Raw genomic sequence first — 71,930 nt, 5'->3', positions numbered from 1 at the left:
GTGAAGCCCAAAACCAGTCAGAGCATCAACAGGGATGTGACCAAGTTATAGGTCACATGGTGGCAGCTGATCTGCAAGAGTTGTTTAATCAGAATCAATCAAACTCCAATGAGGGAATTTGCCTTGTTATATTGGTGCATGACAACACAGAGAAGACAAGAAAGTAAAAAAGGTACTGCAAAAGCGATGAAGCTAGTAAATTAGAAAGATCTATAATAAAAGCATCATTCATGTTCATGTTCTTTTCTTTAAATTGTATCTTTATTTGGAATGAACATACAAGTACAGAGTTACATTGAAAAAATCACATAAAAATCGAAGCAAGTGACATGTCAGTTTTTTGTTTTAGACCAGAATAAAAAGAGACATCCATCAACAAGGCATCAAAGTTCAGAGAAGGATAAACTCAATTTGTGGATCAGGTGACAGTCCCCTCCAGAATCCACTCTCCTCATAATAATGTAATGCGATAACATTAACAGTGCATTGAGAAGGTTCTGGTATGGATTAAAGCGAACAGGAACAGTTAGTATAGCATGTTAATATAACATAACTATGTACAAAAAACATGGAGGGGGGGGGTATTCCTGCCTCCGCTGCCACAGAATGTAGGTTCAAATAAAGCATATCTGTTTTTTAATGAAAGCTGTAGATTTTGTGCAGGAATGTGCCAAAGTTCACAGTATGAAAATATGCAACATACAGGGTTATAAGGTAAAGTTAAACAGATGTGCTTTAATATAATGCATTGAGTCTGATGTGGAGGCTTTATGTTAAGGTACTGTCTATGGGAGGGGACAAAAGTCTGCACTCAATCTGAACTAAACCACACTAACAAAGTGGACCTTAAGGCGTGAGTTCAGACACCACTCCTTCGCCTCTGAGAACATTGAGTGAAATAATGTTTTTATTTTTATCTTGAGAGTCAAACTTACTTTCTATGTAGGAATACTTTATATCCATATTACTGTGGCTCTAAGATTTCTGTTCTACAAAGTGTAAAATATGTTTTTTTTTCACTTCAGAATCATGATCTCTTTTGCTAAGTAATCTAACAGTGATTTTGCGATAACTGTTCACATCATCTCGTTATCTACTATCTGCTTTCCGTCTACAGTCCACGTGTTTAACAGCCGCAGAGCAGTGTGGCGGCTCCAGAGCATGAAAGCAACGCACGGCAGCCCGACAACCGACTGATCTCAGGAGGGCAGGGGGAGGAGAGAGGAAAGATCATTCCCCTGTGAAATATTCTTTGAAGTTACAACAAAAGGCTGAAGCAGAGGCCTCCCGGGAATCCCTGCTGCAGTGTCCCACACATTTATTTCACTTTTCATCCGAGAACACAGGGAGGAGGAGAGTGAGACATTTTTTCACCCTCTTCATTTTTTAACTTCGCATCCCCTCTAGGTTAAGTAAGATTGTCATTTTTGCTCCTGACAGGAAACCTTCAATCGGGTCGGTCACGATGTGATATATCACATCAAAAGCAATCAGGGGGACGGTCCCCTCTGCCTCTGCGCCACAGGAAAAACTTCCAGGCCTGATGTCTTTTTTAAGGGGGGGCTGCAGAAGTGTTCGTTATAATCTACTTTGGAATATTTGCACTTATATTCCGCACGATGCTCCTTTATAAAAGCCCAGCTGCTCCAACAATTAAATCTAAACGTGGATCCGACACATCAGCTGCATCTGCTGCTGAGCGCTGAGGAGCTTGGCTCCAGTAGTCCTGGCTCTCATCTGGTCATTTATAGCTGCGAGCGCCATTGCTGAGTGCTTCTGGAGGAGTGATGATAGCATCGAGCGCCACTGTGAAAAGAAAGGCTGGATGAGAATCTGAATGCAGCGGAGAGGATTCAGAGATTTCAAAAGGTGGCATTAAAGCTTGAGATGTTTTCACAGATGTCAGAAAATTGCTCAAAATAAAGATGTTCCGAGTATAAAGAGTAAACACGGTGAGGTTTTATGTTTCCTTTTAACAGTCAGAGCATTTTATTTAGTACACAGCCAAGTGAATTTTATACTGCAAGACATATGCTGCTCACGGACTGTAAGGCATGAAGTCTTTCAGAGACACTGGACATGAATCAATATCAAGTCTCCCCCTGGCTTGTGCATCTCACTCAGAATTACTCACGTCATGCATCTGCAGGTGTGGTCATAAATAAGAAATGCTGTATGTGCATGAGCAAAACCAAGCATTTAAACAATGTTGTGAGGTATAAACCAATGCCGGCATTCTGGCAGGCGCGCCTGTCGAGTCCTTGCAGCTAACTGGCTCGTTTAAGGTGTGAGATCCTGACTGGTGAACTGCTTGTTCTGGCTGATGCAAAAGCGTGAGGCTGAATCAGGGGAAAGAAGTCCAGAGCCACTGAACGTGACACGGCATCGACTTCCGCAAAGACATTTTGGATGCTGACAAACCTGAAATACTCGCGAGCTGCTTTCATTGAGCCGGGTCAGGGGAACTAAAGCACTGTTGTACTTGAACTACATTATCCTGTCTTAAGTGCAGCCAAATAGTGATGTAATGTGTCGTCGCAATGTCAGCAAAGTATATGTATATGTCGATTATAACTTCATACATGAGAATAATATATGTTATGATTAAGTAATTTAACTTTGTGTGTCTGCTTTAATTAAGGAATATGATATTTTATATTATGTAAAAATGCAGCATACTATTAACATGATAAAGTCTAATATAGTATGAGATATGTAATAAAGGTGAAAGTAGTGATATAGTAAAACATACTACAGAAACATAGTATAATATATAATAAATACATGTAGTATGATATATACTAAAATATAGATATTATGTGTATTTGGACAGGGAGAGAAGTGTGAGTGTCCCAGTGGTGGGATGATGATAATTACTATTAACACGTCAATCCAAAGCAGCTAAATGGAACTCAGCCATCATTCATTTGGGTATTTCCACCTGTGCCTTTTCTTCTGTGGTAAAGACCTTTGGAAACCTGTACACCACACAAATTCAAGCATGTGTTTCCTGTTTTGGGGTGTTCTCCTGGGCTGCCCCCTCCTAAACGCTGGAACACAACACAAACCAGGAGGTGGACGGCTCGCCGTTGAGTGCTTAATAGACAGGATGTTTGAGCGGATGAGGGAGGGATTTTTGGGTGCTTCCAGGCGTTCTGGAGCTGTTCCGTCACCTTGTCTCGTACAATATTACACTCCCAGATTAAAAAAGACACCGCTGGTCTCACGATATGGATGTCAACAGTCGGTGATGGCGCTGCTCAGTTTTTGTTTCCTGCCCACAGTGGAACCGTCACATCACATTGTCATTCAGGGACGAGTGTGAGGCAGGTTTGGTTAATGTGACTGTAGCTCTGAGGTGGGACGCGTCGACACTTGTAGCGTTTTTGGTGAATTTGGTGACCTCACATCATTTCGTGCAGGGCCTTTTTCAGCATGATTTCAATTACATATCTCATATTTTACATTCCTCTATTTTGGCAAGCGAGCACCACAATCAAGATATGATGAGTTCAGTTTTGACACATGCTACCTTTAGAGCTCATTCCCATTTGGTTCTGAACAGTGGAGACGTCTAAAGACTTGTTATGGTTAATCCATAACTGTGAACAAACCGGTAATCCCGTTTTGCAAAGCTGCATCACAATGGTGTAATTAATCTGGTTTGAAAGGAGCCGACCATGCTCGGAGTCATGATAAGACATGCTTTACCTTTACTGTCTGAGCCCTTCAATGTCATGTACTGCAGAAAATAAATCTAACAGCAAACACTACAATCTGATTAAAGCGCTGGAAACAGATCCACGGCCGTCTAAGGCGGCGAGGGAATGCAAGAGAAGAGTTAGAGCTAGAATCAGGCTGGAGCTGCACTTCAGGAAGACGCCGTCAGGCACATCTCAATCAACTCACAGATTTCTCTGCAGAGAAGATGAATATTTAGAGGAAACGAGAAAGTTGAGCTGGAATAAAACTTTACTCACCAAGTCCAGAAGCAGCAATAGAGAAGATGTGGGAGATATGAAAAGGTGTGTTTCCATCCACCTGGTTTTTATGAGCATTTTCAATATGCGCATAAAAATAATGAGTGGAAATGCAGAAATATGGCGTGTTTTCAGGCTTGGCTGAGGTGGAAAAGTTGATGTGATATATGTCTTATTTATTCAACTGTACATGAAATTTACTGCACCAGGCTTAATGTTACACATATAAAGCAATGAGGAAGGAGTTATGTAAAATATGAATGTCTGTCTTCGGTGTTATGTCAGATTGTACCATCACAAATCATCTGCACACTCTAAGCAATGAATATTGTAAAAGCCAGAAACACTTGATTTCATTCCGGATGCACTTCTGCAGGAAGCGGCTCCCGCTAACTCTGTATGTGAGCAGTCGGGGCAGATGTGGAAGTGGAGGGGTGGAGGCTGAGCAGAGTGCCAGGTGCAGCCCAGTCACGATAACAAGCTACACCTGTTGCCAATCAAGCTCTTTGTGTATTTGGTGTGGAGAAGCCTGAGCACTGCTGGGAGGAAGACGTGTAATCACACACCTGAAAGCATCAAGTGTTTGCTATTGACCCAACTGTTGCACCGATGGCGCGGATTTGATTTTGTATTGCTTATTAGTTTGCATCGAGTAAAGAGCTGCAGGTGCACACCAGGACGCCTTTTTCTAGTGATTTTCCTGTGTAAAGGTGATAGATTTCACACTGACTGGATTCCACCCTGAAAGGTTTTTCTGGAAATTAATCTTTATTTAACATAGACAGAATCACACGAATTGTCAAGTGAAGTTATTGAATTATGGCTTCGGCTTGCCGGCGTCAACCCGATGAATGCTTTTGTGGGGTGACAGCTGGCTTTGGAGTCATTCATGTAAATTATTTCTCCATCACATGACCATGACCTCACATACGTAAGTGTCTCATGCTGCGCTGTGGTCGTAGTGTATTTTTCTTTCTCATACATGGGTAAAAGCTTGAAATATTACTTTTGAAAGACCTGTAATTTCTTAGAAGGAACTGATAGGTAACAGTTAATGAATGGAAACATTCCTTTAGTGGTCCCATTTAAAACTTCAAATCTGCACAATTGATTACCTTCAGTTTTGCCTAAATTGCTACACAACAGGTCTACAAGCAAACATGCAGTTCATCCATCTATCAGTTTATCTGGGATCAGCATTGTTTCACATCTCCTCCGGAGGGATCCTGAGGTGCTCACAGGCCAGATGAGATACGTCATTCCTCCAGCGAGTTCTGGGTCTACTCAGGGTCTCCTCCCAGTTGCACGTGCCCGTGAAACCTCCCAAGGAAGATTTAACCAGATCTAAGGGGGTGCGGAGGTCTGACCACACGATAGCTAAAAAAAAAAAAAAGCCATGAAGACTAGCCTTCCAGACCTCCATTCCCAGCAAAAGAAAAAGAAAAAAAAAAGAAAAGAACAAGAGACAAATCAAAAACTTCATCAATCAAAGACAAGAACAAAGAAAAACCCAGAGGAGGTCAGAAGCTGCTTTGTCTGGAGGAGAGAGATCCTCCTCCAGCAGCCTCCTTAAATATGGGCCAGGGCCACCCACTAATCACCAAAACCATGAGCACCTGAGAGAGAAGAAGAGGGGAAGAAGAACACACCTCCACCCGCTCCTCCCTGTTTCCTCCCAACACATGGAGGGGGCAGCACAACGGAGAGTGCAGAATACTGTATATATACATACATAAAACACAACATATAAAGACATATAAAACACAGCAGCAAATTAAACACAAAAAGCCTCTCAGTACTTTGTCTTCCTCTGTTTCTCTTTAACTGGTACTGAATCACATAGTTTCATTGTGGTTGTTTCATTTATTTGTTTTTCATATGGTGTTTTGTTGTGTATGTTAAGGGTTTGATTTACTATAACTGATAATTTTCTCTGTAAATGAGCTTTAAGCTATATCTGGTACAACACATTGCAATGCATAGTCCCTGTTTAATAAAAAATAAATAGTCCTTTCCTGGAAATCTCCTACAAAATGACTATAAATCTTGTTTAAAACCTCACAAAACTGCACCCGACTTATTGACTAATTGGCCTAAATAAGAAAGTTAGGCTGCATTTTAAACACCAGCTGCCTTAAATGTGAATCACTGGGAAGGTCTGGCTTACTTAAAGACGTGGTAGGTGTTTATCACATTTTATCTAGTCTGAAAAAGACTGCATCACTGGTCTTCAGGACATAAAGTTAACGGGATTTTATATAAAGATGAAAGGTGTATTTTCACTTTTATTTAAAGGGTGGGTCTTTGCTGTTGCAGTGTCACTAACAATAATAATATTAATAATTTGGTGACATTTCCTCTGACAAAATTAAAATATTCCATTGATACTGTACATATGTTGTTCCCTTGTGGTTTCACATGTATTTCATCTTAACAGAGGCAGCAGATGTTCCTCTGATTGGTCGCTGAGGTGTTCACACTTCTGCCAGCAGGCCCGACACACTACTCTTAACTATGATGAACAAACCCAAACAGCACATTCTGCACAGCAATGCATGCAATCAGGAGGAGGCCAGAGGTGGTCTGGAGACAGCAATCATTACTCTTACTAATAAGCCCTGTCAAGGTGGAAAACACGGTGCATCCATCAGCCAATAAAAACACTCCTTACCTTGAACGTCTGAAACACGCAGGACAATACCTGTTAATCACCACAAAAGGCAAACTGAACGGTCTGTCAAGGAACAAAGTTACTGCTGGCCTGAGTTACATGACATCCTGTGATATTTAGAAGTTTGTGCATATCAGGAACATTGAGTCGATCCGTCTCTTCATCGTTCAACTCCAAATGCTCAAAGAGGAGCATTGCCCTGATTAACAAAAGACTAGAACTCAAACTATCATCCTGCTCTATTCAACTATATATATATGATACTATAATATTATTTATAGTCCATACATTCCAACACATTGTAATGACGTTATAAGCAAATGTGAGGGCATTTTATTTTGTAGCATATTTTAAGTGTTTCTTAAGGTATTATTAATATAATTATTTAATTATAACCCCTCATACTACATACAACAGTTAATGAGTGATTGATAACATAGCTGTAAGCATATTTAATGATATATATATAAAAAACATGTGCCCAAATCAATCAAAGGTATGTTTTTAAGCTGCCTGTGCTCAGTAACTCATTTAGGTATAAATACATTCACGTTTATGTGTATTATTTGTTAAGCATTTATAAGAAGCATGTAAGTATTGAATGAAAAGTTTATAAAGAACGGTTTACATTACAACACATTACATTTGTAGATGTGACAAATATAAAGGATATTTTCAAACTTACATTATGTCGTTAGATCATTTTAAAGTGTGTCTTAATGAGCGTCCTATCAGTGTGTACAGTACAAATCAAAAATCATTATGATGTATCATTATAGGTGATACGTGACTGACTACCGATCTCACATGACTCAGGTACACCTTCCACTAGCCTTCATAGCACCACCACCTCTCATGACAGTACATCTCATAAAGCAAGAATCACAGTCAGAATCACAAACAGAATTCACAGACCAGTTTCATCATGGACCAGCAATAAGCGAAATAACCTAGTTCCCGTCACACCTGCTTCAACCTCCTCACACTGTGATGAAGAGCGCACGTTCAGCACGAACATCCAGCTGGCCGCGCTGAACGGGCGCTCCCTTTTTAATAAAACTTTTATCATAAACGACCTGATTTTAGATAACAAGTTAGACAGCATTCTTTTAACAGAGACATGGCTTGGCACTGACGCACCAGTTGTTCTCACCGAGGCTTGCCCACCAAATTTTTATTTTGTATTTTCGACCAGGAGTGGTAAAAGAGGAGGTGGAACTGCCTTTATCACGAGAAACACTTTGAACTCAATTGAAGTCGCTTTTAACAGTTACACATCATTTGAGCATCATGCCTTTGTTTTTAGCAGTCCTCCTATTCTTTGCATCACAGTTTACAGACCACCCCACCATCATCCTACCTCTTTTATCAGTGAATTCTCTGAACTATTATCAATCATACACACCAACTATAACAAAATTCTAATAACTGGTGATTTTAACCTACATGTCGATAAGAGCTCTGACGTAATGTCCAATGACTTTTTAAATCTTTTAAGTTGCATGGATTTTAAACAGCACGTCACACAGCCGACTCACAACAGAGGACACACCCTGGACCTGGTCATAACCTATGGCCTGTCCAATTCTAATTTATAAATTGATTATATCCTGTTCATAGTGGGTTTTTACCATTTAACTTTTTTTTATAATTTTTTGTCATCATGGTGACTTTTTTGTCCATGAAGACTTTAAAAGAAAAGCAAAGAGAGACACTTTGTATGCGATCAGTGTTATCTGAATCATGTTTACATACTGATCATCAATGATGAGCCTCAACAAATCGCCGACGGTGGTGCGGGCATGCTGTGGATGGCTGGCATTTTGAAAGATATTGAGCTGTAAACATCAATTTAGGGCTGCGTTTAGACGGGAATTCATGTGGATCACCTGCTGTCAGAAAACAACAATAATCATGCAAATAATTCATCCAGTCGGGACACGGTGAGAACATAACGTCCTCTCAGTGAAAACATCGATAATGATTCTGATCTGCTTCTCGCTCATGCGTGCGTCGGGGATTGGATCTATAAATGCGTTCATCTGAATTCAACCCACCAGTGGAAACTGCTGAGTTTTGAATAAGCAAACCACCAGCCGCTTGTTTATTTTATCATATGTGGTGATCAATCATTGGATGATTGCTTTTATTCTTCTTCAGGGTCGAACTTATGGAGATTTTTATGGACAGTGCAGTAGGTCAAGCTATGAATTATTTAGTTTGTTCAGAGGATCAGAGCTATAATTCACCATCAACCAGTTTCAGATTGATGAAGACCTTTTAGAGCCAGAGGCTCCCCTGACTGGTCTTTAGGCTAATGGAGGTGATGACCAGCAGGCACCAGCGTCCTAATGGCCATCAGCCTGACAGGCAGCCGGCTAATGGGGGCCGTATCCCTCGTCCAGACACCTGACTGACCCACATGCTTTGAGCTACACGCCTGAGGCAATTATAGGACTGTTATCATTTTATCCAGAGTATGTGGAAAACACTTAGCACCCAGAAATACACTTCAGTGGAGGCCTGGGAGGACACATCTTAGTCACATCAGCAGGAGTCATCATTTAAAACCTCACAAGTGATGTGACTGCAAGAAGAAGTTCAGGACAGCAACACGATCCCTTGAATAAACTTTAATGTGCCAGTGTCAATCCTCAGGGCGCACGAAAAAAAAGTCCAAAGGAGATTAAGGTCGAAGGTTACATGTCTAAAATGGCAGACAGGAGACAAAAACAGGGGGAAATAAGTGACTCAATAAACTATGGGGCAAAGAAAGAGGTTCGAAGTGGATTGTAAAGACAAGGAGGGTTATTGGGGAATGGGAGTGTGCAGGGGGCTGCTGGGATCAGCTGACTGTGGGATGGGAGACAGATGGTGCCGTGACTCTCTGTAGGAAACCCTGATTGGCTCCAAAAACTTCCAAGAAGACGGCTTCTTCTGCAGGCTCGCCTACTCGGGTGGAACAACATTGATTACTTCCTGTTAAATGACATCATCCATCACTGGAGGGCCACAATCAATAACAGGTGTAGCAATCCATCAGACTGTATGAGGATGTTTGTTGGGTTTTGATTTACCTTGAGTTTGTTCCTTTTTAAAGCGCAATGTCAGAGCTACAGGAAACCAATGGAGTCTCAAATTTGATCTCTCACAGGTGGACAAATAAAAGTGTCGGCAGCCATTTTTCACCTTGTAGCGAGCCAGCACAAGGTGTGGCTGCTTTTATTTGTCCAGAGCTAAATGCATTTTGTCTTACAGCTTCTCCACTAAGAAAATTAAGGTATAACAAAGAGGAGCAGAAGAGCTTTAGTAACAAATTAGGGCTGATAACTCACTTTTGTGGTCTTTTCGCAGCCTGTTTGAAGTACTGTCTGCCCCACAGAATCAACACCACTCAGGTCTATAGCTGCCCTCAGTGCAGAGGAGGATTTGTTTGTTTTTTATCACCACCTACAATAAATACTGTCAGTGGTGGGTTAATGGCTGCTCTGTACATTAACCCGTGCAAAGCGTATATTAAGTCCCTGGAGCGTTTTTGCTTAAACTCAATTTCAGATGTTGAGAGGAAGCTAAACAGCATTTACATGTGTTTACCCTCTCTATATCTGGTAATGTGTTACCCACTCCATATTCCCCCCCAGCCTGCAGCTGAAGTGTCAGTCCTTCCTGCTGTAGCTGTCTTGTAATGTTAATGGAAACAAATCAAGCTGTGTTCCTCCCACAGGCACAATGAGAACAATCCTGTAAATGTCTTTTCTTATTGTTCATGCCACTATCTGTTTATCTGAGGCCAACAGAGGAGCAGCAGAGTCACACCAACCAGCATGCCCACCCCTTTAACATTTGTCCATGTGTCGAGATATGGAGAGAGAAGAGTGGCGATAAAGTTTGGCATCGAAAATTAAAACTGGGCTGAAAATCTAAAAATTAAAAAAATTAAAACTGGGCTGAAAAAGGAAACATTGGCATTGAAACACTTATTTTGGAAAACACACTGAAAAAAGAGCCACTGAAAAATAAAACACATTTAAAATGATTTCAGTTTTTTGTATTCTTGAGAGTTTTTCAATGACAATTTTCAGATTTTTTTTCCCTCGTGCCTTTTTTCGATGTTTTTTTTCCGCCTTCAGTCTTTTTCAGTGTCATTGGTTTTCAGTTTCAGCTCTGTCACCGTTTTGTGGTGGATTTACATATAATCTGCGTACTGAGGAGAAAACATCACCCCTCTGGACCTGAGATCTGCCCAAAAAGCCTGAAAGCCTCTGGCATGACCACGCACCGAGCATCCGGCGGTGGAAACAGACTTAACAGCATGTCGTGGAAGCCAGCCTTGGTGTGCGGTCATGCCAGAGCCTTACTGCAGTCATGCCAGCCACCATTTGAATGTTGATGCACATGTATTCATGCCATTACGGTACTGGTGGCTGGAGCAGATGTGCTGAAAAAACACACAAAAAAAGCAAATATATGATTAAATAATTGTTCATGTCTGTGTTTTATTTTTCAGTGGAACTTTTTCCAGTGTTTCAAATTTATTTTCAACACCAACATTTAAAGTCGTTCTTCCAGCTCCATACAGGAGTTTTAGAAGGTTGGTTAAAATCTCATTGGGGGACTAAAAACACAACACATACAAATAATAAATGTATATTTGTGTAGTCAAAATCTATTGTAAAAAACAACATGTGTGTTTTTGTGTGCAATAATCTATCATTTAAATTGCACTTGTCCGGGGTTGCTCTCAGAGGGCTGCGCCGCCTCAGTTCTTTAAATCAAGCTGTCAACGTCTCATTGATTTTCCTGTATTTGAAGTATGACTAGTGCAAAAGACGGAGGCTTAATTATTCAAATGTGGAAAAATCTGAATTGTTCAAAGCCTGGCTGATTGGCTCAGTGCTGGTTTGATTGTTATTGGATTATTTCAATCACCAGTGGATTTTTTTACTGGTTTCTGACAAGAAACTCATCAGGTGTGATGGCTGATTTACAGTAATACTGAAAAATCGTATTTTTTTCCTACACTGTGTGATATTGCGTTTTTATCTTTGCTGCCCCAGAGGTTATACAGAAAAATCCTATTTACTGTTTACCTTTCCTACTGAGCTGTGTTATCCCTTAAGGCCAGAGTATGCTCTGGGAGAAGAATCAGCTCCTAACTGAGTAATTGGTTACCTCTTTGAGGATACTACGTGCAGCAAACATCCACAACCTACAGCGTAAATCCCTTTGCAAAATAAAGCAATTGTTCCATAGCGCCAACAACAAAGGTGGTTTTATGTCAGATCGATAAAGTTAGTTCTGGCTGTCTCTTACCCCTGTTTTAATTACATCCTCTCTTTGCTGCCCTGTCTCGAGGGTCCGGTGGGGGCACACTCAGCTACTCAGTCACGTCATGTCAGCTCATTTGGAAGTGATTGAACCCGACATCCTAGGCGTGCTGGACCAATTGTCCGTCTCCTCGCAGAGAGGAAAATCAAAGGGCTGCCACTGTGCAGCAGGAGTGAGGTTTTAAACAGATTCCCCCTTACAGGCTGAGGTCCCATCAATAGACCCCATCTCCCCGTGGACATCAGGAGTGGTTTGTCAGAGGTTAATTACAAGCTTTTTGGTCTTAATTGACTCTCAAAGAGGGCACTTTGATGATCATCACACAGTTCATCACATTAGCCTGCAGCCATTTATGGTGGCTGTTCCTTTTAAAGTAGATGATGGACTAATTTAAATAAAGACAAACAGAAACATTCGACAAATACAATGAACAGATGTATGTGGATGGCACAAGAATAATAGCTACAAAACCACCTGGGAAGCTCGGTCTGTTCGGTCTGTCCTTTTAGTCTGCGCTGCACGGTGAACCTGCCAGAGGGCGAGGAAAGTTCAGAGGATGAAAATATAAAAGGGCTGCCTCAAGAAATTTGTTCACTTTTTCTGTCCTTTATTTGACCACTTGAACAGTAGTTATTTTACATGTTTTTGCACTCTTGAAAAGAGTTTTTCATATATTTTCATTCAATAAAACTGCTGTTACTTCTCCTGTGGACCCCAAGAGACGTTGCTGTTGTGCTGTGGACAGTTAATGGGAATCCAAATGAATGCACTCACACGCTTGACCAGGATGGAAGTATAAAAAGGTGTTGTGCTTTTCAGACTGAAGCTTGAAATAGTGGACACAGAATAACAAGGACATTCAGAATCTCAATGGAAGCAGAGACAGTTGAAAGGATCCTTTGGAGGGAAACAGACTGCAAAAGCCCATTTACTTCTCGGAGATTTCAACATGTTTGCTGTTGTATTGGCAGTTCCACACATTGAAGACATTACCATTATGTGGCATACTGTAGGTTTATATCTCTGTAAATCAAAGCAACAGGATGGAAAACCTGAACGTATTGTGTACATTTTACTGGGGGTTTTTTTTGTTTGTTTGTTTGTTTGTTCCACATATTTTTTGAAACACACACACACACACACACACACACACACACACACACACATATTTATATATAAATTCACATATGTATATACAAAACCCAAAACCAGTGAAGTTGTGTAAATGGTAAATAAAAACAGAAAACAATGATTTGCAAATCCTTTTCAACCTATATTTAATTGAATACACTGCAAAGACAAGTTACTAATTTTTTGCAAAAATTAGCTCATTTGGAATTTGATGCCTGCAACATGTTTCAAAAAAGCTGGCACAAGTGGCAAAAAAGACTGAAAGACTGATTTGGAACATCCCACAGGTGAACGGGCTAATTGGGAACAGGTGGGTGCCAAGATATGGTATAAAAGCAGCTTCCCTGAAATGCTCAGTCATTCACAAACAAGAATGGGGCCCCTCGCGGCAGAGCTCGCATCACAACACTGGAAGTAACACTCACTTGAGATGGAAGACGAACCACGAATCGAGGAGTTTAGCTTAAACGTGTGGAGAACTTTTAACGAATCTGGAGAAATCACTGTACGTAAGCGACAAGGTCGAAAACCAACATAGAATGCATGTGACCTTCGATCCCTCAGGCAGTACTGCATCACACATCCGTGTGTAAAGGACATCACCACATGGGCTCAGGAACGCTTCAGAAAACCACTGTCAGTAACTACAGTTCGTCGCTACATCTGCAAGTGCAAGTTCAAACTCTACAATGCAAAGCAAAAGCCATTTATCAACAGCACCCAGAAACGTTGCCGGCTTTGCTGGGCCCAAGCTCATCTAAGATGGACTGATGGAAAGTGGAAAAGTGTTTTGTGGTCTGATGAGTTCACATTTCAAATTGTTTTTGGAAACTGTGGACGTCGTGACCTCCGGACCAAAGAGGAAAAGAACCATCCAGACTGTTATAGGTGCAAAGTTCAAAAGCCAGCATCTGTGATGGTAGGGGGGTGTATTAGTGCCCGAGGCATGGGCAACTTACACATATGTGCAGGCACCATTAATGCTGAAAGGTACATACAGGTTTTGGAGCAACATATGGCTCCGTAGTAAAAGAGTGCGGGTACTAGACTGGCCTGGCTGTAGTCCAGACCTGTCTCCAATTGAAAATGTGTGGCACATTATGAAGTGTAAAATATGAAAATGGAGACCCCGGACTGTTGAACAACTTAAGCTTTTTTGCAATATGTTGCTGCCTTTGAATTCTAAGTTATGATTATTTGCAAAAAAAAAATAAAGTTTCTCAGTTTGAACATTAAACATCTTGTCTTTGCAGTGTATTTAATTGAATATAAGTTGAAAAGGATTTGCAAATCATTGTTTTCTGTTTTTTATCTACGATTTACATAACGTGCCAACTTCACTGGTTTTGGGTTTTGTATATATTCAGAAAAAAAAACAGGAAAAATGCATCTCTTACAGCATACAAGGAGCAACATTAGCATTAATTTGAAAGTGTAGTATTTTTGCCCCTTTTTGCTCTGCTTTGGTCTCCACCAACTCCTCAGCCTGCTATCTGGCTCTTTTAGTTGGTAAATGCTAAAATCTAGCTGCTAATATTTAGCTTGCTTTCTACACGTTACACCTTTTTATTTGTTATTAAAATGTAGATGGCAGCTTCAAAGTGAGATTACTCTTTGAATTATTACATAAAACAACATTAAGGTTCAATGATTTTTTTACGAGCCACTAAGGATCGGTGTTAGAGTATCATGTGTGTCAGCAGCTGGAGAAAGTCTCTAAATGTCCGTGTCAAACACGTCCATGAACTGAATGTAAACAGGAAGCAACAGGAAAGTGTCAAATTATTTTTCTGGTGTGTGCACTGGGTGAGACATTGTCATTGGAATTAATGGTCAGGAGTTGTTTGGATTTCTCATCCAGTGATTAGTAAATCATTGAGACACACGAGAAAGTTAATTACCAGAACCAGGATCAACAATATCGTTCTAAACCTGTGTCATGAAACCGGTTGTCCAGCTGTGCTGCGTGACCACAAACCTAATTAATTACAATCAGGTCAGACTTCAGGTGAAATAATAACATAACATTCCAGCACCCTGCTGCCCCATGTGTTTCTCCGACAGGGATCGTTTGCATAAAGTTCACTGAGGACAATTTTCTATTTCAATTATTATTTGCTGCAACCAATTTAATCCAGGGTAGACCTAGTTTAAAATTCAATTACAAGAATAACGGAGATTTCTAAGCACATTTAATCTTTACATTACATTACATAACACAACATTAACATGACCAAAGTTGGGGGTACAGTACAGGGTTGTACAAAGCGACCATGATGTGGTCTTTTGTGCTGAGTTGCATGTATCTTGCAATTTCCATCCTCTCTGTTATTACTTTCCAAGATGTAACATGGCAGCAATCATTTTTCTACTTTGATGTAAATTGTCCGAGACAGGCCCGCCTGTATGTTTGACTTGATTGAAAGACAAGGCAGTAAGAGCGATTTAAATGGCAAACAGAGCATGCACAGGTAGAGACTGAGGGGGAAGATTGATCATTTTGATGTGACTCACCGCCTGGAAAGGATGTGGGACAAAACTCAACCTATCACCGTGAAGACAGATGCCCGATATAGCTCATCAAAGCACGGCTCATCAAACGGGTTCAACTGACAGAAAGGACTCAATCACAAAACAACACAAGATCTAAGATACCCTGATTACAGGTTTAATGCCAATATTTGAATTAGAGTGCAGCTGGAGACATCTGATGACATCCATACAGTTTTACAGACATTAAACATGTGTTAAATAACAGAGTAAAAGTGGAAAAGTCAATTGATATTTCAATTAGATGAAACAACTCAGTATCTGGAAACGGCTTGCATGGGACAGAAGCAACAAAAGACTGGGAAAGTTGTGGAACGCTCCAAAAACACCTGTTTGGAACATTCCACAGGTAAACAGGTTGATTGGTAACAGGTGATAGTATCATGATTGGGTATGAAAGGAGCATCCTGGAAAGGCTCAGTGGTTCACAAGCGAGGACGGAGCGAGGTTCAACATGATCGGATAAAGGAGATTAATACATGAGCTTTGTAAAACTGTTGTCATACCAAATGTCATTGCAGTCCATTCAACAGCTGCTGAGATACTTTCAGTCTGGAGCAAAGAGGTGAACCGACAGACTTAGGTTTATCAAGTCTACATCACAAAATCTCCCCTTTATTGCACTTTACACACAACAACCCTCCAGACTCTGATCACATTGAATCTGGAACAAACTTAATTTCTCTGTTATTATGTTACTTCTCCACTTTGTTTTCATGCTTCTCTTCGCCGTGTTTTGATTGATGTTTTCATATTGTATTAAACCTCTTATATTTTATTCAGCGGGAACATGGCGGTGACCTTAATGATCAAATCTAATGTTATTTCTCGCCTGCTTTGGTGGGATATCTCGACTGAGACTACTGAACGCCACTTTATTATTCTGCTTTTCCGCTTTCACCTTTGTTGCCTTTTTTGCATTTTTCAAAGTTCATAACTGTGAAAAATGCAACTCAGTGATATTCACTCTCATAAATCTCTCACAAACACACACACACAAACACACACACACACTGACATACTGGCAATCAAGTTTCAAGACAATACACATTCCTGACGATGATGAAGGTACATCAGTAAAGACAGATTCATTTTTAAAGAACAGAAGTAAAATATATCTAAATAGAAATTTGTTCATTTCTTGTGAAAGTGATTAAATCTCAGCAAAAAACAGGTTAGGAGACAAAAAGCTGAGAGATTTGTGCGGATAGAGAAAATACATCTAAGCCAACCTGTCAGTTTTAACGATTAAAGCCATTCATGTGGTCAACTCTGCCGAGAAATTTGATTTGTTTCACATGAAATGCAGTTATTTACAGCAGGGTAATGAGAAAATCTCAAAGATTTTAATTTAAAGGTCCAGTGCGAAGGATTTAGGGGTGATTTATTGGTAGAAATTAAATATAATATTCATAATTATGTTTTGATTAGTGTAAAATCACCTGAAGCTAAGAATCATGTTCTTGTAACCTTACCAAACCAAACACGAAGCAATTTCTTTGTGCAGCACAAAAATTAATGCAAAGATGGTAAGTCTTTCGTCACATTCACACAAATTGAGAATATTCAACATGAGTGAAAAAGTTGTGTCTGTCGTGGGGCTTTGCAGAGTGATGTTTGGAGGAATAAACACCTGGTGGTTTGGCCTGGTCATCGGGGTTGTTTGGCTCAGTTACACCTGTCTCACTCCTCAGCCGGCTGCCCTCGCCGCCTGTCTCTCTGCTATTTCAACTCCGGCTCAGGTCTACACACCTGCCTGAAGAACTAATCCAAGAACAAAGAGCCCACACCTACCTGCCAGCGCACCAATCACCTCTCTCTTTTCCCAGAGTGGACAGGTGTTAGAGTTAATGTGTGTATCTGTGTAAGAGTAGTTGAGACTTACTGACCAATGAACAACAGACTGATGCTGCCATTCAGGGCTAAAATTAAAAAAAAAAAAAAAAAAGTTTCTTCTGTGTCTTTTTTTTTCCATTTTCAAGCCCTGAACTGTACAGTTTGTTTTTCTAGGTGATGATATCATCCTGCTGCCCCACATGTTTGTCTGTGGGCTGTAGGACACGATGGGAGGTGAAAACCATGAAAATGTCAGCCTTTGTCACCAGTTTTCTTTCTCCAACCAGGCCAAATGTCAGAATAACAGATGTTTCTCAAACAGTAGAAAGGAATTCTTTCATTTCTATTCTTTCAACTGCAGTGTTGATGTGGTCAGTTGTAAAGTGTCATATAGTATATATCCGTCAGTTCTCTCCCATTCCTTTGTTTTATCTTGCCCTAATCAGCGGTTATTGAACTGAAACTACCATATTTGTTTCCAGCTGATGACTCATTGCTACTTGCTATCTGCTGTATTGTTGTGTATGGTTTGAGGGAGCTCTTTTCTGTCCATTTTATAATTATTATGTGTCAAACTTGACTCTGACTGTCACCCCTTCTCAAAAAGTTGCGGGTTTGACACTGAACCGAGTTGCCTGCTGTTTTTAGTGGACGGGCACATATTTTTGGACACGATTATAGAATTTCCTCGGGCAAAATGTCTCAGCTGTAGTCACGCTGTACACACCGTAAACACGAGAAAAGACCAGCACTCTGTAGGCAGACATTTTGGCTGCTTTATTACAAACACTATCCACATCCTCTATTTCACACTTCACCTCTTTATTTCCTTTGTTACTTGTGCTGAAAGCTCCTGCTAATTGAACATCAAGTAACTTGTTGGTGTGTTATTGAACAACAAGATCTCTGACCTCTACCATCAATGCTCACAGCAGTGCTTTGTGTTTGAACATGAAAAAACATCTTGTCTAATAGCAAAATTGTGTCATTATCTTCTCTTCTTAAAATCTTTAATGATAGAAAAGGGTTTCTGCATTGCTGCACTTCATAGATACAAATCAATGGGGCATAACATATGATCATATTCATTTGGTTTCTTTGAATACAGCTAATTGGAAAAGGCCCAAGACCAAGGCAGGATCAGTAACCCTCTTAACCTCCTTTCAAACAAAAAGAAGAACAGTTTGAAGAACATGCGTAAACCAATATGTTTGAACCCCCTCTGCGTTTATTTCTTGAGCTGACCTCCAGCTCTGACTCATCTCCAGGTCATTGATTCCCCTTAAATTCAACTGAACAGAGACAGAGCAGCAGTCGATTAAGAAAGCAGAGAAGCGTCGGCATACGAGGTCAGTGTTGCCTTTCATTCACCTCCATAAATACTGTTATCAAAAGGGCTGTCCTAAATCCTCTTATCCCTGCTGAAAGACTGAACATTTGATTCTCCTGTTTGACCGTGTCCATTTTGAACCATAAGAGGAGTCCTGAAGGTACATTATGACCTTGTCCAAAACGAGCATCCTTAGCACAAGCATGGTGACACTAGTGAGCTAAATAACTATGAACATAAATCAAAGCTCTCCTAAAAGTGCATTTACATCCACCTGTTTATCAATTAGCACATAAAGAAAGAGACATTTTAACATTTTTATGCTTGACTGAGGTGGTTATAGCTGCAGGTGCACTGGGCAATGAGTCAAAAGTCTGTAATTCATAGTTCACCCTCTACAGAACTGGATACTCATGGAGACCCACTTGTCTCATCTAATAGACAAGCTTGTCTCTTAGATGCATGAGGCGTCACTTAGGTGTATTTTCACTGACCAACTGTTGCACTGAGTCTCACACAGAGTATTTTTTATCAGTATTTGTTTGCTGGGATACTGAAGAGGAGTTTTTAGCCATTGGGAGTTGAACTGTGGGTTTTGTATTGAACACTGACTAGTTAAGTGTCTTGTTATGATTATGGATTTTTCTGTGTTTTTAGGAGTCTGTTAACACTGATATGGACTCATAAAAATAACATTCATTTTAAAAGAAAGTGAAAATATTTAACAATAATAGGATAACTTCTGCCACCTCGTGTCATGAATAGGCTACAGTGTGACATGAAGTTTTCTATTTTGTTTTCTATTTTGAAATAAATTTACTATTGATCAATAAATTATGGTGAGATTGACTAGATCTGACACAGCAATCCTGTCCCCTGATGAATGTGGTTTTAATGTGGCTCATTTCCCTATCGTTGACGTCGTTGTCATGGCAACTGATGGAGAAAGTGTTGCATGTTGTTGCTGCCAAGTTCACACATAAATGTTACACCAGAGAATTTGCTGTCAGCTCCTAAATTGCAGATACAGCATGTGTGTCCTTTTCTCTCGGAGTCTATGAGTCAGAAATAAACATGGACTAGCTGAGCCTTGCCTGCTTTGGTTTCATGCTGATCACAAAGATGTGACGTTAATTCATTGATTAAACATATTTTTGCTGTAATTATTTATATTGTTTCTTTTGGAGAATAATCATTTATGGCAGTAGTCAAGCTTTAGACATGGTCATAGTGCAATAATTGCTTCAGCTGCTGTTGCGGATCGCTTGTTAAAAAAAAATCATTGTGCTGCATTCTTTGTAGTTCAGTCCAAGGCTTCTGATCCCTTAAGTAAGTCTGGAAAGGTGTGTACACCTGGTTCAGACCATACCTTTCTAGTAGAGCTCAGACTGTTGTTAACACCTTGTTGACACTTCAACTTTGCATTGTCATGTCTGTTTTTATGCTGACGATACCATCTTGTGTGTCATTGGTTTGAAGTCAGCTTTTGATCACCTTCAGACCTTGAATTAATTTAAAATACAGAGCTTTATTGTTCCAACTCTGCACATGTTCTTAGTGGAACAGTGTGGAAGAGACACTGCACAGCAATCAGTCAATAGTGTTGTCAACTAGATTTGTACAAGGGACAGAATTCACGGGGTGGACTGGCTTCTTCATTTCCTGAATTGATTCCTATTCTGCAGGCAGGACAGGAAGCTTTGCTGGCCTGCAGGACAGCAGTTGACATTCACTGTCTTAAAGCATTGGATGCTATTTACGACGGTGTCATGTGATTCATTTCTCAAGATGACTCACCACTGTGGATTAAATGAAAGAGTCAGTTGGACGTCACTGACGTCCAGAATAGGGCCTTGCTACCTAAATTGCACACTTAATAGAGTTCCAAATGAGCAGCCATGACACCAGAACACAAAATAGCACCACTTTTTTCTAGCACAATGCACATTACTATTAATGTACTGCAAAACAGATTTCTGCTGCTAATATTTTCAATAATACTTAATGTTTTTATTAGTGCGTGAGTGTGGTGACAGACTTACATCCCTGAAATGTCTTGTTACAGTATACCCTTGTTTTTCGCGGGGGTTACGTTCCAAAAAGAACCCGTGATAGGCAAAATCCGTGAAGTAGAAACCTTTATTTTAATTTTTTTTTTACAATTATTATACAATTAAATACTCTATTATACATTGAAAAGAAAGAACAAACCATTTTACAGGCTCAAGCATTTGTTTCACAAATTAAAGTACTTTAGAAACGTTTTTTTCAACAAATAACTTCTGTACTGTCAAATAATAATTTTAATCATCAATGTGAACAGGCTTCAAATTGCGGAGATTAGCACCGCCCACTGCGACCCGAGTAATTGGATTAAATGGGAGAAAATTAAAAATGATTATGAAAAAAATGCAAAGTACAGTCGGACAAATAGTGACTCAGGTGTATTTCACTGCTCTTCAGACTGAGCCGCTGCATCCTGACTCCGCTCTGCAGTGTACTGCAGAGAACAGCACTTGTTGATGGCCCGGCATCCTCCTCCTCTTCCCTGTCACTGTCAGCAAAGTTTTGATACAGTATTCTCCCTTTTGTGCAGATAACGTTTGTATCAAACGTAATGCTCTTTTTCCTGCAGTCATTAATCCACAGAGCTAATGCAGACTCCATCCTTACCATGGTCTTGTTGCGGACAGTTCAAACCCTTTTTGCATCCTTATTAAAACGTATTGCTGCTGTCGTCCTTATATACAGTATATATATATATACGGAAGATTCATTCAATTCCGTAATGCCGACCTACAGCCGCATAGCTTTTACCTTCCCTTAGCATGTCCAGAAGTTTAACTTTATCTGCGATAGATAGCATCTTCCGCTGCCTTTTGGGCCCTACCGCAGGTGCTTTTGTCGGTCCGGAGCGTTTTGTCGACATTATGGGTTTTAGAGAAACTCGAAATTGCAAGAGAATTTGCACGTACGTAATGTAAATTTGGCAAGCTGTTTTACGTACGTGTACATATTAAACTGCAACGTCATTGACGCACAGGTAGAGAAGAAGCGGAGTGACTTTTTAGCCAATCAGAATGCAGAACACAATGCACGATGCAAACCCATGAAGTAGCGAAACCATGAAAAGTAAACCGCGTTTCTGTCATTTGGTGTCAGGTGCATTTTGTAGAAGTCTTGAGGTCTATGAGACGTCCAGAACTACATAAGTGAATCATCTCTTTACCTCTGGAGGACAGTTATGAAGTCCTCAAGAGTAAAATAATGCCTCAAGAAATAAACAACCTATTTCTGCAATTAGAACTAAAAAAACACTAGTATGAATCACCGTGACTCAGTGTTGAGGATAAAAACCACAACAAACAAGTAAAGAATGATGACATTGAATTTCCGGATGCAAAACAGTACTAAAGCAGATTTTGCAGCCATAAATAGAACGTCTGTTCTTCTGAGCAGCTGTGAAGTTATCCAGGAAGCCACATTACGGACTCGTATCATAAAACACTGAAGCACAACAACCCTTTCCACTCCACCACCTTCACCCAGACACCGCGCCCATGTCTCTCTTTGGAATAATTAATTTACCTCTTCAACCTCTTGAGGAAAGATAATGGAGGAAAATTGATTTACTCAACAGCAAAGAGAAGACTTCTCTTTGGGGGGCTTTTATGTTGACGATTCATCCATTTGTGCCACTTTTGCAGCAAAAATGCAAATCAGCTGCGATTCAAAGGGACTTGCAGATGCAACAAAGCACTGAAGAGGGAAGAAAAAGAAATACTTTTTACTTAAATTATTTGTATATAAAAACTGCATTCCTGTCGCTGAAGCCTTTTGTTGCTGTTGTGATGGGGAGGTGATGCGCCTTCACAAGGAGTAAATGACCCGTTGCATGTGTGTGGGCATGCATCTGCCACCCAGAGGCCTCCTGCGCCTTTCGTCATAAACAAACTGCTGAAAATAAAAGGAAAATGCCAAATGGTGTTAGCTGTGAATCACCTGCTGTGCTGTGGGCGCTCATGATGATGCAACGGAGCAGCTCTCCAGACAGCAGAATAAAGGATCACAGAGCGAACGGTTGCAGGAAGGATTGCTGAAGAAAGGTACAATCCACGCTGTAGTGCCAAAACAACAACAACAGGAATCTGACAGTTTTACCTCAGAGTTGAAAATGTTGTGCCATAGAAAAGACAGATTTCTTAGAGACAGGAGGTCGAATCCTGTAACTACGGAGTGAAGCCATAAAAACCAAACAACAGTAACTCTGGCTTGGTAAACTCCTGCTGAAGCTAACGAGCTTTAGAAAGCTGTTGACTCTAGTGATACCCATGCAGTTTGGTGTTGGCAACCTTTAAATCACATTTTTAAATGTATTAAATAGGGTTTTTTTTTTTTAAATCAATATAAGTAATTACAGGTCGATTTGATTGAATTGCAGGTGGACAAGAAGACAGCTAGTAAAACATTCCTGCACTATGGGCTGTAATTAATCATGATAAAGTTTATTATTATGCAAACAAAAATGATAAGACAAGTGAAAGAACATGTTGTTAATAGCATTTCTTTTGCATTCTGTGCAGATTATTCAAAAGAAGTGCACAGAATCTGCATTTTTCAGGTTCAGGTATTTTTAGAGTTTTGTTTTTTTGTTTTTTGTTTTTTTGGATAATTGTCAGCCTAAAGGCCTGAAATGAAGGCAATGAAGGCAGCTTGTGATCCAGCCAGCTTCCAAAACTGCTTTCTCTCTTTGTAGGACAGGATACGTAATATAGCTAACCATGCTGCTGCTGGGGAAATGAAAGCAATGCATAACATGTGCAGCTTCTGATAATATAGGAGGCTGTTTTACATCTAGTGCATCTTTCTCCAGTAATGAGCAAGAAGATGGATCCCTGACAAATCCTAAAATATGAGATCAGCTGAGGTAGCTGGCAGTAGAGACACCAGGGATGTTTTTTTTTCATTACCTCAGTGCAGCGGTATATCAGCATGCCATCACTGCCTCAGTCCAATTATTTTAGAGGAACATGTTCCATTTCTCCCAACCTTCATTTTATTCCCGAGAGATCTCTAATTAGTTGCCGTATTTTCGGAGTCGCTGTCCGCAGGGGATGAGTCGAGCCTTGAAACAGTAATGGACATGGGAGAACATTAAACCTTTACAGGCCTCCAGACAGATGTTAAAGACAGCCAGCACCCACCTGTGGCAGCCTGTGCTGAAAACACCAGGATGTGTGGTGTGTACAGGATGTATGAGCACTGAGACAGAGAGGAGGCGGATGCAGACCTTCAGTTTATCATGACAGCTGGGTGACATATCAGTTTTATAAGCCAGACTCCAGCAGGAACCGGAGGGTGATCCACTCAATGATTTCAGTTTCCCACGTAAATCTGAGAATCAGTGCTGAAACCAGCTGACTTCCTGTGGACACTTGCTGTTTGGCAGAGAATGAGGCCTCATACTCATTTGTTTTGTCCCTTTATTCACAAATTAGTTCATGCACATATTGAAAATATGGACATACTAACAGATGGAGAATACAAAAACATGACAGGATACAGAAAGGGAACGGGAGAAAGCATGTGAAGAAAAGAAAAAAAGGGTTAGGTTTAGTATTCTGAATTCTTTTCTTCTATTGATATCCACCGTGCAAAGAGATCCAATTGCAGATTTTATCCCAAAAGTGCATTCAGTGCCGATGTCGAGGTCTTTTTCCCCCATTTGGTAGAGTGAGTGGAAGCTATTCAGTATACAACTGTATACAGAGTTATACAGTTTGAAAGTGCTTTGATTGACTAGTACACCATTTTTACACCAAAATCAACACATATATTCATTTTTTAAACACAGGTGAATCTACTACAAATAGGTGGTTTACTCTTTTGCCATTGCCAGTAGATCAGTTTTCCCGCCTGTTTTTTTTCCTTGTGTGTCACATTAAACATCACAAACAGGCAGGAGGACAGGGAGCTGCAGGATGGAGGGCTGGACAGGAGTGGAGCTGGAAACCGGCAGGCGGCCTGCCGGTTGTACTCTTATGTTTGGCAGTTCAAAAAGACCCAAATGATGCTCGGGCAGGCAGGTTGTACAGCGAAGAAAAAACAAAACTAAATCCAAACAAACTGAACAGGTAGGCAAAAACTGCCGGAGCAGGCAGGGACAAAATCAAAAAAACACAAAGAAATATACCAAACTAATACAAAAACGTATGTCACAGAAACAAATGCAAGACGAGGGAACAAACACAGACGGCCTGACGGCTGAAAGAGGGAAAACACACTGACTAAAGGGGGGGAAAACTAACGAGGGACAGGTGAAACAGGTGAAACAGATCTACAATCACAAGGGCGGCAGGAATCAGAGGCAGGAAGTCAAACAAAACACGACACACGAGGAGAAACTCTTTCAACATAAAACAGGAGATAACTCAATGAAAACCCTAAACGTGACCCACTGAAGAAGCGCAGGCATATGATTGTCATGGCATTCAGTTTGTTCTACATCAGCAGCGGGTGGTGGTGGTGATGGGTTGCGTGGGTCCATTTGATCAGGTATTGATATGCTATGTAATAGTGTTGGAAATGTGCTTCTAGGCCTCATTTTCTTCTGAGGTTTTTGTTTTTCCAATAAAATGTTATTAGTGTGCCCCCTCCGTTGAGCCATTTTGCTGCTGGTTGTGTTGGGATCATTGTGAACAAATAATAATAATGGTAATACCATCGTCTTTGTTGCAGCCATGCGTCCTATAATGCATCATCAGTCCATTATCTGCGCGCTGTGCTTCTCATTACAGCCTCTTCTCCTGGGAGTGCAGCAACCGCATGCTCTCTGACTGCAAGGCTATTGTATTGGATTACATTATGCTAATGTCAGGTTCTCCTGTTATCGTTCACTCTTGAGTGTATAAGTAACAAAATAGCACTAGATATGTCTGAATTATTAAAAACATCAATTTTCAATTGAAATTTAATTCAGTTCAATCCTTTGATTACGTAATTTTTACGTTTTTAAGGCCTGAAGAGGTAAAATTCCAAAAAATAAACATAATGGCAATATTTCTTTCTCTCACATTAATCGCCACTAGGTTGGAAATTGCTTTTTCAGACAATAGCATGTCGCCTGTTTCAACATGACAGCGCACCTGTGCATAAAGTGAAGTGAAGAAAATGGATTTTCCAGTGCAGTGTGGAAGAATTGAACTGGCCTGAGCCCAGACCTCACTCCCATCCATCACCTTCAGACATCAGCAGTCAACCCCACTGATGCTTTTGAGAAAATTGCTGCAGCCATGTTCAGTTATCTGCTGGAAAGCCTTCACAGGAGAGTGGAGGCTGTTATAGCAGCAGTTTTGGAATGACGAAGGTGTAATGTTTGGCTGTCCGCATTTGTTACAGTATGCATGTAGAAATACAGTTCAAGTGTACTCACAGGGACTAGCACTGGTCTAGGAAGCATTATTCGCCATGCATGCAGGAAGAGCACACATTGCACAGACTGAAGCCACAAGACATACATTTTTAATTCAAGTCCTGAATGAAAAATAAAACTTTAATGCTCTACTGCAAATCCTCGAAAGGAAATATTCATCATTGTGATTCCACCTCCCCGCTGCAAGAAATCACATGAATGATGTTCTCTCTGAGCGCCTGTCACAACGTATTGCTTTCCACAACATACGAAAGAACAACGCAGCGAAAATGACAGCTGTAACCAAAACTTTAGGCATCTACAGGGGGCCCGAAGAAAAACAAATTACAGCACTTCCGAACTCTTCATTTTATCCAAAAGAAAGTGAATTAAGTTGACTGATGATGCCGCTCTGAGCTGTGTGCTGTGTGGAGGTCTTCTGTTCACTTCCGTCCTCTCGGTTTCACGCTCCCGCAGACAAATGACAGAACATGGAGTCGCTGGAGGCTGGTTGAAATCATGGCAAACCAACTTCCTCCAACAGAAAAGCGTTGCTCCAAGTTAAATTGGAAATGAGCTGCAATTCACTGATGGCGGTGAAACGGTTTCTATATGGGCACCGAAGTTTAAATTGGGGAAATAATCACCCCTGATTGATAATGATTATGAGTCATTCTAAGAAAGGCTTGACCCTAAATGCTGAAAGTCTGAGGTTTGACTGTTTTACAACCAGAGATCAGATGCCGCAAGGTTTTCAGTAACACTTCAACTCCATTTACTGTAAATAAGCACTAAAAGCAGCTATAATCAATATTCTTACAGTAATAATATTCCTACTAAGTTGTTAACATGGCTGATGAAAATGAATATTCCACTAATATTTCCCTTTAAATGTAACTGTGCATATTCTGATAAGCAATCACAGCCTTCCTTTTTGACTACCTAGTTAGCTTCCAGTCTTTATGCTAAGCTAAGCTAGCTATCTGCTGCCTGTCGCTTTGTATTGGCGAGAAAAAAGGTTCATGGAAACAGTAGTTTGACCAGAACAAACTTCATTAAGGTGCACACACTTGACTTCCGGAGCTTTCAACTGTTCTCATGGCCTTTATCATCAGCTGGAGTTAGCTCAGTTGTCCTGGAAGGTACAGAAGTATTTTTAAATACATAAAAACTTAATTAATATACAAAATAAACAGGAGAAGTTGTAATTGTTGGGAAATACATTTATAAACCCTTCAAAATATTATTATTTTTACATGGTTTTGTGTTATCGTGCTTTATGAGCCATGTGTTAATTGCTTAGAAATACTAAAAAAGGGGATTAAAATAAAGTGTGCATCAAATTTCTAACCACGATCACACCTTTTTGTCCTCCTTCTCTTCACTTGGTTAATGACGTGCTCCTGCTGAGTCAGACTGATGCAGCAGGTTTGGGAACAAATCCGTGAATTAAATCAAATGTGTCAGTAGCGGATGCGATTTACTTGAGGACAAATCCAGGTGTCCTCACCTTCCAAAACTGGTGATGTGCAGCGGAGCCCTGCGGTGGCCCACAGGCGTTTCCTGCCTTCTGCTGCATAAGAAAGGCATTTAATCAACTGGATAAAAAATGAAGAGGAGTCATTACAGTGGAAACCTCTGTGGCTCTGTGATAAACTCTGGAGGGAGGCTCGCAATGTATAAATTACGGAGCAAAAGAAAAAATGAGTGAAAACTGATGATTTTTGAGCCTCAGCTCATTAAAAGATTTGTACTCACTGCTAAAGTGGGAATAATGACTTGTCAGGAATGGAGCTCCAGGATGAGAAAACGGGAAACATATTACCCAGAGTCGGTAGCAAACGGCCTCAGCAGACAGTCACTGAATGTGTTGCAGGATGGCTTTCGTGCAAGTTGTGAAATTAATACCGTATTGAATGTAGGAACGATACACATGCAGCAGAGGCCGACTTGCTGACAGTTTATAGGTGCAAGGATTAAAAGATTCACACATGTGCTTATATGCTCCAGCTATAGATCACAATAACAGTTAACTCACCAGAGAGCAGGATCCATTTAAGAGGCAGTTCCTCTCAAAGATTGCTTCGACTACAACATATATGAGTTATTGCACAGCTCAGAGAGGGAGACTTTTCTGTACATTGAATTTGTTTTATAGCTCACACATACAAAGTGGCGAAGGATGGATATTCCCCCTCTGCTGCAATCACCATTTAGCATATTTCCAATGTCGTATTTGCAGCTTGAGCTGTGGTGAGTAATCTTATTGCACAATATGTGCCGTGTTATGAACTCTGGGTGCAGGAGTAGGAAAATTTATTCCACTTTTATTGGTCTTCCTCCTCTATGTGTGTGGCATTATATACGTAGCTGTACTGCAGTGAGATGTAGAGGTTCTGTTTTGGTCAGATTATCCAGCGTTAGATGATTTAACAGCATATTCATGAAAGGAAAGCTGCTGTCTGTCGCTACAAACAAGCAGCATCTAAAGTAAATTTAATATCTATAATTGGTGTCCAAGTTCAATTTACTCTACATATATCTACTCTATATATAGTTTTGGTTATTTTCTCTGGGAGTTTGGAGATTTTAATGAGCTGAGAAGCAGTTTTGCATTCTACAAACACATGAAGGTTGCACATGATGTGTTATTTATGGGCTGATTCTCATATTTTGGACCAAAATGTACAAACAGTCCGCTGAAAGTAGAAGTCCGGAATTCAAGTACAAAAGTATCAGCAAGATATATTTTGAGTATCAAGCATAAAAGTATATTCTCATACATTACATTATAAGATTGTAGCATTGTAGCAGCATTTTATTGTAGCTGGTTAAGATGGAGCCGGTTTTCACCGCTTCATAAACAGATAGGTTTGTCCCAGTGGTTCCCAGCATAGGGTTCAAACCCCTCCACAGGGTCACAGGATTAATCAGCGAGGTCATGAGACGATTAATCAGGTCTGAGAGAAGACGAAGCAAAGTTTGTGGACTTTCCTGTATAAGTTTTAGTGCCATCAAGCGGTGAGGTTGCAGATTGCGACCAGCTGAACACTCCTGGGGTGGATCTCATTTCTCAAAATTGTCGTTTCCTCGCTCCTCGATCCTCGCTCGAACCGGAAGTACTTCTGGTCCGCCATATTGCTGGCCGTCCCAAAGCGAAAATTGCGGCTCTGAGGAGCGAGGATCGAGGAGCGAGGAGGGCTCTCGGAGGAGCTATGAGCGAGGATACATCAGTGCATCCTACCCGGAAGTCTGTCAACTGAACGGTATGAAGACTCCGCCCCCACAGCTGGCACGTTTGAACGAGGTGGAGAAAGTGCGCTAGTGTAAATATCCTGCAGTGAATGGCTGTAATTCAGATGAGCCTAACTTAAAGTTACGTTCTCCAAAGAGCGATAATACAAGAACATGAGGATCCGTCATGTTTCAATCACGTAAGAGATGATGTATAGTGAGCAGGGACCATAGGAACCTGCTCACTATTATCCCGCTTTGAACTCTGCTCACTACTAAAGCATTCAATATAAAGTGACACAAAATAGTGATTAAAACATATTTATTGATTTAAAATGAGTCTACTCTCGTCTGTCATCGCTCTCACTGCGCAGCGGCTCTGAAAGCAAAACACTTACGTTGCGTAACAACCGCCTCTCAATGTGCGCAGGACGGCAGGCGGGGAAACTTATTTCTTTATAGATATTCAGAGAAATCATGTCAAATGTGGAGAAGAGACGGAATATCCCAGACCTGAGAGAGACGTAGCTGGAGACAGAGTTTGGTTTACCGCTATTATTTCTACTGATGGGTAAAAGTCCCGCAGCAGCTGATTTCTGCGTTCAGCGTCAGACATTAAAACATCTGTCTCCAGTTTTGTCTCCACTCAGCAGTCTTTAATCTACAACCTGTTCTAACACTAACACATCGGCCTCTCGTCACTTTTTCTGCGTGTTATCTGAGTGAAATAATGTGTTTCATGGCTCGTAGGTTTCTCTTCACTAACAGGTCTGAAATGTGTCTCATTGAACGGGACAGAAGACACAGCGAGGCTGATAAAGTTCAGGTCAGAAAATGACACCTGTTCACCTGGAAGAGGCGTCCAGCCAAGAATGAACTCATTAATTCTCATGTGTGTTAATAAAAGTGTTTCATATTTACTTGCTAGTGCTGGAGACTTTTTAACAATGTAAATATAAGTATGAAATGTAAATATATCGAGGGCGGGGGGCGGTGGGAGTGTGAATATAACGGTAACTGCAGCAGCTCCAGCTGTGTCGCGTCATCAGAAACAGACGTCGCTTCACGTGACGCTTCAGAGGAAAGGACGTCTCAATTCTCATAAAACATGTTTCCTCGTTTCTTCTCTCCTTGCGTGGTTTCCTTGTGTCCTCTCATGCATCCCTGGTGGGAGGGACTAAGACGCAAGGAAAAGACGCAAGTGAGGGAAACGAGGATGCAATTTTGAGAAATGGGATGTACCCATAGACTCACTCTGAAAGCACTCCCTAGAGCCAGTGTTTGGTTTGTCCATTCTGGGCTGCTGTAGAAACATGGTGGACTCTGTAGAAAAGGAGCCGCTCCCTCTGTACATACACAGAGCTCATTCTAAGGCAACAAAAACACAACGATTCTTATTTTCAGGTGATTACACACTAAAGAAAACACAAGTATGAATATTATATTGCATTTCTGCCAAAGGGTGCCACTAAATCCTTCACACTGTACTGGAGTATACACTCACCGGCCAGTTTATTAGGTACACCTTGCTAGTACTGGGTTGGACCCCATTTTGTCTTCAGAACTGCCTTAATCTTTCGTGGCATAGATTCAACAAGGTACTGGAAACATTCCTCGGAGAGTTTGGTCCATATTGACATGATAGCATCACGCAGTTTTTTTTTAATTTTTAATTTTTTAATTTTATTCACTTTATTGATCCAAACTGGGAAATTATTCTCTGCATTTCACCCATCACTGTAAACACACAGATGCACATGCAACATGCAGTGAACACACAGAAGCAGTGGGCTGCCGCAACAGGCGCCCATCACCTGCCCCCCCAGTTGCTGCAGATTTGTCGGCTGCACAACCATGATGCAAATCTCCCGTTCCACCACATCCCAAAGGTGCTCTAATGGATTGATATCTGGTGACTGTGGAGGCCATTTGAGTCCAGTGAACTCATTGTCATGGTAAAGAAACCAATCTGAGATGATTCAAGCTTTATGACATGGTGCGTTATCCTGCTGGAAGTAGCCATCAGAAGACGGGTACACTGTGGTCATAAAGGGATAGACATGGTCAGCAACAATACTCAGGTAGGCTGTGGCATTGAAACGATGCTGAATTGGTACTAAGGGGCCCGAAGTGTGCCAAGAAAATATCCCCCACACCATTACACCACCACCACCAGCCTGAACCGTTGATTCAAGGCAGGATGGATCCATGCTTTCATGTTGTTGACGCCAAATTCTGACCCTACCCTCTGAATGTTGCAGCAGAAATCGAGACCCACAGACCAGGCAGCGTTTTTCCAATGTTCTTAGCTGACAGGAGTGGCACGCGGTGTGGTCTTCTGCTGCTGTAGCCCATTTGCCTCAAGGTTCGACGTGCGTTCAGAGATGCTCTTCTGCATACCTTGGTTGTAACAAGTGGATATTTGAGTTATTGTTGCCTTTGTATCAGCTCGAACCAGTCTGGCCATTCTCCTCTGACCTCTGGCATCAACAAGGCATTTCGCCCACAGAACTGCCGCTCACTAGATATCTTCTCTTTTTCGGACCATTCTCTGTAAACCCTAGAGATGGTTGTGCGTGAAAATCCCAGTAGATCAGCAGTTTCTGAAATACTCAGACCAGCCCATCTGGCACCAACAACCATGCCACTGAAAAAAGGCACTTAAATCACCTTTCTTCCCCATTCTGAACTGCAGCAGGTCGTCTTAACCATGTCTAAATGCCTAAATGATAGAAATTTGTGTTAACGAGCAGTTGGACAGGTGTACCTAATAAAGCGGCTGGTTAGTGTATATCCTCAGTTAATTTCCACCACATCAGCCTCACACTAATTTTTGGCAGACGGACTTTATAAGAAATATAACAGGATAGTTAAAGTGATTGTGCAAAAAAATAATAAATCCAAAACATTTTTGGTGGCTAATCAGAAAAGGGAGCTCATGAAGTCCATGTTTCCGGCCCTGTACGAGGCCAGGCTGCACTACATGGGCTCACCTGGACTCACGGAGGCTTGAAGGACAAGCAGGGACCATGCAAGGTTTTGGTTTATGATTTTGTTTGAATAACCTCCGTTTTCTCAACACTCATTCAGGTTTTAGTTGTCTTGACTTGCTCTCCACTTGTTTTCCTCTTCCTGTGGGCTCTCAGCATTCCCCGGCATGTTTAAATGGATGGATGGCTACTGCCCTCTGGTGGACACGCGTGGTACTGGGCCTCCTGGGCGCTTCAGGTGAGGTGAACTGCAGATGTGGGAATTGGGGTTTTCCAGATGTTTGCTTGAATTATTCAGGGGCTTGGCATCCAAAACCGCCTTCCGTCTCTGACATCCAGTTTGAAAGGAATCCGTTTCCTAACCGACAGCTTGACAGTCAGGAATCAAGTGTTTACTTTGAAATATTCATACATTCCTGTATTTGTGAGCAGTTTTGTGAATGATCCCTCGTGGGGTTTAAGTGGGACAGCAAAATAAGAGGCCATTTCTAGAAACTGATTAAAACAGTAGATCTGAAATTGTATTGATAATACAGCAGCAACTCATCTCCAAATAGAGAGTTACAGATCACTAATCAATAAATCTCTATATTCTCGGTGCCGTGTGATCGCCCTGCAGTCTCAGTCCGTGCAGGAGAAGCCATCGCTGTAACACACGCACATTGTGTTCTGGTCGCTCGTGCACGGGCGCAGAAAAATCTTTTCACACTTGCAGGAAACGCATGCGCGGAGAGGAAACCAACTGGTCTGTGTCAAGTCGAGGCAGACGGATGCGATCGAGCCAAGAATCATCTGTAACCTGGCATTCATGGTGACACAGTGAGTACACATTTCTGTCAGACTCTCTGCACAGTCTAGACCTCCGACACACCTCCCGTTCGTGCATGTTTTTTATTTTTTTCTGGGGAGGGGGATAAGGTGGATGAAATTTGAGGATCCGGTTGGGTCTGGAGCATCTTTGCGTGGATGCACCAGCAAGCAGAAATACTCATATTCAATTCGTGTATATTGCGATGTGCATCGAAACGATAACAGCGCGGATTAAAAAACGCTTGAAAATATCTGCAGATCTGCTGCTTTTTGCCTCGAAAGAAAGAATCCTCTGACTGCTGCTTATCAGCTCATCGCATCAAATTATGTCATTATGTTTCTATAAATGGCTGCACGCTGCTTGCTTCAGGGTGCTTGTCTTGAATCGACCATCATGTGCGTGCATGCGTGTGTGTGCGCGCGCGCGTGTGTGCATCCTCCAGTGAATGCGACTGATGGATGCGATTGCTGCGGTCCAACAGTAACGCCTTCTCGGTATCATTACTGCTCATCCCTCACAGCCAGCGAGAGGAGGAGAGGGGAGGACAGGGGAGAGGAGGGCGGCTGTTGCTCATCATTATCTGGTTTTGTTGCATCCAGCATGAGCCAGCGAACCGGTAGGACATTAACCATCGGCTCCTCGAGCTGGTTGCATGGCCATATCTGAACCTGCGCGCGCTACACGCCTTGATTCGTGGCTTTCGTTGAGGTTGCATTGCACAGGAGTTGACCCCGCGCGTCATGATCGTGAAGCGGGCACGCATTCCGCAGGAGCTCGGACACTGTTGCTTAAATGTAGCCACAGGATTGTAGGATTGGCATTCATTGCTTTATCGATCCGGTTTAATACACTCTCCTCCTGCAGGCCCTCTTGAATCTGCACGCCTCCTGTTAGATCTTTAATTTCTCTCTTGGATCTGGTGATGTTTGCGCGTGTGACGGTGCTCCAGCTTCATGCGGTAATAATCTTCCAGTGAACACCCCCCCACCACCACCCGAGCCTAACTGTGGTCTCCTCGTCTTCTCCTCGCAGTCCATGGGCTCGGAGCGGGTGGAGATGCGTAAGAGACAGATGCAGGTTCATCAGGAAGCAGCTGCCAGTGTCCTCCAAGCGCGCCACAGAATGGGAAACACCCCCACCAACGCCTCAAACGCCTGCTGCTTCTGCTGGTGCTGCTGCTGCAGCTGCTCCTGGTAATAACGCTTCCCACACAGCAGGGCCGGATACAGCAGATATGTGGTCTGTACTCTGCAAAGACACATTCTAGGTTGAAATGGTGTTTTTTTTAAGGCTGATAATGTGCTGCCATCCATCCATCACGCACACCAGCTTCTTCTTCATTCACTGTCACCACTGAACTTGGCTGCATCCCTAGAAAGAACCTCTTCTGGTTTATTTCTGATGGCACAGTTGCTGGATCATGTTTCTGAGGAAGCGGATCTGTGTTGGTGGCGTAAAAAAAAAACCAACAACAAAAGGCGTTTAAGTGATGAGCTGAAACAATGAGCTGATTAGCTGTTTAATATACAGGAAATGAATCGCCAGCAATTAGATAACTGATTCATCGTTCATCCAATGGGAATATTTGCCACTTCCTGTTTCAGGCTTTCTAATTGTAAACAAAATATCTGGGTTTTGGACAAAACATTTGAAGATGGATCAGCTAATCAAGAAAATGTTACAGATGAATTGATAATAAAAATAATAACTACAGCCCAACAGTCAGCACCTGTAAGTAACATTACAGTCTTTTCTATTTAATGCAGCATAGATTATAAAGTAAAATACAACGTGCTTTTCTGGCTGCTTAGCACATGACTGCAATAGAAATTTAGCGACAAATATGCAAGTTTTAATGCCGTAAGCTTTGAAGATGTCAGGTCATTTTTCATCCACTTAACAATCCTATCACTTCCTGTCCCTGATGGCTGATGGACGTCTATATAACACATTGTTCATAATGCAATCTATTTTGTTCCACTCCTTCCCTCATTATATAATATGAAAATGCATTAATCTCAATGCATCATTACAAAAACGTAAAGCATTGCACAAATATTTATTAAAAGGTATCACACTGTTGTTTTTCCCTGTATTAATCCATTTATTCTGCATGTAAAATATTCATGCATACTACACTGTTGCTGTTGATCATTCTTCTCTCTGCTTTAGATTTCTCATTGCATGTTTTTGGCCTTCACTGTATTTTTGCCGCAAATGATGTATGCACTTCAGGCTGGCACTGGTGGATGATGTGGATGATTCAAATCATGTGTGAGTTAAAGGGTGCTGAACAACACGGCATGTATTTAAAAAATCAGAGGAATTCTGTGCAGAACTTTGGTTTTCTGGCATGCAGATTATTTCTTTTTAAGGGCTAGTGGAATAGCACACAGTACGTACTCGCAGTGCGCAAACTGTAGTCCCTCTTGACCTTATTTGTGGTGGATACTACTTCCTTTATGCCTCCATCCTCCCACCCGTTCAACAACACCACAGCCCACGCCATCATCCCGGAAAAACACAAACACAGAGGTCCTGTGACCCACACTGGATCTCATTGGATGGAGGCCTCGGGGGTTTTAATCTGTTCTGGACTCATCAACCATTTACTTGTGCTTCCTCTGAGAACAGCCAACCTGTTATGTGCAGAACACGGCCATGTTAATTCACTCCACTGGGGATGAGTAATATGTTTTGTCTCTACATCTATATCAATTCCATCTAATTGTTGCACAGATACAACAGCCACATTCCCAGATGGGATGGCTCACAGTGGACTCTCACCTGAGCCAATTAGTCTACAGCCAGCTGCCACATCAGGTGTTGTGGACATTTTAATTACACACTGGAGATCCCCACAGGATGATGTGGACAGTTGACACACTTAACCATTTACAGAATGTTCCCAACGTTCCCAGTAGATCATCCTGAATCTCCTGAAGGCGTTATGTGATTTCAAACGTGGAACAAACAACAGTCAGTGCATCCAATACGGATAATTGGCCTAGAAAATCTGTGCATGACTGTTATACTGTGGTTCATATGCAATGTCATGGAACAAAATATCGTTTCTGTGGGGTGTTTTTCATGGTTTGGGCTTCATTCATTTCATCCAGTTAAAGGAATAGTTTGACATTTTGGAAAATGCCAAGTTCCTGAGTCTTTGCAGGATCCCTGGTGACTCCAGGATGAACCCAGCCAAGAAATAATGAGGCACATTACCCCAAAACAATAAATTGATCTTTTTACTGTTTTCTTTTTTCAAATCTATGAATAAATGAGCTATTTCGTGTTAATTGCTTAGCTTCCAAGGTGCCGGTATGCGTCTTTTGTCACCTTTGCTAAGAGCCAGGCTAGCTGCTCCGGTCTTTCTGCGAGGCTAAGCTAACAATCTGTTGGCTCTCTATAAGAGTGGCATCAACCTTCTCATCTCACTCTTGGCAAGGAAGCAGAGTATTCCCAAATTTCCCAAGATGTCAAATTATTTCTTAACTGGACTTTATTATACAAAGGTATTCTTCAACCATTGCAGCAGCATTTTGGTGAAGGCCCCGTCCTGTTTCAGCCTGGCCTCTCGGACCTGAACCCCATCCAGCATCTTCTGGATAAACTGACACGCAGACTGTGAGTCAGGTCTGATCGCCCAACATCAGCACCTGATCGTGTTCATGCTATCGTGGCTGAATGCGAGCACTCCCTGCTGCCAAGTCCCAAAACCTTGTGGAAGGCAAAGAGTGGAGGCTGTTACAGTTGGATATGAACATGTTTTTTTCAATGAGATGAGACGTTTAACTGGCAGGTTTGATTTCACATTCTAACCCACAACATTATTTTTAGTAAGGCAGGCTGACATTAAAGGACTCCAGAGTTATTTTAAATGGCTGCTTTCAGGATCCTGGTGGCAAATCTAAACTGGATGATAAGCTATTTCTGGCCTGCTGATCAAAGGACAGCCAGTCTCACTTTGTGTTTTTTCCTCCAGTTTGACTGTTAGGAGTGAGGATGAGACAATACAGAGGTCCACTTTTGAGCGCAGGACAGAGGGGACCACTAACTGTGAAGAAAGGTAATGGCTAAACACTGTGACCCTTTCATGAAACATTTCAGCACCATCTTTCATATGCTGTGCCTTTACTGAGAAAACTGAATAACAATCAATACATCCACTGTTCGTTTATCTTTAAGTCTGAAGCCTACCCTGGAAGACGCGCGCTCATGGCCGACGTCATTTGAAAAGGTGATGAAGAGTGCAGCCGGTCGCAGCTGCTTCAGGCAGTTCCTGCGGACAGAGTTCAGCGAGGAGAACATGATGTTCTGGCTCGCTTGCGAGGAGCTGAAAAAGGAGACCAACAAGACTGTGGTGGAGGAGAAAGTCCGTCAAATTTATGAGGACTTCATCTCAATCCTCTCCCCTAAAGAGGTTAGCCACACGATGTTTGCTCAGTAGGAGTGTATGATGTTATGGCTACAATGCTGAGAAAAATAATCGCTTATTCGACTGACAGGGAATTAATCATCAACTAATTAAACAATCTAAGTTATAATCAATTAATGGCATTTTGGCAGATTAAACTGTTGGTCAGACAAAATAAGCAAAAATCATCTGAGGAAATTTGTTGGAAATTGTTGTGGACATTTGCAGGTATTGTCTGACATCTTAGAGACTAAACAAGACTTTCTGATAATGAAAGCTAATCATTTAGAGCTGCAAATAATCTGTCGATGATTTTCTTGATTAATCACTTTATGTTTTTGTTTTGTCTATTCAATGGCAGAAAAAAGTAAAAAAAATCCAATTTATAATTCTCAAACATCTTCATATTGTTTGTTAAATGTCAAAATATTAATCTAGGTGAAGTGTTGGATACTTTGGGAAATAATGCTCATTAGCTGTGTCACTGAGAGCGAGATAAGAAGATTGATGCAACTCTCACGTCTGTGTACCAACTGTGACGCTACAGCCAGGAGTCGACTAGCTTAGCCTAGCATAAAGACCAGAAGCTGGGGGAAACAGCTAACCAGCAACTCTCAGGCTCCCAACTCCCAACACAACTTCATGTTTTTAGACTTTTGTTTTGTACAAATTAATCAAACAAGATAAAAAGTGGTAATTAGTGAGCTTGAGAGGTACGAGTATGTAGGAATATTCCTGAACTTTGGAGAGAACCGAGCTAGCCGTTTCACCGTTTCCAGCGTTTATGCTAAGCTAACGGTTTGCTTCTGGCTGTAGCTTCACAAACATGGTTTTGCAGGAACCATTTTTGCTTGTAAAATTACTTTCGTTAATTAAAAAGCTGCCAGTGAAAGAGAAAGCACACATTAAGTTGCACTGTACGCTTAATAATTGCATATATTTCTTATGCTGCATTACATTAATACAGCTAATTTTTCCCCCAAAAAACACACATTTTGTTGAAAAACTGCTTTTGCTGCTAAAAGCTAGCTTGTACAGCAGGTAGCTTCTCACAGTTTAAGGGCCACTTATGCCAAAATTGTTTGTCCTCTCCTCAAGGTGACAAAATAACCAAGTTTCAGGTGTATTTCCTTTAGAGATCTGGTCCTCTGCTAGGTACGATCCTTCACTGGCTAAACAGTCGTTGCTAACCATGTTAGCTAAAAGTAACTGATGAAATAGGCAGGAAGGCAGAAATTGAGTGTGTTTACTTCATGTACTTCTACATACATCATCACTTCTTTTGTCTGGTCCTTCAGGTCAGTTTGGATTCACACGTTCGGGACGTGATAAACCGCAACATGCTGGAGCCGACCTCGCACACGTTCGAGGAGGCTCAGCAGCAGATCTACACGCTGATGCAGAGAGACTCGTACCCCCGCTACATAAACTCAGCTGCATACACAGACCTGCTGAAGAGCCTGGAGGAGCCTCCCCCGGAGCCATAGACTCACTGCCACACACTTAGCTATTCTAAATGGCGCATGCGTCCCACCCGAAGCAGTTTCGTATTCCTGTTGGAGTCCTGCTATTTAGAGAAAGACAGACAGGAAAATGAACACTACTTAAAACCGGTGTTTGTCCAGCCGTTACTGCTGTTTATTTACCCATGATTAGCTTACCAAAATACTTGGAGCAAACAAGAACAAATGCTAGTTCGAAAACATATCTATATTTTTATATATTCCCTAGCGCTTGACATTGCACTTTTCTACCTTGTTTAATGAGGGAAAGCATGTATCTGTGAGCACTGCATTTGTATTTCGGTATATTGTGAGCCTTAATGCATATCCAGTTCTTGTAGAAACTAGTAGGTTTTATTTAACAGTAACTTACAACCCCAATTCTAAAAAAGTTGGGACACTATGTTAAGCATAAATAACAGAATGCAATGATTTGCTGATCATTTTTGACCTATATTCAACTAAATACAGCTCAAAGACAATATATTTAATATTTTAGTCCTTTAACTATATTGATTTTTGTAAATATATGTTTCTTGTTAATTTGATGCAGCAACATGCTTCAAACAAGTTGGCACAGGAGCAACTAAAGACTGGGAAAGTTGTGGAACGCTCCAAAAACACCTGTTGGAACATTCCACAGGTAAACAGGTTGATTGGTAACAGGTGATAGCATCATGATTGGGTATGAAAGGAGCATCCTGGAAAGGCTCAGTCATTCACAAGCGAGGATGAAGGAGGTTCACCACTTAGTGAAAAATTCCGTGGGCAAATAGTTAAAAAGTTTAAGAACGTATCTCGTTGCATAATTGCAATTAATTTAAGGATTTCAGGCACCTTTAATGCTGAAAGGTACAGGCAGGTTTTGGAGGCACATGCTGCCATCCAGATGTTTTTCAGGGACAATGGAGACCTCGAACTGTTGAGGAAAGGAAGAGAGTTTCACTTTCAAAACTTCAATAATTAGTGTCCTCAGTTCTCAAAATCTTGAGTGTTGTTAAAAGGTGATGTAACACAGTGATAAAAATGCCCGTTGCAACAATTTTGGAACATGTTGCAGGCATCATATGTGTATATTTACAAAAAGTTGATAAATTTGAACATTAAACATCTTTGTCTCCTATAACTGAATGTAGGTTGAAAAGGATTTGAAATTCATTGCGTTTTGTTTTTACTTACATTTTACGCAGTGTCCAGACTTCTTTAGAATCGGGGTTGTAAGAAGAAGGAAAGTGCCTTGGAATAAGATCTTCTACACTAGCACCTTTGGTCTAACATGAATGGTGCAACAATGACTTCATATGTTGGTGCTTTCAGCTCTTCTCAAAGATAAAAGTTTTTACAACTACGTGAGCTGATACCAGGAACTAGATCGTCTGTGTTTCAATACTGTGATATTACTCATATTATATTTACTTTAAACGGAACAGGGAAAAAGAAACTGAATACATGACCATGACCACTGATATATTTGTGTATTTAAAAAGGAATTTGTGTGAAATAGCTATTTGGATTCTCACAAATTAAATAAAGCACAATCGTATGTTGTTTTTGCTGTTGTGTGTCGTCAACATATGGTACTATACGTTATTAGAAATGCTTCAATGTGGACTGCATATTAAGCTGCTTTAATATTGTACTTTTCATACTTTTGTGTATGTGCTTTGTTTGAAAATGCTCTACCTTCAGATTTGTGCAACTAAGGAAACGTTCTAGAAGAGAAAAAATAATTATTTCCCTTAGAATTAGCAGTTAATTATTTTTCATTGTTTAGCCTACAAGATGTCAAAAAGACTGAAAATGTCCATCATATGTTACGAATGCCCAGGCTGATGTCTCCAAGTTGGCTGTTTTGTCCAACAACAAAAAACCCCCCCAAAACATTTGATTTACAATCATTTAAAACAGACAGAAAATCAGCAAATACTCAAATTTGAGTACAAAACAAATGTTTGCCATTTTGCTTAATAAAATGCCTTAATTAAATTTCTGACTACTAAAATTGTTTCAGCACTACTACAAAAAGGCTACATTAATAAAAAAGAACATTTAACAACAGGCCATTTATTGTGAGAAAGTAGGTATTACCTTAAAGTATAGCCCTAGTTTTTCAAATACATACGTTTCCTACAGGAAATGGCTTGTTTAAATGGCAAAGAGCTGAACAATCAAGCAACTAATGTTACTCTACTGTAACACTGAGAACTGTGTGTGTGGCTCCAGGTCAGAATGCAGCATCGTTACAGTCATGCCTCTCCCGGGCTAACGAGTAGCCCCAGTCCTCTCTGGCTCTACAAGTAGCAGCGCGGTTTTATTGTCAAGTAAGTCAGTGGTTCCTCAAGTCCACGGGGGCCCACTGCAGTCAAGCTCAAAGGATTCGGATGGTGCTGTGCGGTTGTGTGGCTACTCCCGAGTTCACTCATCACTGATGGGAGGAAGCTGCTTCTCTATGAATCGTTTGATATCCACCATTTCCTGCACAGATACAAAATGAGACTAAATATATAGTACAGAACACCTGAAGAATGCTTAAGTCGGATGCAAGCCCCCCTCCACACTGACCTCTGGACAGGCGCTGTGAGGTAGACCCCGATACGACTTGAAGGTGATGTTGGATGGACTGATGAGGCTTTTCATCTTCTCTGCCGTCTGGCTGCCAAATATGAAGGGGACCAGGGGGTCCGCGTCCCCGTGGCATTGTAGGACATGCATGTCCTTGTTAGCACTGTTGGCGGAAGCCTGAGAATAGAAGAGATTAGGATTATATTTATTATCTTATTATGACAGATTATGACTTGGTAATTGGATATCCCTAAACTGTAATTCAACTAAAAGGAATAGTCCACAATAAAATGAACACTTTTACATGTATTTTTTAAAAAGCAATTAAAAGATGTGTGGAACTAAATTACATTTCAACTAACAAGCAAGATGATGTTGATGATTTGAACTTTTAGATGAACAATTCCATTAAACATATGTTTTAGTATCTACTGAGCTACTTCAGAATTTGCACTGAGGACACTGAAAATGTAAAAAGCGCAGGTGCAGACCGATGTGCGTCATGTTTTTCCTACCTGAGGGAAGGAGTTACGGAGAGGGAGCCAGCAGCTCAGAGCAACCACTCCAGCTAGCTTCTGCTGAGTTGTCAAAGCCGTGTAGAGAGACAGAGCTCCACCCTGGAAAAAACAAAGCAACACTTTTGAAGAAAAAAAAAAAATATTGTCACATATCTCTTGTGTCTATTATTAACACATTCAAGAAGCATAAAATAATCAGCATCAAAACAGCTCAGAACAGAGGTCATGTCAGGTTCCTATTGCATGATAAAAACAGATAAACCCTACTGTTATTCTCTGTGATTTAAATATCTGAAAAGCTACTTGAGATTTGGGACATCTTCTAGTGCAGTGTGTACTGTGTCTATTGCTGCAGAGCTGGAACTGCACAAAATGATAGTGACAGCAGATCTGTTGAATCACAAATCTCTCAGCTTCTCAAATTGGTATTGACCTTGTGATCTATGCTAAACGTTCAGGGGGTTGTGTGCCGGACTATTTCTTGGCCAGGCACAGTAATGTCCTGGAGTCTCTGCTGGTTGCCTGGCAACTGCTCAGAGCCAAGAAATAGTTCTGCACATAACACACTGTAAAATGGAGAATTGGTGTTTTAACAAACGAGATATAAAATTATAAACTGGAAAGCTTTAGGTGCCAGTATGTGGATGTTGTTACCTTTGGACAGAGCCAGGCCAGCTAATTCCTCCTGGTTCCTGGTTAAGCTATCCAGCTGCCGGCTGTAACTTCATATTTAATGGACTGACATAAGAGTGGCATCAATCTCTCATCAAACTTTCAACACTGAACTTTTGCTTGAATCTTACTCATCATTTATGACAAATCTTAGAATTCCACTCATTAAAGATCTGATTCATGCTCTTCACTTTTTCTTTACAGTTGTGGAGCTCAATGGAGACTGAAATGAGTTTCGGCTCCTAAGTGAGAAATGTCCCTCTTCTAATAACTTTTGTGCTTACTGTTAACTGAAGCTGTGGCCTAAACACTTTCATAATAGAAGTTACTATAATATTATTCTCCTGAATAGTACTGTTCCTTATTGGTTCTGATTATCATCAGTATTAACTTCAAATTTAGAGTTTCTTCACTCCAAACGAGCAGCTTGCATCAACTGCAAAATGACTGTAGTGGCACTCTGTGTCTTCAAAGTTCGCGTGTCACCTTTGCAGCTTGTCCACAACCAGTATTTGAATCACTCGACTGAAACCAAGTCTTCCTTTTATGCTTTTTACTTAACGAACTTAAATACACATTTTACAGAAAATGAAAGGGTTACAAATCGTTTCAGTACGGGCAAAAAACTGTGTTGCTTCCTTCGCGTCCAGCTGCAATCTGCCTTGACACCCATGCAAGCAAAATTTAAAAGACTTATGACGCATTACGTAATGAAAGCCAAAATTACATTTCACAGTAAAAGTTTCTCTACAAATCAACTAAGTTATGTATTCCTAAGAAACATATATACACATCATTAATTTCCCAAAACCAAACCAAGCATATTTATACATTTTCAACCAAATTATCATACTCTACAAATTCCCCATCAATTGGCTCTTACAATGACCATTTACTTGCCCCAGTTTTCTTCTAGTTTTTCTTCTTCCAGTTTTACACCTTTTAATTACCTGTGCGTTTCCTGTTTTCCGTATATTTTACGACTGCCCCTTGAGAAGTGAACTTACTGTATGTGTGTGTGTATCTTTGGATTTGGTTATTCAAATATCTTCTGTCAACGTGCAGTGAATGACAGTAAAAAAAAAAAAAAAAAAAAAAAAGAGTGTTATGTAATGCATCATCTGCGTGCATGCCACACTTACCTGTGAAAATCCACCAAGGATAATTCTGTGGGAAGGTATTCCATTCTTTACTTCTTGGTCAATCAAGGCTTTAACTGTTAAGAAATTACAGAATTTTTTTCCAATGAAATCTGACTCACAAGTAAACAAGCTCTTTATGCAACAAACAAAAAAGAAGCACATTCCTAACTGTGCTGTTTTTGCCACATTGTACAAAGCGATAATGACATATGTAGACGTACTGTTCTCTGACGCTCTTTTAATACCAGTCTCATCTTCATCTGCATCTGGGCTCAACCCATAGATGTCAAACCTATACATGAGAAAAAAGAACATGTCAGGCTCATTGTACATGTGACAGACTATCCAAATATGTTCAAATACTGTGACACTCACCAAGAAGGCATGGACATTCTCATGTTCAAAGTAACAGGCATGGTGGGACTGTAATCAATGGAGAAGTACGATCACAATTTGGCTTAGTTGCACAAAACATGAGTGTTGCTACGATTTTAAACAAAGTGTCAACAAGTTTAGAAACTTTTGCAGCCTTCACTGTCAATTATAGTGAAAGATGAGACATTCAAGACTGTAAAAAGCCTTGAAATTAGATTCCTTTAGACTTTTCCAGCACTTGCAGACACCTTGCATAATAATATAGCTGCTGGAAATACTTACGCGTGTGGACAGATGTATTTCACATGTGGTATCCTGATGCCTGCGAACGCTTCTGCCCAGCCATGCCTGTCATGTTGGACAAAATTAAACCGATTTGAAAAATAAGTGCATTTTTCTACATGAAACAGACAATAATACCGCTGCACCAAAGGAGAGAAACAACCATCTTCACTTACCCCGTATCACCAAGGCCATGCAGAAATATCACCTGTAAAAAAACACACACATAAATAATCGCAGAGGTAAGTACAGGCTAATTCATGTCAGAATTTGGGCGCAGTTTTGTATGCAACGTTAGTAAGATGGGTAGTTATTGGCACCTACAGCTGCTTTTGGTCTAAGTTTACGCAGCTAATCGTCAGTGTCGCCAGGTTAACTCACCGCCGCAGTGGCTTTCCGGGCAGCAGGCACAATGGCAGGTAAGGGCGCTGACATGTTATTGCCGCACATACAGCGCTAAGGCAGCTGATATGTAGGGACAAGTTAGCTAATGTTAGTTAGCTTATAACGATATCCGCAACTGCCAAGCCGTGTCGATGTTGGAACAATTCTGGCTGTCAAATTCCCGACAGCTGAAGGACAAATGTCGGCAGAATATGGAGGTCAAGGTACCCCCGCCTCGTGTTACCGCTAGCAGCTGTGAAATTCTTTTTGGAAGTTGAATTTTGCGGAAAATAACACACCGCCGGATCACACTAACGGATAGCACGTTACTCGCCAGCAGCCCTGACACGCTACGTTGTCCCGCCTTCTCCGCTATGTGATTGGCTGTCATTCGAGGTCGATGACAAATCCAAATCAGAGATTGGTTAGTTGAAATGTCAACGAGCGCTGCTTCAACACCAGTTAAATCCTCAACAATGACACTAAATCACACTTCGGCATCTCAGGAATATGGACAATAAGATTATCTAAGAATATGAGTATTACATTACAAAATAAATATTGTATACATGCATTAAATATGCAGCGTCCTGTGCCATGACCTTTGGCACAGATTTTAGCGCCAGTAGTTATGTTTACCAATTAAACTTAAAATAAGTAATTGCATTTGCTTGTCTACCTTAATGAAACCAACATTTAATGTCATTCAGCAAAAAAAATCCATGAAAGCGCGCTAAAATGCTTCACAACTCAACTGTTTGGTTTTTTTAGGTTGTGGTGCTTTTATTTTGAAATGTAGCAATGCTAACAAGAAATACTTCCGCTCACGTCGGTCACGTGACCTCCATGTCCTTGGTTTGGCAGTCTTTGACATGTGAGCAATAGAAATATGTCTTTCCCCAAAAAACCTGGTGGTAAAGCCTTAGATGTTTTGCACAATCTGCCGCGGATAACTTTAGCAAACTTGCGGCCTGAACCAGGAGCCAGAAAGACGGTATGTTTTAATTTTGCTTTTATAATTATCTTTAGCAGCGCATTGTAGCTAACATAGCTAGTTAGCCTGCTATGTTAGCCAGTGGATAGATGCTAACAGTAACCCCAGCTGTTTTGATAAAGATAATACATTAGCAAGCTATCAAAACCCTTGCTCAGTTTTCTTTGATTATAGGAGAAACGGCGGGGCAGAGGGCAACATGGTGGCAACAGAAGCGGTCGAGGTCATAAAGGAGAGCGACAAAGAGGCACCCGGCCTCGGCTGGGATTTGAGGGGGGTCAGACCCCCTTTTACCTGGCCATTCCAAAATATGGCTACAATGAAGGACACAGGTGAATGCTTGTCACTCTGTTCTGCAACTTTGAGCATTGACTTTTTTTGTAAAATGTACTCGTTGTTGTTACAAGTTACACAAACAAATAGATCATAGATTACAAATTTCCATCAAAATGCACGCAGAAAACACATTAACAACTAGATGAATCTTAATATAGATGATTTTGGCCAACCACTTCAGTGAGTTTGAGTCTTATATTTGGATGTTTGGGCAGTTGTGTGTCGACCCGTAATTGTTCTCCATTACAAATGGAGTGAAAAAGAAGAACTAAAGCTACATTGCAAATTTCTCTTCTGGGATGAATAAAGTATCTATCTATCTTTTTTCATACCAGGATATTTGCTTATTTTGTGACTTTTTTCAGTAAACTTCTCATAAATGAATGAAGCAGCAAAATCAATCATAGCAGCCAGTAGTCAATGTAGTATCTGTGTTGGAGTTGTAGTTGCTATATACTGCATTTATGCTGTAGCTGTTGCATAGATGACAGATGCCTTTTATATGACATTTTCATGTATTTACAATTGTTCATGTATTTTATTTTTTATTGTATTTACCAAAATTTTAACCAATTAACAACTGTGTTTGTGTGCTCTTCCTCAGTCGCCGTCCTCAGTACCAGCCTCTGTCGCTGAGACGACTGCAGTACCTGATTGATCTGGGACGAGTTGATCCGACCCAGCCCATAGACCTGACCCAGCTAGTCAATGCCAGAGGGGTGACAATCCAGCCTTTGAAGAGGGACTTTGGAGTCCAGCTTGTTGATGAGGTCATTTTCTCACCTAGCATCGATCATAAGAGAGTCAGATAGTTGTTCTCTCATCTCCAAAGATTAAAAAACAGTTAACACTCCCGTTGCTGCCTTGTCTCTTTAAGATGTAGAAATGCATTCAGTGTCAGTAGGAGAAATAAGATTAGAGAAAAGATGTGGGTTGTTGTTGTTTGTCGCTCTTGGACCATCTTGTGCCAGTAGGTGGCACCACATAACAGTATTGTCACTGTCACAGATCAACATACTGTTTTTGCCTCCTGTTTTTTTCACCCTGCTCTGCCACAAGTTCACTTTTAATGTACTTTTTCTGTTCCAGGGTGCGGAGATTTTTGCTGCAAAAATCAACATTGAGGTTCAGAGAGCTTCTGAAGGAGCTATAGCTGCTATTGAGAGAAACGGAGGGGTCATCAGTACCAGTTTCTTTGACCCTATAAGTCTTGGTAACTAGTGAATGATCAATCTTATACACCCACCCATAATACAGCATTTGTCTTGTGTATTTTAGAGAATAAGACTAAAAATGTTTCCTCTTTCTTGCAGGGATTCTTATCAAGCCCGTCCCATTCTTCTTGCGTGGGCAGCCCATCCCAAAGCGAATGCTACCAGGAGAGGACATGGTCCCGTACTACACAGATGCTGAAAACCGGGGTTACTTGGCAGACCCGGAGAAAATCCAGCAGGCCCGGCTAGCTCTGGCCCAGAAGTATGGATATATTTTGCCAGACATTTCAAAGGATGAACTGTATCACATGCTCTCCATGAGGAAGGATGTTCGACAGATCTTCTTTGGCCTCGCTCCAGGCTGGGTCGTTAACATGCCAGAGAAGAAGATTCTGAAACCGACTGATGAGAAACTTCTGAAATATTACAGTTCATAAGTGTGAGGAGAAGTAAAATAAACGTTTATGTACAGTATGTCATGGCAACAGTTTCCGAAAATGTGTTTAAAAAAAAGTCTTGGACATATTTCCATTTTATATTAAAAATGTGGAAAAACAGCATTCTGTGTTTAAGAATCAAGTTCTGTCATTAAAGTTCATCTTGGAAACATTTTCAAATGCACTGGTGGAGTCATGTCATTAGAGGGAACTCATCTCTGGAGTTGTAAGTTTTACACAGTGTATTTATGACATGATTTACACCACATTCGTGTCTTTCTTTTGAGTGGCTGACGCCTGACGGCCTCGTGGCAAAGCCCAACTGGCCCGTGCGGCATGATGGAAGGAACGTGAACTGTAACAGGTGAGGGGGAAATAAGGAAAATAAGATAACTCAAAGAATGAAAACAGGAAACAGATGCCTAGTGATGTGTGTTACTTGTGAAATGGGTTGCCTAGCCTCTAGAAGGGGAGTTTGAAATTAGTCATAGGCAGCTGTATCCTGGTGTGGACGTTCAAAAGATCCCCCCCTCCTCCCCCACCTTTGGAATACAATCACAGGCAAACATACAACTTCGGCCGGTTATGCTGCAGAGACATAATGATGCCATGAAGAAATGTTTACGCTTTGATATCTAAGGAAATTACTGTGATTTAATCTTGATGTGTTTATCACTTAAGGATGTTGCTCCTGCCGTCACAAACTTCACACTTTCACTTTAGAGTTTACGTAATTCCAATCTTTGTTATAATGTAGAATCTCATAAGGATTTTCAGATATTACAATTAACACTTTAAGACAGTTTACCCCCTGCCTGAACCAGAAAACAAGCTCGTAGGCTTTGGCTGGATAATGGTCCTCTTGTATTTGAACTCTACATTACGCTCATGTTTATTTTTTGAAGTCAAAATGGCACAATCACTATAAATAACTTGGTATTTTACGCAGATATTGTCTTAAGGGAGGCTGCCATAGAATTTCTGCTGGTATAAAAACACTTTATCAAAGGAAGCATATGTTTGTGTGTGTGTGTGTGTGTGTGTGTGTGTGTGTGTGTGTGTGTGTGTGCGTGCAAGACTACAAGCATTGTGTTACTATACAAAGTCCCCTCTGCCATGTTGGACTCTTGTTGGCAGGTCTCAGTTAAGAAGGAATAAAAAGAAAAGTGACAGAAAAAACCGATGCACCAAACTGTGAGTTAAATATTGCTGATTTTATTTAGACAGTTTTTGTGTTTAATTTAAAAAAATGCATTTTTTAGGTGAATCTCTTGCAGTATTTGTATATTTCATAATTTGTTACCCTGAAAGACAAAGGTCACACTTTGATGACTTTGCTTGTGGTTCCCTGAGTGTTTTCCTGCATCTCAAGTATCCAATAAACTACACAAGTAGTGGATACGTACACAGCCGGCCCTGCCAGGAACCCCAGCCCAAATCCTTACAGCATAATACTTTAAATAAATCACGCCACAGGAAAGAAACAGCACAATCATTGTTTATGGCAGAACTACAGCGCTTATCTTCAAAGCAGCAGATCCTTTTGAATTTGTATCAGGTCTCAGACGAGCAAAAAGAGTGAGCTAACAGGCACAAACATCGACTCTGTGAGCGTGTGGCTGCAGAAACTTTGCACGAAAGAATAAAGGAATCAAATCAAGTGTTTTCGGCATCAATTACAATTAAGAAAGCAGTCATTCACTCTGGTTAAAAAGATTTGCTAGTCTGTTTTAGGGAAGCATTTTATCTTTGCTTTCTGCTCCAAATAATCTAATGTCTGAGTCTAACCAGTTCACACTATTTAATTAAACAGTCAAGCACTGCTGCTGGAGCTGAGCAGGCCAGATTGTTTTGGTTATCTGCTGCCTTGAATGAGCCGTTGAAGACAGACACAGATATCATGGTGTCTCACAGGTCTCAGTCTAGTTCCAGTTAATAATTAGGGTTAATTACAGCTAAATGCAGGCCTCTTTCTCCTCTGTCTGCTCAGGACAGACGTGTGGATCTGGTCTTGGATCGAGCTCAGCTTTTTGCATTAAGGGAACAATTTGTGTCTGAAAATGTGGATGTAATAAATGAGCTGCTGTGGCAAAAAGCCACTAACATCCGAAGCTGTCTGGACAATAAAAGTCTTGGAAGACTTATTCAATTCAGCAGATAAGACTCTTATCAGTAGTGGAATACAATTCCTAATTTACAAAGAATAGTGTTGTTTTTCAGCATGAGTGGAGCTTTGCCTCATTAGCCAGTCTCACTCTGAGCAGGTCTGCGTGAAACACAAATTCAATACAATTAGAAAGCAGCGTGACTACGACTTAAAGGGGGAAAAAGAAGCCAGACGGAACATTTAATGCGTGTTTTCTTGAATGAATCAAAATTCTGACCTGTGATCACAAGTGAGCGCACACTATTAGTCATTTATTGACTAAATAATTATTCAAATTGGGTTTTAAGCTGTTGGGCTATGCAGCTAATGATTATCTTCATTAACAATTTGTCTGCTGATTACTTTTAAGATGAATTAATTATGTGTTTAGCATAAAAACTGACAGAATATAGTAAAAAAACAAATGGCCTCCAGGAGTTAAAAAAGCCATGAATTGGCCGTTTCTGCAATCCTTGGGACATATCAATTGTAAAAAGTCATTAAAACTACTTTGACTCGATTTAATTTGATTTGATCTTTTTGTTGCACTCGTGTTCTAGGCTGTATTGTACAGATGTCATGTTCTAAGATGCCTGCTTGAGTTCAAGCAGTGAAAGACGTCTTCAAATCGCTCGTTTTGTCAGACTAACAGTCCAAAACACAAACATGATGAATCTGCACTGATATCAAACAGAGAAAAGCAGCAAATCTTCACACTGTGAGACGAGGAAATGACTGAATATTTGTCATTTTTGCTTGATAAATGTGATAAATGTTTAATCAGCTGTCAAAACTGCTGACAATTTTCGGTCGATCAGTTTAACATTTCAGTCCGGGAGGGACGTGAGATGGATCAAACCAGTGCAAAAGTTCAAATCCTCAGTTCTCAGGTTTGTCCTGCACGTTGCGCCACCTGGGCCTGTAGGTCTGAGCTGTGTTTGAAGTCTGGCTGAGCCTGGCCTCTTATCTCTGCTCAGAGGTGGGGGCATCATTGTGTTCTGCTAATGAGGCTACATTAAGCCTGTCTACACCAGGGGGCACGTAATCCTCTCAGCTGGCCTGACGTAGGGCCGGGCAGGGCGCTGTTTACACGGGGAGTGTGGAGGCTAGCGCTCAGGACCCCGGGGCCTCATGCTACAGTGTTGAATCTGCTCAAACATGTGATTAAGAAGCGGAGGTGAGGTGGGGGCGGAGGTGGAGGGGGGAGCAGGGGGCACAGACCACTGCATAGAATGGTGTCTGAGTCCTGACAGAGCAAATCTTGATGCTGGCCTGCTGTGACCATACAATACAACACAATGCGATGTAGTCCCTCGCTGTGAAGATCATGGTCACCTGACACAACAGTATTATATCCCCTTCACACCTTCCAGCTATGAAACAATGCAGCTCTTTATGAATGATCCACTGTAAGGAAAGTCGGTGGGATGGCACTGAAGTGACTGAGGCCAGGCCGGAATACAGTGCTTCATTATCAGAGGCCTCCTGCTTTACACCACTGTGTTTTTCCTCCAGGTCTTCCTCGGGTAGACGTCTCCAGGTCAGCAAGTCCTGCACCAAACATCCATAATGTGAGAAGGCAAGAGTGTTCGGCAGCCGCAGCGTTGACAAAAACCTGTGATCCACACCTAGAAAATGTGAATTCAGGTGATCCAGCTCACAGCAAAACCATCCTTTTCATTTACAAATTGTATCAGACCAAGCTTAAGTGCTCCAAATCCAACCCAGACATCATCCAGAGCAGCCAAGAATCCACGAGGGCCTTCGTAAATCCTGCAATGTTGCTCCTGCAGGCCTCTGGCCCACAGCTCTACCTGTGCCAGCCTGGCCATCACTGATCCAAAGTGAAGAAGGAGAGGAGTGTCCCATTTATGAGTTCTGTCCAATACAATGGCACATTGTGATCAGAAAGCCACTGAGAACAATCCCTATTCAGAAAGCACAGTGCCCATTCAGCTTGTTTGGCTATGGGACAATGCAATGATACCCTACTGTCACCTTATAGATTAGGATTCATTAATAGGGCTGGAATAAAAAATAAAAAAAAACACAAATGTTCTTTTTTATATATAGTATATTAAAATAGTATCCTGATGGCAGATTAATGCAAACTTAAACTATTAAACTTTTAAATCCAGATATTAGCCTCCACCTTGACCCCCGGACACTGTCTAATATTTGGCCGACTCAACTCACAGAGAAGCTCAGCCGAAACTAACGTTATTGTATTCACGCTGCGTCCTTCAAGCTAATTGATTAAATCCATTAGTGCTTTTCACAGCGCATCGGCGCGTGCGTCCCGTTTAACACGGCGGATGTGGATTCAGCCTCTAATTCTGACAACACGTGAAGAAACGGACCCCCACCTCCCCCTAGCACCGCGCACTGACAAGCCGCAGCTTCTTCTTCTTCTTTTTTTTTTTTTTTTTTTTGGACGAACCTTAAATAACCGTAAAAATCCACATTTCTCAGGCTTGCATTGATTTCCCGAGACGTTTAATGTTATCTGTCCTCAAAGCCGCGCGGCCACTTTATCAGTTTCGGCTGATTCGACGTGGTTTAAGTCTGTTTGCCAAAGGGGAGATGGGAGGCACAGTTTAAAGAACATGCCTTAATCAATTCTGTTATTGAATTTGCCAAAGCCACGGTATTGATCCGGTTTTTTGATTAAGACATCAAGCTCCATTACTTCTTTTTGCAGGGATAAAACCAAATGCTCCTAATGAGAATATTAATATCCAAGTGCGCACGAGTTTATAGACTTAAAACCTTTAAAGTGGAGTCAAAGATGGAGCAGAAAGGACCAAAGCAGCCCTGCTTCACCTTGTGTATTACCCCTCTGTGCTTTAAACTGTAATCCACAGTATGCACAGTGTGAAGAGGCCGCAGAGGGGACTCTCCTGCCGGGACAAAGCCGCGCAGGTGCAGGTTTTACCGCAGCTCAGTCCGTGTATTGCGCATGTAACGTCGTCGCTGGCACCATAATGGCGTCTATTGTTTGTGTAATGTTCGCCGCCGGTGCCCAAAACACATATTCATTGAAACCACACAGAGGAAGCGAGCAGCTGTAATGGCACCCAGTCATATTAAAGTGAGACCACACGCCTGAAGAGTTTCTGGAGAGATCCTGAATGGTGGATACACAACATTTGAATTCACTTTATTCCTATTCTTACTGCCTTCATGGCGAATCGTCTAATAATATTCTCATTCTCAGTAATCACTAAAATGTGTCTGCAGGGTTTTTGGCCTATATGTACTCAGCTGTGACTGAATGTGTTTATATGTCTCATGCCTTGTGTCACCATAATAAACACATGATATTTAACAAGTATTTTTGATGCTCAGTCAGCCTATTTAAGCACTGCATTGTGTTTAATTGTAAATTTCCGAGAACAAAAACTTTCCCATAATATAAATTATTCCCCTACAAGTGTGAATGATGCCCTATTTTGCTTTTATTTCGTGTAATATTAATAGTTTAAATGTTTTTTTACCTTCAAAATGATGATTTGAGCGCTATTATTTTTAAATAGTATACATTATATCAAAAACTGACAAAATAAATTAATTCTATGTTGAAAAAGACTGCAGTCACCCTGCTTTAGTTTCTGTGAGTCTGAATCTCTGCTGCAGTTTTCACTGAGTTCAATACACTTTTGTCTCTTTGCTCTGGCGTTTTGTTTAGTCTATTTTTTCATAATTCAGTCAGATTTAATAATTTGTTATTTTTTTCTTGTTTTCTTTAAACTAGTTGTTTTGGTGTCCTAAAGGTGAGCTCATCACGCCCTTTTGCACACACCTATCAGTTTTTGTGTCGAGCAAACATTTGCGCGCGGTAATCGTGTAATAAACGCGCCTTGATCATGTTTGTTTCAGTCCTGTAAAATGTACCCTGATAGAGACAGTGGATGGCCGATAAGAGCTGAGAGCCACAATGTAATTAGTAACCAGCCCTGCCTCCTGAAAACTTTGATGTCCTCCCTCAATATCATTCCTGCCTCTCAGGGCCTATTGATTAGATTCCATTTCTCTCCAACAGCCAGAGCTGTAATTTGATTTTCTTAATATGAGATTTAAGAGAATCAGGACTGAAACTAGATTTTTCTCCAATTAAAGTGATGTCCGCGGATGTCTGGGACTGCCGATATTCATGCACAAATAAAACACTGTCAAAGTTAAGTAAAGTTAAGTGATTGAAAATGAGGATAAAACATTATCTAAATTTGCAGCTTAAACAAATGAGTGAATACAAAACAGCTTTTGCGGAATAAACCCTGCTTTTAATTTCACCCGTTTACAGTCATATAAACATACAGTATTTGTATGTTTTAGGCTTTAATTTCCACCACAAAGAGGCAAAAATGTATATTTCTGGTTGTATGGTGGCTTATTTAGCTCAATCTGGACATGAAACGATGCCTTTTACATTATATAACCTCTTAATTGTAGATTATTACAGACTCAGGACTCTTCCCATCGTAAGTTTCGTGAGGTCGTTGATTGGGGCGTCAGATGGGCCTATCGCCGACCCGAGAACACACCTGGAATTCACACCTTAAATCCACTCCTCCTGGCCTCCTATTGGTGGAGCGCCCACATATATCCGTCACCATCACCAGGAGAATGACAGCGGCCTGCAGCGTAGCCAACGCCATCATCATCATCATCATCATCGCCCGTAAGCATGCGTTTCAGCCGCGACCCCGCCGCTTTCCAGCTCTGCGCGAACATGTTCGAGGGCGAAGACTCGGGTTCCGCAGACGCGGAGCAGATGAGCGAGGTGCGCTCGCCGTGTTCAGGGCCCTCCAGCCCGCTGTCCGTGAACTCGGACTCCAGCTGCACCAGCCCCGAGGCCAAGTCTGCCTCAGCGCAGCAGAGGGTCAGGAGGCCCCTGAACGCCTTCATCATCTGGACCAAAGAGGAGCGCAGGCGGCTGGCGCATCTAAACCCAGACCTGGAGAACACGGATCTGAGCAAAATACTCGGTAAGACTTTGATTAACAGCCTAATATGAGCAGTTGTTGCTGAAGTTTAAAGTGTCCCTTGCATATCTTCAAGTGCCCCTCTTAAAAACTATAAATATTTATTACTTGTAGTTCTTTGGCCGTTAAAATGTCACATCATTTTAATTCAAACGGGTCTAGGTCAAAATCTCAGTAGCATAAAAAGTTCCAATCATAGCCCCATTTAAGTTTTTATTAGCTTCTCAGTTGCAGATGATTAACCCCACTGTGCTCCTGCAGGAAAAACCTGGAAGGCCATGTCTCTGGCTGAGAAGCGTCCGTACATGCAGGAAGCTGAGCGTCTCAGGGTCCAGCACACCATCGACTATCCCAACTACAAGTACAGGCCCCGCAGGAGGAAGCAGCTGAAGAAGGGCTCCAAGCCTTCGGGCGCAGACGCCTCCGCTCCCCTGCCCTCGCTCTGCAGCTCCGGCTTCGCAGCGCCCTACAACCTCGCCTACCTGCTCCAGAACCAGCAGCCGTCCTACCCAAGCCCCCACGCTTACCCGAGCTCCCCAGCTCACTTCACCCCTTTGAGCAGCAGCTACCCAAACACTCCAGTTTTTCCAGACACAACAGCAGCGGACGCTTTCCCACATAAGCCCGAGCTGTACCCAAGCCCGCCTGCCTACCCTGCAGAGCCTCAGGTGTATTTTGGCAGTCAGCACGGGCACATGCAGTGTGGTTTCTCCAGCTCTACAGGTCCCCATGTGGATTTGGGGGAGTCTAGGGTTTATGGGGGTCTGCTGTATCCTGCTGCTCCCTCCCTGGAGTTTTACCTGGAACAGGTTCAGCTGGACATGCTGTACGATCTGGACCGCAGCGAGTTCGAACAGTACCTGGGTCCGACCCCTCACAGGCCTGAGTCAGTGGATCCCTGCAGCTACCATCAGCAGAGCAGCCACAGAGAGGGCCGCTCACTGTCATAAAACTCGAACTCCACTCTATTTATTTCAGTGTTTCAGTGTCATCTGAGGACTATTGTGAATTCTGTTTTTGAAAACTTATGTTCTTAAATTACTGCTGCTGTCTTCCAATGTAATTATAATATATCAATAAATAATTAATTCAACTTAAAATGTTCATGTCTGTATTAGTGTCTTAAAATTACACAACACAAGGATTAAAATATTTAAAAAATTCAAAATCCCTGTTAGCAGCTATTAAAAGGCCACTCCAGTGATTAGGAATCACAGTTGAGACTGATTGAATATGAAAGGCCTGAAGTATCCTGATTCTCCTGTCTTTTGGTCATTTTGGGTCAAGGCTGCAAAAACACTAGATCCTACACTTCCCATAATGCATCACGAATATAAGTTGTAGTTTGACAGCCAGACATGAAATCACCCCTAATTCTCAACTGCTTTTTTGTAATATTTAGGTTTTATTGCCAAATTTAATATCCACAGCAAAAAGCACAACTTATTGGTTTTAACAAATGAGGTCAAACATTAACTTGATTCACTTTTCTACTAATCCTAAGGCTGTGAAAATGATCAATACATGATCAATCAAATGATCAATTGTCTTACCCATAGCATTTATAAGCATGAGCATGTAATAATTGCTTTATAATGCATTGAACTGTACTTTTAAGCAGATAAAAGTGTTTATTATTGTATTTGTCAGCAGCTGTAAATCCTCCAGTGGTCGCCCATGAGTGGAGCCTGATGTAGAAACAGATAATGACAGTGTAAAATGAACAATACAGTAAAATAAAGTTCTAAATTTACCTTCTAAGGAGATAGAAATTGATAAATCCTGTACAATAATCAAGACTTAATCACATTTGCTGATATACAGTACAGTATGTCATAAATCATTTATTATGTGTTTATACACTGATCATAAATGCTATAAAATTAAAGTGGTACCAAAATCCTCATATGAATTGCGACTGTCCCCAGTTCATGGTTGTGGACGTGGTCTCCATGACTTCACCTGCAGGTTTCTGAAGAGTCATGTGAAGCTCAGTGACAGCAGCTCTCACTCCACCAAACTCCCAGCTAATCCAAAAATGGGCAAAGAGGTGGAGTGTAGATGGAGCTGAGGCAGGTGAATTAAGCCTGGTTGGTGAAACCTAGCAGCTGGCTGTTACTCAGAGCAGCCATAATGTATAATGTTAAGCATCAATATAATTTAAAGGGGTGAGTTATATAAAAATTCAGTCACAAGCGAGAAAATTAACTATATAGACCAAAATAATTTTTTGTACTAGTCTGTAAACATGTTTATTTCCGCTGTAAAGCTGGACATTTTGGTATGGGGGTCTACAGGGATTGCCTGGGTTTTGGAGGCAGCCTCAAGTGGCCACTCAAGGAACTGCAGCTTTTGACCTCTTGGTGTATCTCGGTAAAGAATAAAAGACGACGCTCCAGAGCCACAGAAAACATTACTCAACTGTTTTCACAAGGCGACTCCTCATGACGAATAACTTTAAGATGATTCTAAATATCTGCTGCATTGAACAGTGTTGGAGCCGTACTACACACCCTTTGGCAGACGCCAAACTGTTGACACGCTGTTTTATCTCCATCCTCATGTCTTTCTTGGCTCGCAGAGGGAAGTAGGGTGGGCGCCAGGGGCATAAACTTCCCAACTTCCTGTTTCGTTTTAAAACATTTCACAAAGGCTCTAAAAATATGCCTGAAAATCGACATATCTCCAAACTCATTCGACTTTGGCTGCCAAATGTTTGCTCATTTAGGAAAATGTTTACTTCATGTTCTGTCAGAGTCTCGAGGTTGAACTCGGCCCTGGACTGATATAAGCTCGAGGCCCTCCAACTGTCAATCAGTTGTACTCATAAAGCGAGTGTTTCAGGATTGTTAGCTGCAAAGATAAATATATAAATTAAAAATAATTGTATAAAACTATACCAAATCTGATCATATGCAGGGCAGTCTTTGTAAAGACTGCTCATTATATTTTTAGCAGTTTTTTGGGTGATGGATCCTTTTTCAAACACAAGGATACAAAGTATTTCCTCTACACGTCAATCTGGACACACTGTTTGGGCAGAAGTTGCCCAAACAGGGAACCAATCAGAGTGCCAATGTCCACATTTATTATTGTTCTTATGTATCTTAAGTTTTTATCCTCATTAAAGACTGCATTCTCATTGAAGACATCTAAAAAATGTCCAAAAATGTGACTGATTTATCCAAAACATCAAAAACAAGAAAACATTTTGTTTTATATTTATAATAATAATATAAATATATTATAATAAGAAGAATATTCAGCTTTTGTAAAATATTGTTAGCAATGCCACCATTAATGGACATATTGCATGTTTTTGGAAATTCAAACCGTTATCTGATGTTTTGGGAGGGTGCATTTGTTCACTTCCTGAAAATGTATGTTCTAACACTGCAGTGCATCTTGGGGATTTTCTGGCCCTCACACGCTTTAACCACCTCACTCGTAAGATAATAAGGTTAATCACAACTTAAAACATGCTCCACCTAACAGTGGCAAAGGCAACCGGCAGCAGCGATTGGAAAAGAGTCTGCGGGGGGAAATGTTATGAGTCAGTGGTGGAAATCAGATCTCGAGGTGTTGGAAGGAAATGGATGAGCACAGCGGCTGAGGGAAGGATGACCTCGCTTGGACGAGGGAGCAGAAGAGCTGATTAGGAAAGTGAAGAGCTGCTGCAATCCAACGCCACCTGAATGAGCGGAAGAAATCTGACGTCAGTTCAATTCCCGTGACAATACTACAAAACACTGCAATGTGAAATAAAGAAATGTACTCCGGTGCAAAATAGTAGCACAAACTCCACATGATAATGTGGAAATATTGCTGGTTTGCGTACTATCAGTCCTTGTTTTCCCACTTTTAGTAGCTTGAACTCAAAGCTGTTAGTTCAACTTGTTGTTTTTGTCAAACTTCGGCCCCTCAGCAACAATTAATGAGCAGTTGCAGGAACTTCCTGAAGGAAAAACAACGGGATGATATCAGTGTTTCAGGTGAAAATATCATCAACAATAAACAGCGATGGAAATGGCAGCTGGACAAATCAGATATCTTTGTTACATTTATGAAACTCGTGATTTGTCAAATATTTGCAAAGCAGTGTTTTAACAGACTTCTGGTTTGTTAGTTAATATAAAAACAACTGAAAGTGAATGTGGAAAAGATGTGTTGAAGCCTTTGAAATACATGATACAAGACATCATTTTGATTTGGCAAGTTTTAATTTATTATTAATGAACATAACCATATTATCTAAGTACAATAAACATATAAACTATTCATAGATTAAATGGGTTTCTTGTGTGAGTTTATGTCATCTCCATCCAGGAGGAGTTATGGAAGAGATATCAGAAATCTGCTGCGAAGCTCACAGACGCATGTTTGAGCTTATCACCGGTGAAGAATGTGAGGAATCTCAACATGTCAAACATGCTGTAATTCAGAGGAGACATTCCTCAACCATAAAATACTTTCCTCGTTAGAGATTAAATATGTAAATATGCCCAGTCTGCACTGACGGTCCAAATAGCTGGAGCTTATGTTGAACCCCAAAAATAGATTTGAGCTCACTTACCTTTGACATTTTTGAGATTTTGTGAGTCATAATTAGATTTTTCTCGTTTTACCGCCTACACGAAGGTCATCAATAGCTTCCTGTCCTGAGTGCAGTTTGGGTAACTTCGGCACTGCTGTCTGCAGATAATGATCATCCGAGTATTATCCTGCAGGGACGTCTGCTCTGTCTGGAGCTGAAGAGGAAGCTCAAACAGGAAGAGCCCTGAAGTGAGACACTCGACAGGTTCTTATCCCAAAGAAATAGTGAAGCAGAACGAGCATGTGACTGGAAAATGTAACTCCATAAAGCAAACCTTCAGGTGTTCCCATGAACTCATAAGAACAGGAATGTCTGGTTGAGTTAAATGTGTCTGTCTGATCACTTCATTATGTCAGTCTGCTCAACCTCTAATCAATCACTAATTGGGCCTATCAAATTACTATAACCTGATCAGGCCACTCCTGCACTGGAGTTTCAGCAGCTTTTCACCTGCAAGTCTCACAGGTTCGCATCTTCAGCAGCTGTGTTGCTTCAGAGAATGTCCAGACATGTGCCATGGGCCATGTTATTCAGCCACAAATATCAAAATCTCTTCTTTTCCAAGAAGAAATAGTCCCTGTGAAAACTGTTCGTCTTGAGATCCGTGGATAACCCAGTGCAACCAGGGCACTGTTTCTGGATATGTAATGTTGTGAGCATCATTGACTAAATTTAATTCATCTCCACTGTTGGTGACACAAAACCCAGATAATATTCAGGTAAAAAATAAAAAATACCACCCTGCAAAAATACTCCATGAAAAGTATGAGTCCTGCATTGAACATAATTCCTAAATTAAAATATCAAATCGTATTATTATTAGATACTTAAAGGATCAAAAGTATTTTTTTCTACATCTGGGTGCAAAAAGGATCAAATGCAGGTATTATATGACTGGAGAAGTTTCAATACTACCTGCTACATGGTTGTTTTGGTCAGTACTTTAAAGATATAGTATTGATATCCAGCCTGGCATATATAGTGTTACTGTTGTGGGTGGTCTAGGTGGAACAGGCTGTGATTACTTACTATAGTATTTTTTATTTATTTAAATCTGCAACACAACTATAGCTGTCAGATAAATCTATCTTGAAACGTACGTCCTGACAAACCCTCTGTTCAATTTGCTTTGAGTATATGTAAAGCCTCAAATGAGATGGATGAGGTCTCGTTCTGGTGTGCAGAAAGTCACAAAGAGCAACTGTTTTTGTGGTTATTATGACCTCAGCCGGGTTTCCAGTCAAGAGACAGACAGTCGGCGAGCGCCAGACAGATGATTGCTGTAACAGGGTCCGACAGACAGGCTGAGGAGAATAGAGCAGCTGGGTGTGTCCCTGTGACCTGCTGGGCAGATACAATACTCTATCAGAGTCTCTTAGCAAAGAGACTAACGCCTGTCAACAAACACTCAGAGGATGATTAACACAAACATGATCCTCAGACTGGAGCAGAAGTGTTTGTGTGTGTCTGGGCTGTTTTTATATTTTCACTGCACAGTCCATGATGATACATATGGGTATATAGGTGTACTGTACATTTATACAACGTGGAGGCATTTTAACGGGAAATTCCTTCATCAGGATGAAATGCAGCGCGTCGCTCAGTCATTCCTACCAGATTATTTTGTGTGGAAATAACGTCACACCTTCTTCCTCAGCGTCCTCTGGCGCTTTATGACTCAGACTGCGAGTATGTCCATGAGTTTATCTGCGATGTGTGTGTGTCTGTAATGTGAGCGTACACATAATTGTTTTTGGAAACTGATTAAATGATCATTCCAGATACAGTGCAGAGACATACCTTTCATTTCAGGATGTGATTGTATTTTCCTTTTCTGCTGTGTTTTCATGATCAAAATTTGATCACTACCCCTTCTTTACTGGAATTAAGCAACAGTAAGCAGGAATTAAACTCCTATTTTATACACTATTAAAACTCCGTCCTATTCATATTTATTTCTCAATCTCAACCATTTTAGCCAATGTTGCATTAAAAAAGTGACAGATTTGCTGCACAAAATTCAATATTTAAAATGTATTTCTGAAACAATGTGTCCTTCCGGCTTAAGTAGACCAAATCAGCCTCTCATTTCTGTTGATTTTACCTGCTGAAATCATCACTGACAGATTGTTAGCACTAGCTAGCTAATTAAGCTAATGTTAGCCAAACAAGATGGATTAAAAAGCTGTTTCCAGCTGACTGCAATAATAATAGTGGCTCAAAATCTAAAATATATTTTTGAAAGAATTGGTCCTTAACAGAGGTAGACAAAAGCAGCTTCTCATTTCTGTCCAGCATCTGTTGATTTTACCGACTGAACCATTGCTGGCAGACTTTATTAGCTCTAGCTAACAAATTAAGCTAACATTCGCCTGTTTCTGTCATATGTTTTAATATCTTAAGATTACTCATTAAATTAGAAGTCTGTAAAAGGAGTTTTAAATAAGCCTGTGCACTTGAGCTACATACATGATACCATGCTAAGTAAACAACTGAGCTATAAAGCTACAGAGCCGTGCAAAAAGTTAGCATCAAAAGTGATTATCCATGTAGAGGACATGGAAATCAAGAAATCTGGTTAGTCCTAAGAATTTAAGTAGAGGAATAATATAAGATTTTATTCCTGTTTTGGAAAGGCTTTATAGTGGATGAGCTAGTTGCGAACATGCCTCTTTAATTACATGCTCTTTGGCTTTGGAAGCTGCTATACACTACAGGTAGTGAGCTAATTAGCTAGACATGCTAATAATTGTATCTTGGAGTAGATAAACTCAAGGAAGACAAGAAAAATGTCACCACCCCATTGCATTAAATGCCAAATATTGCTCTCAGTGTAGGCCCATGCACACAACTTTAACATGCTGAGAAAACCTTGACAGGCCTGCATTATGCCTAGTTGTTGTTATTAAGCTATGACTGGGCAATCACTGTTTAGGGTTGAGTCAAATAGTTAGCTGATGATATGTACAGTTTGGTTAAGACTGACAATGCGAGCATGTGCTTGTTTGTTTGCAACTTCACAGCATTTCCATACAATGACAACACCAGTGGCACTGTGTTGAGGCTCCAGCCGCTCCATCCCATCAGCGTCTTCCTCTACCTTCCTCTGCCTTGTCAGTGGGCACCTGTTAGTTTGTGTTGACGTGGCGTCTTTAACACCTCTGCTAATTGACTTAGCAGGGTAAAGACCTAACAGCCCACCAGGCCCCCCAGCAGGTAGGAGACTGTGTGCATGCAGCAAGCTGGTAGCACCTGAGGGCGACGCATTGTGTGCTAAGCTGCTGTGGTAAAATCAATTTGGTTATAATGCTCTGATATGGTGGTGGAAAAAACTGAATATAACATCATGTCTTCATTGTCAAAACCCTGACGGGGGTTACAAGATTTATCTGAGGGGTCATGAGATGGTTAACATTATGGGAAAGCAGAGCAGAACATCATAAAACTATAAAATAAGGAAACAAGAAAAATAGATATGTCAAACCGTTGACAAGGCTGACAGGCTTTGTTTGAAGGAGTCACAGGGTATAAAGGATAGGAACAACTGGCATGTGCATTAGGTGTTGACAGGTAGCAGAGCTCCAGTCAAAGCCACCTACAGTAAATCAATCATAAATCCAGGTTCCAGTCAAAGAGTTTGAGATAATGGAAAAGATCAGTGCAAATCAAGTCCATGTCAGGAGCAAAATATGCTATAAACAATCTACTTTTCTTTCCAAATCTAAAATTCCTGAACACCATCTTCCAACTAATTAGCCCACATCAGCTTTTGAGAATAATTGCAAAGCCTAGATTCCTTACTATGTTCGTAGTGGTTACACGTTTCTTTGCAAATATTAAGATTAGCAGGAAAAAGCTGATTCAACACCCCTGAAGATAAAAAAAAAATACATACAAGATAAGCCCAACATGCCAGAAAAGTGGTCTTGATTTCAGGCTCTAGCCCTGGCAGGTAGCTCAGAGTACAGTATTGGGTTTGATTGGCAGGTTATTGTTGAGTCTGTGTGGGTGTTGAGGAAGGTTGGACCTTCTCTCAGGACGTAGCCTCACTTCCCTCGCTCAGAGGCTCTCAGGAGGAGAGCAGTGTGCCTTTTAACTTTTTTATTTGTGCTGTGTTTGTTAAGGCCACATTCCCTGAGCCTGGCCTGCAACTTGTGTTATTCTTCCTGTGCTGTTTGCCCCACTCGCAGCTGGAAGGACAGGAAAACCGATCTGGAAAACTACTTCGTGTATGTCATCAGTGATTACAGGACGGCAGCGCCTGCCTGTGCCTGGTATTGGCAGCCTCATGCCCGGACTCACAGGGGCAGGGGCCGGCCCGAATAATGCAGTCCCATGGGACGACGCTGCGCACCCCTCCTCTCTCAAGGCCTCGCTTCTGCTTCCATGCAAGGAACTCTATGAGTCCATGCAGTCCTGTCAGCACTCTTCCTGTGGAGAAACTGGAGAGGAAGCTCCACCAGGCAGCCTGAGGTGGCCAGAAACCTCCGCAACTTTCAATTTCTTTCTTTAATCTTTCCAGTTAGAAGACACACAAAACACAGGCTCTGCTGCACATAAACTACCAGCAGGTTACATCACAAACAAGAGTCCTGCATTCAAAACAAGGTCGAAAAGAGGCTATTAAGGCTGCAAGAGACAATTATGGCAAAAACAGAAGCACAAGTAGAAATGAGTCATAAAGCCATTGAGCTGAGTCAGTCATGTCAGTCACATAGCAACATCTCAATGAAGTTAGCTAGCATAAGCTGCACTAGCGAGTTAGGCACAAAGCTGCTGAGTGTGTTTAATTTCTCGTGAAATCAAATTTCCACCCACAGAGAAAGACGACAGTGTTTCATCCTTCAAAAGTTACAGAATACATATCATATCATACATATTCTTGGATTATTTATCATCTATATGAATTCATCTGTAAACAGGATTTTTTTTTTTTTGTATCTGGTTAATTCTAACTACCATATTATTATGTTGTGTCATATTTATGTCTGCTTTAAAAAATAACTTACAATATTAATAATATATATACTATAAATAATGGTCAAAAATCCACCACTCAAGTCAGAGTATTGCAAGTCATTTGCTACAGGAATACTTGTTTATGAATCTTGAAAGAGGACAGAATAAGGGGAGCTCTATAATCACTGGAAAAATTACGACTTATCCCGAAACCCATTGACTTCTATCCAAACAGGTTGAATTGATGTCACCACGAAGGCAGAATTATGCAGTGTGCAGTATGTTAAATTTTAATCTTCAAGTAACACCAACTGTCAGGTAGATGTAGTGTAGAAGAAGCATAAAGTACAAGTAACTCAAAACTGTACTACTAAATCTATTTCCACCTCTGCAGTCAACAAGAATACGTTCACAGTTTTTGATCGCATTAGGTGATCAGATCAGGCTGATTTGTGGGATGCAGCATAGTTAAATATTCTCACAGATTCCTTTTTCATTGCTTCCTCTTTCCTCTGCTGCCACTTTCCCAGGCAGAGGACCTAGAAGAGCAATCTAGGGGGATCAGGAATGACAAGGCAGTCCGGCCTCCCATTGTATGTGAGCGTTTACTCAGCATGGAGGAGCAAGGACAGTGAGGCTACAAGAATACAATAGGCTCATATTTATTTACTGCTTAGTGGCAGCCAGGGAGACCCCCCTAATAGCTGATAGCAACTTTACAGTAATAGACCTCTAATAAAGACCTCAGAGGGCAAGTAGAGGCTAGACTCTCTGGCTCTGTCCCGGGGAAAGTATTCCATCTCAAGCATGAGCAGTGAAACATAAAATCTATTCAGACAGCATGATTATTTCCCTTTATTAAATCATAATTATGAATTACAAACACAATTAGCAGTGAAACTTTCTGCAGGTCTTCTCTTACAGCACAGTACAGTGTTGCGCTTGATTCAATACAGTGAGATACCAGATTTCTACCAGATGAAGCTGCTGTCGTGTTCACATTGTGAATAATACTCTGATGGTTGTACTGAGACATTTCATGATAAGGGTTTGGTGATAGGTGGAAGCACAATTATATCTACTGTTTGGGTGGGGATGATTCTTTGTCCCCAACTCTCCTACTTCTAAATGAATAAATGAGCTTCTTACATTATCATGGCAGAAGAGATCTGACAGGTCTGGAAGCAGCAAAAATTCTGCATCCTGTGTTTAAACAGTATATACGTATGTGCATGTATTTGTACATGTATGTGCATACAGTACACTGTAGGCAGCACGGAGGTGTCTTTTCTCCTGTATAATTTAAGTGTCATCTTGCCCTTTAACAACCTTAACTTTTTTTATGCACAAGAAAAAGTGACAAACCAAGAAAAAAAAAGTTCCTGTACTTTACAGATGTGATTTTGGTCTTTTCTAAAAGGCAAATCTTTGGAGTTTATTATCAAAGTGTTAGAATTAGTCCACATGATAATTTGTGTTTATTGTTGTTTATCATGTGTGCAGATTTACCCAGTGAGCAGTGTAATGCCGTTGAGATCCAGTGGAGGGCTCCCTCTGTTCCTCTCAGTTTGTAATCTATCTGTAAAACATAGTAAAGCAGAACTTCTGATTAAATATGAAGTTACATTTATTCTGTAATGTCAGACAGGCTGAATTTCCCTTAAAACTCCACATGCAGTATGAAGAATAGTGTACATATGTACCCTCCACTATTTTGGACCAAAGGTCAAACTCCACAGTTTCTATCCAGCTGATCTGATGTTTTTAAACACAACCTGACAGAGGTTTGACCATCGTTCACACTTGTTTCCTTCCATGTTTTAATCTGACTGAAAAATGCCTGGAAATCGACCAAACCGGCACCGACTATCTGACCTACATGACCGAGCCCCGAGCCTCAGAAAATTAATTTTCCGAGAGGCATTATGAGAGCGTGATTTATTGGTTGCCTTGATGCCTTGTGGGTGTAATTGTGAGAGCAGGGCTGAAGTTGAGTGGCTTTGATGCCCCGTCCGTCCCCTCCTCCAATCCCTGAGTTTCAGAGATTAACTCAGACACTGGATTAAAATCTCAAAATAGAGAAATCCTTTTTAGATGAAACAGATTGATTAAAATAGGAAAAGATGAGTGTGTGGTGGAACTGAGTCGCTGATATTCTCACCTCGGAGTTCTCCAGTGGGGAAAGTCAACTTCGATGAATTCAAACCTCATCCAACCAATCGTTTCAAGACAACAGTTTATGCTTATAGATAAGGTTAAGGCCCAGAAAACCCCTTTTCTTACCATTTTGTTTATGGTGCTGGTTGATGGTGACAGTCAGATTTTCTGGGTGCTTGCCTCTGCATACTGTAGATTTTTTAGCACTTTTTGCACAATATATTTGTCATTTGTGATCAGTGATTGACTTCGTTCTGAGGGTTAGATGCAAAGATATCACTCTCATATCTGTGCATTAAATATGAAGCTACAGCCGGCACCTGGTTGTCTTAGCTTAGCGTAAAGACTGGAAAACAGGGCTAAACATCTGGTGAAGCAGGCATGCTCCAAATGCACCAATCCACCTACAAGCACCTCTGCTCATTAACTAACATGCTAGCTCTTATTTGTTTAATTTGGACAAAAACCTGAATGTAAAAAAAGGTTTTGTGCTGGACTTTTGCTGCCTTCAGATGAACTCATGAGATCATGGCTGGGAAGCCGTGTACACAATATGCTTGATGATGAAGTGGTTAAATCTTGAAAACGGCGACAGTTACGCAAAAAGCTGACACCTGGTGCATTCTCAAATATGCACAAAACTCTTCATGCAAGAAACTCTTGGAGCTCTGCTTGCTTTCAACTACTCTGTCATTCCATAACTGTTTGGTGCAGATTTTATGGAAAGCAGCAGATCTACATTTTCTTCTTGCTGCACTGCTGGGTCTGGTGTTAACAGACAAAAGCCTGATGCTTGATATTGTCATCATTGTGTGGCCTGTTTGATTGCGGGAAGCAGGTGTATGTTAGTGTGGCCTTTCAGACCAAATTTAGTCATCCACTCACTTCCCCCTGGACCCCAGGTTCCCTCTGCGTTTCCCAGCAGAGCTTGGCCCTCCCTCCCGCCTGCATGCATGACACACAGCACAGAGAGCTTCCACTTCAAACACACATGCAGCTGCATGTAAACAGGAGTTTGATGCATTTGCTTGGCTCCTTTTTTGATTTTTAAAATTTCTTGCTTTTGCTGCTCCACTCGCCTCTCCTACATCTCTCTTTGCCCTCATCCCTCTGTCTCCCCTCTCTCCTTCCAGACCTAAGCTCTCTTCCTTCCTGCCCTCTCACAGCTTCCTGCTGCGGCTCTTATCACTCCAGAAAACGTGACACGGTCTCAGCCCAGTCAAACCAACACCAACCTCTGCAGTCCCCCTTTTCCTTGGCCATCACTGCCTTAAATGGAAGCATTCTGGCCCCGCTGGGGTCTAGGTGCCTGCAGGGGGGGTGAGGGGATATCACAGAGGCCATGTCACCCATCTGGGCCAAATCTGTTAATGGACTTATTTATCATAAACAATATGGCCTCTACTTCACAGCCTACAGAGGAACAATAAACCTGAAGTGGCCCGGCATGTTTTTATTTATGTATTTATTTATCTGAGAGGAAGCCGTGGGTACATTGAGACATTATCAACTCATTCTCCTCCGAGGGGTTTTCCTCTCAGCTGAGGAAATCGTCTGCTTTGATTTACTCTGTAAATCTGTGCCTTACAGTACAGCGACAGGAGATCACATGAGGCCAAGGCTGTGTTAGTCTGGTTTGTGGTTAAAATGTGCAGAATCATGCTGCTTGAACTGAGATAACCTTTAAGAAGTTAGAAGAATTCCTAACTTCTGGTCTTGACGCCATCATACAGTAAATAGAAATGATCATAATAACTTTAACCTGTTAAAATCTTCCTCAGCTTGTCACAGCTCTGTCACCTCAGATTTAATAAAATCTGTTCATAGGAGCATCTTGAGTGACATTATGTGCATGGCTTGTAGGCTTTATTTATTGTCGTTCTATGACACTGCTGCCAGATACGGGTCTGCTAAGGCACGATAGAGCCTGTGTTATTGTAGGGCCACAAGGCCATCTGATAAGGACCCATGCTCCACAGCCTGCAGCGATAACACATGTTTTGGATGGTATCGAGCCAAAAACGCTGTACCTGCTGCTGCGCAGAATGCAACAATTACTGCAAAGTTCAAAGTACGCACCATTGATCAGAATATCTGGATGCCATTTTTCAGCTGTGGAGAGCGTTCTCTTGGGTCTCCATTGTTTCACACACTGCAGCATGTCAGCATAGGCAACAGGCTTTTGTCTAGATGCAGTTAGTGATGATATCAGGAGGGACTTTCCCCTAGTTTCCTGATATGGGTTTTTCTCATGTCATCATATAGGAATAATCCCAGGAGGGATGCTGATCAGCTGACACTGATTGCTGAAATGTGATTGAAAGGATAACAACAACCAATAACCTTTGTTTTCATCTAATTGCATCTATCATGCCATTTACTCAATTAAGCATGAGTAAATACGCATTAGTGACACAGACCTACACATGAATTAATAGACTAGTTAGACATTTTGGAAAAAACATTAACTTTTACTGAGATCTTGAAAACTAGATTGAAAACTAGATTGATATGACATGCATGTCTGAGTGCTACATCTGAAGGCTGTGGTTTAAACTTTTCCAGCATTTATGCTAACCTAAGGTAACTAACTCCTGGCCTCAGCCCAATTCTTAAAAGAAATGGCTTTCAGCAAGGAATGAAACTGGTGTCTACCTTCTCATTTAAGTCTTAGCAAAAGGTGAATAAGAAAATTTCACTGACACATTATCACCACATAAGCTTGTTACAACAAATGTGTTAGCATTTGTTGTAACTATTGCCTAACTACGCAAAGCGACATTAGCATTCATGCTAATATGGGTCAAATCCGATGTCCAGTGCTCACTCTCCTTTGAGCTAGCAAGTCATGGTTTTGTTTGTGGTCCGGTAACCAACAGTAAAACCACAACTCATCGTATGTTTATGCAACATTTTAATTAGTGAGCTTTTAGAGGTGCTGGTGGCTAAGCTAACAAGTTGGCAGTAGCGTCATATTTATCATGCAGGCATGTGGGTGGTATAAATCTCTATATAACTCAGCAAGAACGTGAATATTTACTAAACAGTATATTTGATAAACTGCATTCCTTTAAACTGAGGCTACAGGCCAGGCTTTGGTGCAGTGCAAAGAGGGTGAGTAGATGATCCAGACCATTGTGTGTAAATGAACTGAGATAATCTCCATCAGGTGAACTCGGGCACTGAGAGGTTTAGTCAAACACAACCTCCTTGAAGTGTAAGATAGGCCAGATATGTGAGATAATGTATTGATAAAATGCTCTCAGGGCGTACATTTCAGTGTGACTTGACTGACTGTAGTCTAAACAGTCAGAGGGTTTCATCTTAATGGTTTATTTATGGAACGTGTTAATATCAACCCTCACGTTGCTCTCAAAAAGAAGATAAAAAAAGGTGAAAGCTAAATTTTCACACCTGAGGCTGATCTTTCTTCTGCCGCACAACATCGTTAATTTGACACCAATCCATCTTGTGATTTAGCTAATTTGACGGGATGTTAATTTGACAGGAGCCTTGAGCGAGAACGTGGGGGGAAGGTTTGTTCCGTCATCCTGAAGAAACAATCTGACAAGAAATTATGTGTGAATCCGTTTAAAAAGTGGGTTGATTCTTCCTATCAGTGCCGCTTGCTTCTATACAGCGTTTGTGTAAAGGGAACAACGCAGGGAGGAAGCGCTCACACACACAGTGCATTTCCTCCGTAAAACCGCAGCTGTGTGAAAACAACATGCAGCGCATTCCTCAGCCATTTCGCTCACTTTGCCACAATAAAGCACAACAGGTTCTGCAGAACGCTGCGATCTCTTCTGTAAATGCACCAGAGTTGACTTTGTTTGTGCTTGAAAAAATGTGCGCAATGATTCCACGAAACTGTTGCATCATTAATGGTAGAGTAAAGATAAGGGAAAACAATTGTAAGGAGCTTTTAACCGCAGTCCATTAAAGGAGAAGTTGTTGCATCTATGAGGAAGTTCCAGCCATGAGTTTGGAGTATTTGTTCTGTAATCTCCAGAAATGATGCCGCATTATTTCACTGTGAGAAAATAAAACTATAAAAACTCCCATATAAACCAAGTCTTAAGATTTTGTTTCCACCACAGCTTAGATATGTTTTGTGATCTTTTCTCTTATCTTCTGTCTCTGCAGCTCCCTCACTTACCTCTATTGATCCAGATTCTTGCAAGGTGCGATGCCACTGATCACACACGCTCTTATTGATTGACATTGGTCGCCCTGGGGCGGCACGGCGTCCTGTTAGCACCCGCGGGGGTATTGGCGCTTTGTTCCGCAGTGACGCTTTAGCGCCTCAACAAGGCAAAGGCCACACATGAAAGGATTCGGCGTGTTTGAGCTGCTGAGGAATCAATTCACACCCTGATTGTCATATACAAAGGCCTCACTGTCTCTCCCCTCATATCCAGAAACCTCTGGAGAGTTTGATCAGTAATTAACTCATCAGCTTTCATCACAAAGGCATCAAAAACTGATTTTAGAGTCTTGATGTTGTTCTGATTTCCATTTGCTTAGGAGTAAAAGTGCAGTCCCTTCAACCTGCATCATCATGTCGCTGCAAAACAGATCAGATGAATTGAGGGACTTCTTTGGGCGGAGGGGTCAAAGGCAGGTCAAGTTGAGGAGAGCAGTATTTATGTGGCTGGTGGCTGTCAGGAAAACAATTATACCGCTTGGACATAATCCATCATTTGTTTTCTCAACACTACTTATGAAGCAATTACTTATTTTTCTTACAAAGCCAACAGTAAGGGCAGGAATTGTGTGAGCAAATGTGAGAAAAACGACTCTGGTGTTTATCTGTTTGGCTGGGCAAAACTATTGTTGGCACATAAGTGAGCTACTTATTGTTTAGGAGTATACTTTCATCCCACTGATGACACAAAAACTGGTTTATTATATATACCTGCAATTTGTTTCTGGTGTTTTCTAATGTCGTATTCGTATGCATGTTTTGTTCCCTTTTAAAA

General features: G+C 41.1%; 4 protein-coding genes across 4 annotated transcripts; 3 read left to right on the top strand and 1 right to left on the bottom strand.

Annotated features, from left to right (window-relative positions):
- Window positions 1–34,307: 34,307 nt before the first annotated feature.
- Window positions 34,308–39,176, top strand: LOC121624152 (regulator of G-protein signaling 20). The gene is made up of 4 exons (XM_041961780.1): window positions 34,308–34,465; window positions 37,258–37,341; window positions 37,461–37,695; window positions 38,988–39,176. Exons 1-4 carry the CDS (start codon window positions 34,308–34,310, stop codon window positions 39,174–39,176), a joined length of 666 nt encoding a protein of 221 aa, XP_041817714.1.
- A 1,473-nt stretch (window positions 39,177–40,649) lies between these two features.
- On the bottom strand, window positions 40,650–45,463 carry lypla1 (lysophospholipase 1). The gene is made up of 9 exons (XM_041961399.1): window positions 45,124–45,463; window positions 44,919–44,950; window positions 44,743–44,808; window positions 44,461–44,508; window positions 44,307–44,377; window positions 44,086–44,159; window positions 42,269–42,370; window positions 41,754–41,930; window positions 40,650–41,666 (listed from the first exon to the last, which is right to left on the bottom strand). Exons 1-9 carry the CDS (start codon window positions 45,190–45,192, stop codon window positions 41,607–41,609), a joined length of 699 nt encoding a protein of 232 aa, XP_041817333.1. The 5' UTR covers window positions 45,193–45,463; the 3' UTR covers window positions 40,650–41,606.
- Window positions 45,464–45,968: 505 nt separating this feature from the next.
- mrpl15 (mitochondrial ribosomal protein L15) lies at window positions 45,969–48,279 on the top strand. The gene is made up of 5 exons (XM_041961769.1): window positions 45,969–46,120; window positions 46,295–46,452; window positions 47,061–47,226; window positions 47,546–47,669; window positions 47,770–48,279. The coding sequence occupies exons 1-5, from the start codon at window positions 46,016–46,018 to the stop codon at window positions 48,105–48,107; spliced, it is 891 nt and encodes a 296-aa protein (XP_041817703.1). The 5' UTR covers window positions 45,969–46,015; the 3' UTR covers window positions 48,108–48,279.
- Window positions 48,280–54,940: 6,661 nt separating this feature from the next.
- On the top strand, window positions 54,941–56,188 carry sox32 (SRY-box transcription factor 32). Its single transcript, XM_041961794.1, has 2 exons — window positions 54,941–55,241; window positions 55,500–56,188. Exons 1-2 carry the CDS (start codon window positions 54,941–54,943, stop codon window positions 56,186–56,188), a joined length of 990 nt encoding a protein of 329 aa, XP_041817728.1.
- The last annotated feature ends 15,742 nt before the right edge of the window (window positions 56,189–71,930 follow it).

This window comes from Chelmon rostratus, chromosome 20 (genome assembly GCF_017976325.1).
Source record: "Chelmon rostratus isolate fCheRos1 chromosome 20, fCheRos1.pri, whole genome shotgun sequence".
In the NCBI taxonomy this organism is placed as follows: domain Eukaryota; kingdom Metazoa; phylum Chordata; class Actinopteri; order Chaetodontiformes; family Chaetodontidae; genus Chelmon; species Chelmon rostratus.
This window is presented reverse-complemented; position numbering and strand designations above follow the sequence as displayed.

What these genes read in the sequence shown, in the direction of transcription:
- LOC121624152 (XM_041961780.1), top strand. Translation starts at nt 34,308, where the DNA reads ATGGGCTCGGAGCGGGTGGAGATGCGTAAGAGACAGATGCAGGTTCAT. An exon ending in ACCACTAACTGTGAAGAAAG is followed by an intron (nt 37,342 to 37,460) that starts GTAATGGCTAAA and finishes TTTATCTTTAAG; the next exon opens with TCTGAAGCCTACCCTGGAAG. An exon ending in CAATCCTCTCCCCTAAAGAG is followed by an intron (nt 37,696 to 38,987) that starts GTTAGCCACACG and finishes CTGGTCCTTCAG; the next exon opens with GTCAGTTTGGATTCACACGT.
- lypla1 (XM_041961399.1), bottom strand. Translation starts at nt 45,192, where the DNA reads ATGTGCGGCAATAACATGTCAGCGCCCTTACCTGCCATTGTGCCTGCT. An exon ending in AAATACATCTGTCCACACGC is followed by an intron (nt 44,509 to 44,742) that starts GTAAGTATTTCC and finishes CATTGATTACAG; the next exon opens with TCCCACCATGCCTGTTACTT. An exon ending in TCCTTGGTGGATTTTCACAG is followed by an intron (nt 42,371 to 44,085) that starts GTAAGTGTGGCA and finishes TGTTTTTTCCAG; the next exon opens with GGTGGAGCTCTGTCTCTCTA.
- mrpl15 (XM_041961769.1), top strand. Translation starts at nt 46,016, where the DNA reads ATGTCTTTCCCCAAAAAACCTGGTGGTAAAGCCTTAGATGTTTTGCAC. An exon ending in AACCAGGAGCCAGAAAGACG is followed by an intron (nt 46,121 to 46,294) that starts GTATGTTTTAAT and finishes CTTTGATTATAG; the next exon opens with GAGAAACGGCGGGGCAGAGG. An exon ending in CTTTGACCCTATAAGTCTTG is followed by an intron (nt 47,670 to 47,769) that starts GTAACTAGTGAA and finishes TCTTTCTTGCAG; the next exon opens with GGATTCTTATCAAGCCCGTC.
- sox32 (XM_041961794.1), top strand. Translation starts at nt 54,941, where the DNA reads ATGCGTTTCAGCCGCGACCCCGCCGCTTTCCAGCTCTGCGCGAACATG. An exon ending in GGATCTGAGCAAAATACTCG is followed by an intron (nt 55,242 to 55,499) that starts GTAAGACTTTGA and finishes GTGCTCCTGCAG; the next exon opens with GAAAAACCTGGAAGGCCATG.